The 72,089-nt window shown below is 34.2% G+C and overlaps 1 protein-coding gene and 1 non-coding gene across 2 annotated transcripts; one reads left to right on the forward strand and one right to left on the reverse strand.

Annotated features, from left to right (window-relative positions):
- Positions 1-22,888: 22,888 nt before the first annotated feature.
- Positions 22,889-22,995, reverse strand: LOC112864853 (U6 spliceosomal RNA). The gene has a single exon (XR_003224012.1). It is a non-coding gene; the product is annotated as a U6 spliceosomal RNA (small nuclear RNA).
- A 4,568-nt stretch (positions 22,996-27,563) lies between these two features.
- RGS18 (regulator of G protein signaling 18) lies at positions 27,564-50,560 on the forward strand. The gene is made up of 5 exons (XM_025927858.2): positions 27,564-27,920; positions 28,385-28,486; positions 29,561-29,622; positions 47,470-47,636; positions 49,096-50,560. The coding sequence occupies exons 1-5, from the start codon at positions 27,802-27,804 to the stop codon at positions 49,351-49,353; spliced, it is 708 nt and encodes a 235-aa protein (XP_025783643.1). The 5' UTR covers positions 27,564-27,801; the 3' UTR covers positions 49,354-50,560.
- Positions 50,561-72,089: the final 21,529 nt, after the last annotated feature.

The following is a 72,089-nucleotide window of genomic DNA, read 5'->3' on the forward strand; positions in this document are numbered from 1 at the left end:
CATCTAGTAATTTTTTTCATTGATTTGCTCAAAAACAAGTATTGGTCATCCACCACATTTCAGGCATTAGCTTTGAAGTAGAAATAAAACAATATTAAGATACAAACCAGTACTTCAAATTTGTTTCATTAAATTTAAAGATAACTGTGTAGAAGACTCTTCTGAAGTTTCACAGTAAAAAAGTTTCATAGTTTTTAATAGTAAAGATAGAGACAAGGAGCTATCTTACCTCAGCTCTCCCTTTCCTTCTTAGTATGAGAATTCTTTTATTCTACGATGTAGGAACATAACTATATTCTGCCTGTGAGATGTAAGTATAAGCCTTGGAGTCTGGTTTAATAGCCAAATCTAATTCTGACACCCTTCTACCATTCAATGTTCTTGTCATCATTCTTAGAGATGTCAGTACCCATGAAAATGATTTGCACAATATTGTGACTTCTCAATTTCTTAGTCGTATCAACCCCAAAGATCTATGTTACTTCCTGATCTCACCCAATCATCCACATCCCCATCTTGATTCATAGTAAGAGTTTATTTCTTAAGCTTCTTTTCATTTATTATTAAAATGTCACATTACTTCCTCCCTGTACCTTACTCTCAGCTGATGACCTGACACACTCATTGAGCCTTTGCACTTACTGTTCCGTCTTCATGAGTGCTTTTCTGTGCATGACTGGTTTGTTCCTGGGACCTTCCCACAGAGTCAGTTAAGAACAGGAGTCTGAACGGGCTGGAGTTACAGTTGAGTGAAGCATGACCAAAAGCCAAAAGTGAGAATTGGCATTATATACAGAAACAAACAAACAAACAAGAAACCCTGAAGTTAAAAAACAATGCAATAGCTTTCTTACAAAATAAACAATAGTTGAATAAGCAATGCTGGAACTGAAAAGATAAGACATAATAACACCTTTGTCAGAAAGATATTGAGAAAGAAAGGCCTGGAAAATGTAGTTGACCAAGGTCCTTACTCTCCAGCAACAGAGAAGAGTTGTGTGAATTCCTCCTCAACTATATAATGGACTGAAATACAAATGTTAAAATATATATAACTATATTTATTGATTTAGAAAAATGTCCCTGATATGTTTTTAATGAAAAAGGTTTTTATTTTTTTTTTATTTTTTTAATGTTTATTTATTTTTGGGACAGAGACAGAGCATGAACGGGGGAGGGGCAGAGAGAGAGAGGGAGACACAGAATCAGAAACAGGCTCCAGGCTCTGAGCCATCAGCCATCAGCCCAGAGCCTGACGCAGGGCTCGAACTCCCAGACCGCGAGATCGTGACCTGGTTGAAGTCGGACGCTTAACCGACTGCGCCACCCAGGCGCCCCTGAAAAAGGTTTTTAAAAAAAGAATGAAATCTTGCCATTTACAACAATGTGGGTGGAGCTGGAGGGTAATTAAGCTAAGCGATTAAGTCAGTCAGAGGGAAACAGATATATGATTTCACTCACATGTGGAATTTGAGAAACACAACAGATGAACAAAGGGGAAGGGAAGGAAAAATAAGATGAAAACAGAGAGGGAGGCAAACCAGAAGAGACTCTTAAATATAGAGAACAAACTGAGAGTTGCTGGAGGAAAGGTGGGTAGGGAGATGGGCTAAATGGGTGATGGGCATTAAGGAAGGCACTTGTTAAGATGAACACAGGATGTCATATCTAAGAGATGAATCACTGGGTTCTACTTTTGAAGCCAAGGCTACACTGTATGTTAACTAACTTGGATTTATTTTATTTTATTTTTACGTTTATTTATTTATTTTTCAGAGAGACAGCATGAGCAGAAGAGGGGCAGAGTGAGAGGGAGAGAAAATCCCAAGCAGGCCCTGCACTGTAAGCTCAGAGCCCAATGTGGGGCTCAAACTCAAGAAACCATGAGATCATGACCTGAGCTGAAACCAGAGTCAGACACTTAACTGACAGAGCCACCCAGGTGTCCCATTAACTTGAATTTTAATTAAAAATAATAATAATAATAAATTTTAAAAAACACTTTTAAAACTACTAAGAAAATAAACAATTATAGAGAAATCAGAGTGGCAGTATGTAGTTCAGAGTGCAGGGGAATAGGCAAGGCTTGTCAAGTACAGTGAAAATAGCACTCTAAACTCTCAGGTTGAAGTCTGGCTTCAGCAGTAACTAACTGAACAACCTAGGAAAGCCACTTAATATCTCAGAGCTTCTGTTTCCTCATCATAAAAATGCCTACTTCTCAAGGTTGGTATGAGAACCAAATGAAATGATGTACTGTAAATATTTCACCAACACCCCCCCACACACACACACAAAAGAAATCTGTATAATATACTCTGCTTTTTAAAAAACAATGGAAGGCCATAACCCAATATTAAAACTAATAACTTGGAGTAAAATTATGGGTAATTTATTGATTTTTCATGTTTTTCATATTTTGTTTTATACTGAATATACCAATTATGTAATAAGAAATAATGGAGAATGACTAATTTGGAATAAATCATCCAAATGGTCCATATGCATCCTGGCATATGAAAAAGATACATTGGGACAGCAGATGAGAAGGACAAGACAAGATCAAGAGTCATAATCTTCATTGTATGCATTAGGTATACTCTGATAGAAAATAATATCCATGTGGCCAGCCTGAAATGTAAGAAATAACATGTACAGAACCCTAGAAAGATTCACTAGTATAATGACAACAACAAAAAAAGGCATTTTCCTAAATGCCAATATTTCCTAAATGCCAGTTATTTTTATAAGTTCTAAAGCTCAAAATAAGTTTGATAGATCATAGTGTTTGTTTCAGTTCTTTATATTACCAATTCTTAGAGTTCACTTATTGGGAGGTATGTTTCAATGATACCTTCAAAATCTATAAAAATTATATTAGAATTATGTTTTTATTAATTTAATTTTTATTTATGGGTGGAATTAGTATATATACCTTTTTTTTTTCAATAGGACTATTTATAGGATGCCTGGAATATAGGCTATTACTAGGAAAAAATGTGGTGACAAGTCAAGGAACTAAAATTTTTAAAAGAGGGTTTGGTTCCTTGGACAATATGACCTTTGCAGCAGCCCAGTGCTCAGTGGGCATCTGCACTTGATTTAATGCTCTGATGTTGCCATCTTGAAATTCTTAATAATTTTTTAGTAAGAAGCACTTAATTTTATTTTTCCCTGAGCTACACAAATTATATAGCTGATTCTGCTTATAGTATGCTATAACTTGTGATCTGCATTGCTCTGAGATGAGATGGGAAAACTCACACCATCAAACATAAAAGATTAATTCATTGGATGTCAAATATACAGATATTAGGAATAGTCAACTGACAATTTGGGCAATGACCAAAGGAAATATTAGTTTGGAAGATATCGGGAAGTTTAGTTTTAAAACTTGATAATTACATAAACATTATTGTTTAAGATTTGTATAGAGCAGGATATCAAAGCTATGCATGCATTTATGATTAATTTCAAAGGTGTTTTGAAATCGCTTTAATTATTTCCTGATATAAAAAAAACTCTTTTGCAAAGGATTTAAGGTAACAGAATCAGAAAATAAAGTAGGATTTCTAGAATTACATAGATTATTTCAGCATGACTTTGTCTATGTCAGGACTTGTTACCATCAGAAGCTGGCAGTTACAGGCAACCCCTGGACCTTGTGAGTGGTAAGAAGCAATTGAACAATTTTATATTTATTTATTGCCTATAGGATTTACCCAAGTATTGTCCCTGTTGCGTCAGCATTTTTTACAAAGTCTTTGGAAAAACAGGGCATAGGGGACAATGGCAATCTTTAAGAAGAACATTTTTTTTAATGTGAAAGGTGAGAAAGAAGAAATTTTGTTTTTCTAATAAAAACAGAGCACAGCTTGGTGAATATGATACCTTCTCACAAACCCATAAAGAACTGAAAGTTTATGCAATTTTAAAATACCTCAGGAAATGTTCATGAATATCTTTTAATTCCAAGTCATTTAACTTGCATTTAAACATGCTAGCCTAGCAAAATCATATTGGTAATTTCATTGGTACAAATGAAATAGATCTGAATGGAGTGGGATTTGGGGAAAAGAAAGAAAATTAAAATTATTGCCTTTAGGAAATAACACTTTTATGACATAAGAAAATTTTAATAACTTTAAGTTTATCTACCAAAAAAATCTTTTTAAAGAGTTTGAATCCAAGCAATTAGTCGAGCTGGAGAGACTATTGTAAAAATTCTCACTCCTTTAGTTACAAGCTGACTTAGGGTATGTGATATAACATTTCTCAAGAGCACACTGTTCATCCGATTATAATGCTTTTTTTTTTATGCTATTTGGAGACTGAATGTAAAAATATATGCAAAATGGTTGGCCTGTTGATGTACAAAAGATGCAACTTCTTGATCTCCATTTTTATTTAATAAAATTATATATCCATATGCCACATGTATACATATTTGGCAATCAGTTTGTTGTCTATCCACTCTGTGGGCATAAAAGAGAACCCAGGGTCCATCTTTCTCCCTTCTCAACTCTCTTCTTAATTCCTCCAGTCTCCCCCAAGATCTGACTTGTTCTTTTCTCAGCCTCTGGCCTATGTCAGTCCCATCAGGTACTGGAAGGGTTTAATGGGCTTTAGCAATCCCAGGTGGGAGGGGAAGGAAAAAAGATATATATTTTTTTTCCCAATCCAACTTTAAAATGAAACAACTAGCAGGCAAATATATCTTATCATACCTAAGTTTGTTTGGCCACTTAGCATTAACTTTCATATGTTAATATGCTAAAAAGAGTTCCGGTTTTTCTTTTCCAACCATCCTAGAGGCTCCCTTCTGCTCTCCTAGATTGATCAGGTGGTGGGTAGGAGGTAGTGTGGTGGTACCCTGCACTGAGAAAGGGATAATCCTGGGAGTCAGAAATTCTGGAAAATAAGTATTTAGAGAAAGGTGCATAGTTAGAGTGTATTTTATATAATCAATTAGTTGGTAAGTGAGATACATCTTTGAACATTTAATGGATAAATGGACTATTCTGAGGGGTTTGGATAGTTTTACTGCAGGAAGATGAACAAAGCAAAGTATGCTCTATAAATATTGATCTCAGTGGAATCAGACACAGACTCCTCACTATTTAAATCTTCATAGGGTCCAAACTTCCTGCAAAAATTACAAATTATTTACATTAGAATATTGGACTAAAAGCAGTAAGGCTTCTTACAAAAAATGATTAAGAAAGCCTGAATGATTAAAAAAAAATAGCAGTGGAAAAGAATAATGATTGTGTGGTAGTTTTCCTCTTTGAATCTAAGGGTGTAAGCACTAAGGAATATAGTAGAAATAAGAAATTTTAATTTGTCCAAAAATGACAGAGAAAAGACAAGCAGTTATATTATTTTAAAAAATTACTTGAACAATTTAAGGTAGGAACACTTCAGTGTGCTTTTGTTTGTCGTTGGGACAGCACAGTTCAGATCATAAATTACAGGCCTGGGAAATGCTATAGTTTAGTGAGATTAATTTTTTTAATGTCACACAATGCTTTGACATTGCAATCTGTACTTGTGTTTGTGTGTCAAAGGCCTTTACATTACTTTATACATACTTTATATAGAGAAACTATGTTTGAACTTTGTCTAGGTGGTTAATTGCCCTGATATTCCTAAAGGAAGAATCTTTATAAAGGAAGCTCCTTTTCTTTCTCATGAACGCTGTATCAGGGACTGTGCTAAGCTACCTAAGTCCATACATTTGGGAATCTCTGTATTCTATCTAAGCCACATGTACTGCCTCTAAGTTGGCAGATTCAGACAACTTCTTCCTCCACATCATGGGAAATTAGGAAATGGATGTCTTTCATGGTTAAAGGCTAGTATTTATATGGTTCTCAACAATTAATCAATGAAAATAATATCAACTTAGAAGTTTAAAAAGCTATGAGAGATATCCAAAAAGTGAAATATCTTCCAAAGTAATAATAGTGTGTACCTCTCCATAGGTACACATAACATACACATTAACACATATTCCAAGGCACATACATACACACACCACACTCACACATATAAGTGAAATAACATTTTTAAGGAAATCAACAACAGCTATTTTAGATATTAAATATAATATAATCAAATACACGAGTAGTCTTATAGGACTAAATATGTTTTAGGAAACATGTTCAGCTTTATTCTAACTGATTTATGTATGAATTCCTCACATAAGTTATATCTATCCTAAGGAATTAGTCAGTGTGGTTAATATGCACCTTAAAAATGCTGATGGGGGGCGCCTGGGTGGCGCAGTCGGTTAAACGTCTGACTTCAGCTCAGGTCACGATCTCGCGGTCCGTGAGCTCGAGCCCCGCGTCGGGCTCTGGGCTGATGGCTCAGAGCCTGGAGCCTGTTTCCGATTCTGTGTCTTCCTCTCTCTCTGCCCCTCCCCCATTCATGCTCTGTCTCTCTCTGTCTCAAAAATAAATAAACATTAAAAAAAAAAAATTAAAAAAAAAAATGCTGATGGGAAATACAGAGAAAGTAGTATCTTCCTCTGTCAAAGGACGTGCATTTAAGATTAGAAAGCAATAAATAGAATTTTTATAAAATAGAAAACAGTGTTATTAAAGGGATTGTCAACTGAAGTTCAAAATACTAAATTAAATAACTTGGTAACACTCTTTAAAAATTATTCCTCTGTTTTAAAAAATATTTTTAAAACAATTACTCATTCATTAATTTTATAAAATTGTTGGTGTAAATCAGTATTAAATCCTGTAACTGATGCTATACTGTCCGGAGTAAGTAATTTAGTTTTTTTTTTTTTTTTCTTGCACTCGTTTCTATGCAGTGTCTCCACTGTCTGGGGACAAATAGAAATATGTACACCTAGAATATTATTATGAAACTATCTTATCCTAGACAAATACTGTATGGTATCAGCTATATGTGGAATCTAAAAAGTCCAACTCATAGAAACAGAGTAGAATAGAGGTTACCAAGGGCGAGGTATTGGAAGAAATGGGGAAATGTTGGTCAAAGGGTTCAAACTTTCAGTTATATGATAAGTAAGTTGTGGGGATCTAATATATAGCATGGAGATTATAGTTAATAATACTGTACTTGTACTTGAAAGTTGCTAGGAAAGAAGGTTTTAAATGTTCTTATCACAAAAATGAAATGGAAGTTTTGTGAGGTGATAAAAGTGTTACTTAATGCTATGGTCATAATCATTTTACAATATATAAGTGTATCAAATCAACTTGTACACCTTACACTTATATAATGCAATATGTTAATTATGTCCCAATAAGACTGGAAAAATAAAATAGCATATGATTATAATAAAAATTGAAAAGATAGATTGTTTGCATTCATCAGTTATTATGCATAACATGTGGCCCTAAAAGCACTCATTCATTAATGTAGGTGGTGCATCTTTGCATTTTATTCAGCATGTGACATCATGATAGAGTGATACAATTTCATAAAATGTAAAAATATGTAAATTTTACTCCATGCTATAAAAAATACTGTGATTTACTTAGTCTTTCAGAAATTCAAAATATGTTCAAATGTAAGTTTGGTTTGAACTAAATTATAATACAGAATCTAATTATTTTTTCCTTTGCCAAATCTCAGATCTCCATGTGTGCACCAAGACCCATTTTTAAATCACGTTCAATAAAATAGCTAAATTTATGTTATTTTTCAGTTAAGGATGATGTTTGCAATCTAAGACAATTATCCAAGATGCAAATTGAAAATTTTACATGCTATTATATTAAAACCATTCTGAAGGACTTTCTTTATAATAATACAAAATAAATTGCAAGCATTAACATGGTCTGTGAGATGTTCAATGATATCTCCTCTCCCTACTTCTCCATCCTTATCTCAAGTCTCCAGTTAGCACCTGCTTCATTCTTCATATCAGGGGCTACAGAAACAAAAGGCTTCAGAAGTTTGACAACTTACCTAAATGTGTGTCCACAGTTGGTCCCTCTTCCTTAGGTCCATCTCTGAATTCACCTGCGGCTATAGAAAATGGTTCTTGGCATATCAGTAGCATTTCACTCTAAACACTGCATCTCTCTCCTTTGCTGCGTGAGGGCTAATTCTAACCCCACGGAAGCTTGCTGACTAGGGGCAGTTACAACTGAAATTCTTGAGAATGACTGCTTCAAGGGTGAACCTTCACCCAATGGTGAAGTGTGGACAGGTGGAGGTTGGTGAATAAATGCCCGTCTCTCCATCTTCTTGTGGAACAATTCAGAAGGATGTTCTACATGGTTTCTCAGAGGGTCCCCATTTTGAGCTCCAACTGCCTAAAATGGAAACCCATTTATTAACACACACCTATTTGTGTTTCTTTCTGTTTCTTTTTCAGCTCTTTTTCATTTGTGCTTCTTAGGATCATCTCTCAAGCAAGTACCTATTCCCAAGTTCTTGTTCCCAGGTTTGCTTAATTTAACTTAAAAGGAATGGGAAGCATTGTATTCATCTGAAGAATCAATGACCAACACCAAAACATTTGATTTCTTTTAAGCAAACGAACGTGGGGAGGAGGGGGTCTTCAGAGGTATAAGTCCTTATGATTAAGCTTTCTGATACTGAATTGCTAGAAGTTCCCTGCATATATTGTTTTACTTCATGTGTCTATGTCTTTTGTGCTATTTTCTGAATGAAATGCCCTTCCTCAGCTTTTCACTCAGGTAATTTCTTACCTTTAAGAAGCAGTTCAGGTATTCTGAGAAACCCAGAGCCAAATTTCTTCCACAGAAACAAGCATGGATTTCATACTCTACACATTATATTGAGATGATCAGGCTAAGTTCTTTGAAAATAGAGGCCACAACTAATTCACCTTTGAGATTCCAGGATAGCACAGTGCCTGGTATGAACTCGGTACCTATAATACTAAATGAGTTAATACCTTCCCCCCCCCCCAAAAAAAAGCACATAGATGTCAGGCAATGCTTTAAGTGCTTTCCTATATTAACTCATTTAATCCTCATGACAACCTCTTGAAGTCTGTACCATTATTATCACCATATAAAAATGAGAAAGCTGAGGCAGAGTGAGGCCAAGTGACCTGTAGGTCACACAGCTCGCAATTTATGAGCCCAGGACAGGCTAAGGCTAGAAGCTGTGTTGTTCACAGCTCCCTGTCATTGCTTCTCATGAATTAAATATCAAACCATAACACCTAACCAATATAAAACACCATTTCCCAAGGCGCCTGGGTGGCTCAGTCGGTTAAGCATCTGACTTCAGCTCAGGTCATGATCTCATGGTCTGTGAGTTCGAGCCCCACATTGGGCTCTGTGCTGACAGCTCAGGGCCAGGAGCCTGTTTTGGATTCTATGTCTCCCTCTCTCTGTGGCCCTCCCGCATTCATGCTCTGTCTCTCCCTGTCTCAAAAGATAAATAAACATTAAAAAAAATTTTTAATTAAAAAAAACACAATTTCCTATCATTTTTAGAGACCTCTATATCTAATCTGAGATAGTCCTTATTCTGTGTCTCTACCTAGTTTTCAAAAGAAGAAGCAAGAATCCTCTCTCAAATTACACAATACTATTTACAAAAGCACTAGTAAAAAAACATTTGAAATGCAACATTCCTAAACATCATATGATTTGTAAGTAATCATTGTAGAATTCCTTGTGTACCAGAAATTTATTTAAAAAATTTTAACATTCTATGAAAAATAAGATGCTCTGGGTGTTACTGGTTTTTAGAGGTCACTACTCTTCTGAGAAAAGATTCAATGATTATTTCTGAAAAGCGAATGACAAATGATCAATTCTCAATACATTGTTTTGCTATGTAAATAAAACCAAAATGTTAGGCTCCTGCTACAGATGCTGTTAATGGCAATAGACTTGGTAAATTTCAGAGAACAAGCCTCAAGTGATAATGCAAGTCCTGTTTCACACTGTGTGCATCCTGTTTCCTGTCGACAGTGGCTGTAATGGGCACATAAACTAAAATTTACACACTATTTAGTCTGCAAATGTTCTGTGTCCTTAGCCTTTAGCAATGGAAATATACCAGTATCTTTTTCTTACATAATACCCTATCTTTATCAGATTTGAGGCAATTTTATCTATCATGGAATTATAAACTGTTAATGTCATTTGTACATTAGGAGGCTCCTAATAAACTTAAATCCAGATAAAGAGTTAAACTTAAATTATACCACAGTTATCTGATCAGAAAAGCCTACAGTACATATCTAAAATATATTGCATTAAAAACAACTTTAAATGCATAACCTACATCAACTTGAGAAATTATTTACAAATTTAGGAGTCCTTGGCCAAATCTCCACTGAGAGATGAAACTTCTAAAAGCATTATCTAAATGAGTAGGGCAAAGTGAAGAGATTTATTTTGTTAGCCAAATCATATAATTTAACATTGACCTTTACTTTTTTCCTTTCCTAAATTTTCTATAATCTCATTTAAGCCATTATTTTAGGTATATGATTTATTCACCACATTCTTCCTTTCTAAGTAAATCTTAATAAGCAAACAAGATTTTTTAAATGTGATGATTATTTAAAATTTCAAACTCTTGTTTTTTCTAATAAACATTCTAGTAATAATTTACCAGAAACTACAGAGCAGAATAAAAAGGAAAATTAAATGAAAGACTATGACCATACGTAGAGTAGGATATTGACTTACCGACAGCTGAGTTTATATATCTCACCAAATACATTATTTTTATTTTTCTAAGAGTTATTTTCCAATTATGTTTGTCATAAAGCATGGTAATCTCTCCAGCATAGAGAACTACTCAATGAAACAATGTACTTTAGGTTTTAGGTAGAAATTTTAGAATTGTTATGAATGCCTTTCTTCATTTGTATGGAATTGGGGTTTATCAAAAGTGGACGTACTATTTCTTGAAGGCTTAAATCAGGGATGAAATTTGAAGACAGATTTGGCTTAACAATTTTAAAAATTTGATCTGAGAAGTTATGAGGTAATTATCAAGTAGCATTAATGAGTATATCTTAATTCTGTAAAATAAATGAATTTTAAATTATTTCTTTAATGTTATACTAGACAACTACTAGATGGGAATAAAAAATCAATTTATTTGCATATTTATGTTTCAGAATTATCAACACATTTTCCTCATAAATTTCCAGATTCTTGCTTATTTTGAAGTGTCAAAAATGAGGCAATAGTATTTTGCAATGCTGTGAACAAAAATTGTGTTGTTGATGGAGATTAAGAAGATAGACTTGAAAGGCTTTTGACTTGTAGGAAGTGGTTTGCAATTTGCATTTACCATGCATTTCTGGAGTTCAGAGTTAACTACAAAGGACCTGTGAACTTGAATATCTATGTGTACAAAACTGCATAAAATGAATACGTAGATAACATCACACACTTCTTGTTCCATTGCCTAAAACATATGCATGGTAAGGAATGTAGATACTTACTTAAAGCCATTAATTAAATCACAGTATTTTTTGTTATGATATATTTCTCGATCAACATATGCTGTAAGTATCACAACTAACTTGGTATAAAATTGCATTGGTATTATAAAAAAAAATCTTCATATTCAAAACACTTCGGAAACTTTCCACCAAGGGGAAGACTTGCCACCAAGGAGAAAATTATTTATACATTCAATTTCAGAGTATTTACTGTTCATATTGACTGATGTAGAGAATAACTTCAGTATGTCATTGTAGTAAAAGAACCACTTTCTACTAGGACTGAGGAGGTCAAGGACATGAATGGATTGTAGAGACAAAAATTCCTCTTCATTCCACATTTACATTTTTACTAGAGATCTGAACTGTAATATTTAGGCATCAGTCAAAGAGACCATAGAAGAAAAAATAATTTAAACAATGAAATGTATGCAGACTCAAAATCATTCTTACTTTCAAAAGTATACACTGTCATTAAACCAAACTCTCAACTATGAGGATAATTGAAATTTACCCTAATCCTGTTTTATGGGCTTTTCTTGTTATGAATGTATGTGTGGTAGAGAGACTAATGGTCTTCCAAAAATGTCCGGGCCCTATTCCCTAGAGCTTTTTGATATGTTTCATGGCCAAGGGGAATTAAAATAATAGACAGAATTAAGATTGCTAGTCAGTTGATATAAAAATAAAGAGATTAGCATGCATTATCCTTATGGTACCAGTGTAATCACAAGGGTACTTAAATGCGGAAGAGGGAGGCAGAAAAGTCAGTGTTAAAGTGATGCCAAGGGAAAAAAAAAAAGACGTGGGGCTCCTGGGTGGCTTAGTCAGTTAAGCACCTGACTCCTGCTTTCAGCTCAGGTCATGATCTCACCATTTGTGAAATGGAGCCCCGTGTCAGGCTCTGTGTTGACAGTATGGGGCCTGCTTGGGATTCTCTTTCTCCCTGTCTCTGTTCCTCTCTCTCTCAAAATAAATAAACATTAAGAAAAAGAAAAAAGCGTCAACTGGACATTGCAGTTTTTGGAGCAGGACCATGAGCACCTCTAGAAGCTGGAAAAGGCAAGAAGATGGATTTACTCCAGAGCCTCCAGAAAGGAATACGGCCCTGCCGACACTTTGATTTTAACCCAGTCAGACACATTTTGGACTTCCAACCTCCAAAACTGTAAGAGAAAAAAATGTGTGTTGTTTTAAGCCACCTGGTTTGTAGTAATTTCATACAGCAGCAATAGGAAAGTGATAGAGTATGCTAAAGTCTATGCATTTGATAAATATATAAATTTTCATGACATTTGACATAATGACATTTTTGATATAATGAGAAAAGATGCCCTGCTTGTCCTTAGAAAAGAACATTTGAGCAAGTAGGATGAGGCAGAAATCTGGATAGGTGTATCAAGTTTATGGGGGTGAACAAAGCACTGGACCAAAACTGTTCAATCAGGGCCATTCCAGGACAACTTGGTCTTTGACTTGATCATCACAGCACTGATTCTGCACAGAGACAGGCAGAACAACTTAATGAAACTACATGATTCATAGGCAAGTGTGAATACTCCACAGGAGATGATGGGACTTTCTGTGGGAGAAGAAATCCCTGGGTAGGGGGAGGTAAAGTTAGAAAGGAAATTATGAATTTATTCTGGAAAAGGCAGAAGCAGCTCTAAGTAGAATTTTATTATTGAAAAGACTTACATACTCAAGGGTAGGAAGGGCTAGGCATTTGATTTACATTTGAACGTGTCTCAATGGATTAATTAAAGAGGAAAAAAATGCAAATAATAAACGAGGAATGTAATTTATGTGTTCAAAACCAGAGCACTTCTTCCCTGGGTCTTCTGTCAAGAGCACTTCCTTTACAGTGCCAAGGCAACCAGGTAATTGAAAGCTCGTGTTTGCTTCATGGACAGAGAATAAGAGCAAAAGAAATAGATGTCCGGAAAGAATATTTTATCTGGTCATGAAAAAACACAATGAACTATCCTTGCTCAAAAACCTTGCTCAAAAACTTTCCAGTGAGTCAAACACTAATGTCACTTGAAATACTACAATATTTCTCTCAGTGTCTTGGACTTAGACTAACCTGGAAAGAAAATGTCAAATTTTAGTATTTAAATTGTTAGAATAAGCAGTTAGTTAGGTCTAACAAGATGCCTGGAGGCCAGCAAGGAGGAAGTCATGGCTACTTATGAGAAAGTTAGAGGACCCTCCTGGTAGCATTCCAAAAGAAAGCCACAAGAAACCAGATCAAACCAGACAGGCCCAAAGTAGCTGGCAAAGTAGGCTGGAATCCCCTTAATAAACAAGGAAGAAAAGGCACATAACCCACATTCTTGGAAGAGACCACCCTGCTTCAAAGAAATCCCCACCTGAAGTAATGAATATTCCACCCATCTGTTAACAACTGTCTATAAAAATAGAAACCTAAACCCAGAATCCAGCTCTCCATGAGCTTGTCTGCTCTATGCTTTCACTTTAATAAGTTTTCCTGCTTGTACTGCTTATCCGCTGTGTTGTCTGTCCTTTTAATTCTTTCTTGTGACAAGACCAAGACATTTTGGCAAATCTTTTGGATGGGCTGGGTTGAGGCCTCAGGGTCTAGGTCTCCCAAGTCCACCTAGCAACAGAATCACCTTTATGAACTTATATGAGCCATATTTAAACACAAAGTTATGAAAAATGGCTTAAAACAAAATATAATTTGTTATATTTTATATTTAGTTTTATTTTTGTCCTAAGGGTAAAACCTGGTCAGCTGGAATTTGAGAGTCTCCTGTCTTCATTAGGAATTCAATTATATAAGCAATATTTTAAGTTGGATTTCTAAAGATTGTCTGTCTCTCTCTTTTTTAACTCTTTCTCATTCTTTCTCCCTGGATACATAGGTACTTTGATTATTATCGGTATCCTTCTCAATTTTGACATCAGCTCCATATCCTAGATATTTTATTTTGGCCATCTATATTCTAATATGAAAAAGTAAAGCAAACAAACAGCAAAACTTTTTTGACTAATGCTTAGGGAATATGCATATGAAAGTTACCAGGTTCCAAAAGCAGAGTAAAACTAAGACCAAAGAAAGTTTTCATTAAAACTGTTTCTCAGAGGTCATTTCTTTCACACACTTCCTAAGAATGACAACATACTGATCACAGAAGAAAACTTAGAATCATAGGTAATCAGTGATAAATGTCAGCACGTCCAATCAAGACCACAAAGGAAATGTAGAAACATCACCCAAACGGTGGCCATTTTTACCCTTAAAAGAGTGGTGTGAGTAAATATGTGCATGTGGAGCTGGGAAGGAATTTCATTATAAAAACACTCCAGGACTCTGTGTGAAATGTTCATGAAATTAAAAATAACAGAATTATGTGTAAATTTCCAACAGAGATGCCTACAACTACAATATATACTTAATCATTACTGGCCTCCTCTGACTGAGACACTCATTTATACTAAATGTGAAAAAATCACCACAATCAAGCTAAAACACTTATCCATCCCTCCATATAGTTACCATTGTGTGTGTGTTTGTGTCCATAAGATTTAAGATCTATCCTCTTAACATATGTAAAGCAGACAATGCAGTATAATTAACTATCATCACTATGTGGTTCCTTAGATCTCCAGAACTCATTCATCTCGTATAACTGAAAATGTGTACCTTTGGGAGGTACAATATAATTAACTAAATTATTGACTTCACTCATATTTCCCCAATAATTCCCTAAATACCCCTAATAGATGCTTGTTTAATTTTCCCTCGTCCAATGACTAAGACTGAGCATAGTTTCATATATTTAAATCCCACTTACATTTATTTTTCTGTGAACTTTTTTTATAATCTTTTCCATTTTTCCATTGAGTTTAATCTTTTTTTATTTTTAGTAGCTCTTTATTTTTTTTTTTTCAACGTTTTTATTTTTTATTTTTGGGACAGAGAGAGACAGAGCATGAACGGGGTAGGGGCAGAGAGAGAGGGAGACACAGAATCAGAAACAGGCTCCAGGCTCTGAGCCATCAGCCCAGAGCCCGACGCAGGGCTCGAACTCACGGACCGCGAGATCGTGACCTGGCTGAAGTCGGACGCTTAACCGACTGCGCCACCCAGGCGCCCCAGTAGCTCTTTAAATATTAGGGATATTAACCCTTTCTATGTGTTCCTTATTTTATTTGTCCCACAGTTTGTTTTTTGGCTTTTGTTTATGGTTTTTCAGTTTATGTTTGAATAAAATTCTGTTTTTATTTTAATATACTCAAATTTATTAAACATTTTAAAAACTAAAACACTTTCGATTTTGAGTTATTTTTAGGAAGAATTCTATCCTCTCCCAGATTTTAATGAAATCTACCCATGTCTTCTTTTAACTTGTAAAGGGTTGTATAGTTTCATTTTTAATATTTAAGTCCTTGGGGCATTTGGATTTTATCATCTTATAAATAACAAGGTAAGGATCTACATTTATCTTTTTATAATGGTTATACATTTGTCTCACCATAATTGTTTTTAAAACGCCAATCTTTTCCCACTGATGTAAAAGGTACTACTATTAAATATTGATTTTCTCTAATATTTAAGTCTACCTCTAAACTTCAGATTTTTTTCTATTGGTCTATCAAAAATTACAACACATTTTTTTAAACTGTGGAAACTTTATGATTTGTTAAGTATAGGCTTCTTCTCTTTGTTATATGACTTTCTTGACCATTAATATGTATTCTTTTTTTTCTGTGTCATTGTTTAAATAGCACTGGGTTGGGAAGCAGGGGCACTGTTTGGAAATAACTGAGATTTTATTAACATCGTGTCCATTTTTTTAAATTAAAAGTAAAGTCTTTATTTGTATTTCAGGAGTGTTTTAATGTTTTTCCCCAGATATATTTTACATATTTTTATTATTATTTTATGTTATATTTCAAAAGGGAACAAAAAGAATATAAAATGTTTTTCTTGAAAATCATCAGTAGGTGGGAATTTTAGAAATTTTATCACAATGGTAATGCATATATAAATACTATACCTAAAAATGGAATTGAATTATTTAAAAAATAAGGACAGGGTGCCTGGGTGACTCAGTCAGTTGTGCATCCAGCTCTTGATTTCAGCTCAGTTCATGATCCCAGGGTCATAGGATCAAGCCCCACATCAGGCTCTATGCTTAACATAGAATCTACATAGATTCTCTCTCTCCCTCTTCCCCACTCCCCAGCTTATGCTCTCTCTACAATAAGAAAGAAAGAAAGAAAGAAAGAAAGAAAGAAAGAAAGAAAGAAAGAGAAAAATAAGGACATAAAGGATAAATAAAGTGTGGCAACACATTGCTAGTTTTAAAACTGAGCATTAAAGTGTATGGGGAATTATGATATTCTAATTCCAAACTATAGCAAACATTGTATGTTTTTTTCAAAGATTTTTTTGTCAGCAAAATCCATCACATTAACTTAAAAAGTTATTTCAAGAGTTATTGATATAAAAAAAAATTTTGCTTCCCATAGTAACAGTTAAGAAATGAAGTGTATTTAATTACTTAAAAATCCTGCAACAAGGAACTAATTTGAGTTACCAATGACAAAAGCTGGAACTATTGGATATCAAAATAAATACTGCAGTTACTAGATTGTAACTGAAAATGTAAATACACATGAGTCTGTATTGATGGAATAAATTATTGAATAAATAAATGTAAGAGAAGAGATAAATCTTCCTTACAAAAGAATTAGAAATAATTTGTGTGGATACTTCCTCTTCCAGGAGGTAGAACTTAATTCTGCCCCCCTCCCACTTGAAGGCAGGCTGAACTTAGTGACTTGCTTCCTAAGAATAGAGCATAAAAAGTTTGGGAAAAAAACTTTCAGTGGAAAATCCTGGCAAATTCTACCTAAGCCAAATGATCAAGGTTAGCATCACCAATGCAAGTCATGTTGATAGTATATACCCACTGATAGGTTGTGATAAAAAGGCATTCCACTTCTTTGGTATTTTTTTCCTAAACTCATCCAGTCTAGTCATGGTAAAAACATCAGACAAACCCAAAGTAAGAGATACTTTACAAAATACCTCACCAGTATTCCTCAAAACTGCCAAAGTGGTGAAAAACAAGGAAAGACTGAGACACTGTCATGGATAGAGGTAACTAATCAGGCATGACTAGTAAATACAATGTGGAAAAAATAAAATAAGTGCAATGGGGAATTATTGATTAGAACTTGGAACAGAAAAATGGCAGTAGTGGAAAAAAGTGAAATCCAAATCAAACCCAGTTTAGTTCATCATCTAGGCACCAATAGTGATTTCTTTGTTTTCACAAATATACTATGGTAATGTAAGACATTAACAATGGTGGAAACTGAGGAAAGAATATGTGGGGAACTCCTATACTATCTTTGCAATATTTCTATAAATCTGATTCTTTCAAAATAAAATGTTTATTAAAAATAAAAATTTCTAATCAAATTTAAAAACTTAAAATATATTGAGTCCTAGTATAATTAGCAATAAAGGATCAGAAAACAAGCTTGTTACAGGTCTGCAGGTGGGGAAGACCACCATCAAACTATGATGTAATAGTAGAGCAAAAAAAGTGGGAGAACTGTCAGAGGACTAGAGGCTAGAAGAGAGGCAGAATAATGGTAGCTCTTTCTTTTAATGTTTCTTTATTTATTTTGAAAGAGAGAGAGAGAGAGAGAGAGAGAGAGAGAGAGAGAGAACACACAAGTAGGGGAGGGGCAGAGAGAGAGGGAGAGAGAGAGAATCCCAAGCAGGCTCCATACCACCAGCACAGAGCCCAAAGCAGGACTCGAACTCATGAACAGCGAGATGATGACCTTAGCTGAAGTCAGACACTTAACTGACTGAGCCACCCAGGCACCCTGGTAGCTCTTTTTTTAATCTAGCTTTTTTTTTTTTTTTAATCCAGTTGCAGGTTAAAGCCCCAGTGGAAGAAAAAAAAGGAATCTTGTAGGAGGCTAGTAAAGTCACAAGCAAACTGGAGTGCTTAGACATGGGACATGAGTAGAGCATTTTCCAAGCCAAAAGCTTTTAGTCACTTTCAGATGAGCTGAGGGAAGGCCCAGGAGTTATAAAAATCTTATTCCATTTTCAACTCTGCCAGTAATATGCTGACAGTGAGCAAGTCATTAAATTTTTCTCATCTTGGTTCTCTCATCTATGGGTTGAAATCCATCCATAGTTTTGATTTTATGAATTTACAAAGACAAGTTTTTTAATCCTTTTGAAAATGTTAAATGAAGTTGTATATTTGACAATGACATAAAAATTAAAATAGGTTGCAATATAAAAAGGAAAAAAGTTTTGGTCAATATATAAAGGTTTAAATTTTCATTTTGGCAAGTCCTTGGACATGGTCCAAGGTAATTTATCATACGATTACAGCATAGGCAGGTTTGACCATAGTCATGCCTTTAATTCCTGAAGTATTCATCGTGCTTGCTATAATAATACCTGAAAATATCATTCATAATCAGAAGAATATGTTGAACTGCACCATGAATGTGCAATCAGCAAGGTTCAGATAGTGGGGAGAATTATAGCTCAGTTTTTCAACAGATAAATTTTAAGGAAAAGAAGGGGATTGATGAGGGAACCTATTAAAAGAGACTTAAAAGTCACAGTAAGTTGAAAAAAGGGAAAGGATAAATATAATATCAAAGGATACATATCTGGGTTACAAAATTAAAAATCAATGATCTTTTTGAAATTCAGAATAATAGTTACCCATGAGAAGATGGAGGGCTGGTAATTGTGGTGTGGCACATGGATGGGGCTTCTGTGTGGCTGGCAAAGTACTGTTTTTTTTTTTTTTTTAACCTAAATAATGATTACAAAGGGTGTTAACATTTAAATAATTTTTATGGCATGCATTTGTTTTGTGTGGTTTTCAGCACTTTTTGTGTGTATTACAATGTGTGATAAAATGTTCAAAAAGGTAAAATTATGATTTTTTTCCAATGTAAAATAAACATAACATCTAAGGTTTTATTTAACTCACTAGTTAATGAGGGAATCAGTAAGACATCATATAGGGGGTTCAAAAGAGAATTGAAAACATTCGCACATATACTGGTCATCAAGAATACTAAAATGAATTTACAAATAGATGCAAAATTATCAACATCCATAGGGCAATAGTCAAATGCATCTCCTTAGGGCTAATCTGCATATCTGTGAACAGGAATCACAGGCATTACTATCCGTGTTCATAATTTATAGAACTGTAATATGCTTCAAAGACAATGAAAAGGGAAGATAACTCTGAAGGGTGAACTGGGCAGGACACTCAGTAATCTTTTCCCTATTTTAAAGTCTTTTACTATTATTCCTGACATTATAAATATTAAGTATTGCAAAACAGCACCATCCATTGTAAGAATGGCAATGATTTTATATAGCTGGGGTTAAAAGGACAGAATGGATGGGGTGAGAAATGAGGCTGGAAAGATGGGCAGGGCCCATATCATAAAGCTGAGTGATGCCTTTTATTTTGTTTGGCACTGGGGAAGAGGTAGAGACAACTCTGGATGGCCCTGCTTGTCCTCTCCTTTTTTTCTGTAGGATAGGAATAATTTAGCATAGCAGTTGTGAGTTGGCTCAGTAGAAGAGTGTGGTAGACTGGAGATTCTTTCTTTCAAATAAGGGCATTTCCTCAACCAGTGCACTCCCATTGATACACAGCTGCTATCTGTCCTCCTTTCCTTATAAATATTTTGATGATTGGGGCGCCTGGGTGGCGCAGTCGGTTGAGCGTCCGACTTCAGCCAGGTCACGATCTCGCGGTCCGTGAGTTCGAGCCCCACGTCAGGCTCTGGGCTGATGGCTCGGAGCCTGGAGCCTGTTTCCGATTCTGTGTCTCCCTCTCTCTCTGCCCCTCCCCCGTTCATGCTCTGTCTCTCTCTGTCCCAAAAATAAATAAAAACGTTGGAAAAAAAAATTTAAAAAAAAAATAAGTATTTTGATGATTGAGGTAAAGTCTCTGTCTTGAAGCTCTTCTATGAAGTTGTCAAGTGCAGCTATGCCCATGTCAGACATACTTTTAGGTGAAGCAGTGCAGGTGTGGGAGATCTTTTACGCTTTGCTGTTTCTCTGCCTGTGAGCTTCCTCAGTAAAACATAATATATAACATTTGCACTGAAGATGTAGGAACTTTTTCCCCCTTTGCATTAGAGGTAGTCAATGAATTTGTTTTCTGTTTGGTTTTTTTATTGCTATTGCTGGTAGTAGAAATATCGTGATTTTTGAATTAGTATAATCCTGTAGAGTATTGGAAGAACTAGTGTGTTCCAGTATTCACCCTGAGCTGCTGTCTTGAAAAATTACCAAATTACTATGATTGAGAGTAGTTGGGGGTAATTATGGAAAGGGAGACTTGATTTATTTTCTGATATGTAAGTTCTTATAGAATTTCCTCACCCCAGGTGTTTATGTAGTTACTCTTAAAATGGCTAGTAAAATCATATGTCAATTTTGACCACGTGATTAGTAGTAGAACATGGGTGTTTTCTAGATAAAAATCAAATAGACTTCCAGGTCGAACTAATGAAGCAATTAGTTCTTTATTTGAAAATACATATTTGGTTTATAGATTAATATTTTTCAGTCGGTCCACAGATAAAATTCTAATTCCCTCTTATTTCAATCACCTTTTCCTTGAAGAAGTGAACTATATAGTTTCCCCCAGTCTGGATCTCACTGATTGCACATTCATGGTGCAGTTCAACATGTTCCTCTGTCTTCTCTCATTCCTGCTAACTAGCAACTGGGTCCAGAGACTGGATCAAACTCTGATCTGATCTCTTTGGAAAACTGTAAGTGGGATATGGCAAGGCTATAGGAAACCTATAATGTTTGTCTCCTTTTGTGACCTTAGCAACCATTGTCGCTTAATGCCTATATCTAAATATTTGTTTGTTTAAAAAGTTGAAATTTTGATGCTATTATTTCACTTTTCTTTGTTGGTTAGAATAATTTTAAAAGAAATACTTCCTCTTATCTACTGTTTGATTACTCATCGCAGAATTAATAGGAAAGGCAGGAAAACAGCTTAATTCTTATTTTAAAATTTTTATTTAATTTATTTTTTAAATTTACATCCAAGTTAGTTAGCGTATAGTGCAACAATGATTTCGGGAGTAGATTCCTTAGTGCCCCTTACCCATTTACCCCAGGCCCCCTCCCACAACCCCTCCAGTAACCCTCAATTTGTTCTCCATATTTACGTCTCTTATGTTTTTGTCCCCTTCCCTGTTTTTATATTATTTTTGCTTCCCTTCCCTTATGTTCATCTGTTTTGTCTCTTAAAGTCCTCATATGAATGAAGTCATATGATGTTTGTCTTTCTCTGACTGACTAATTTCACTTAGCATAATACCCTCTAGCTCCATCCACATAGTTGCAAATGGCAAGATTTCATTCTTTTTGATCACTGAGTAATACTCCATTTTATTTATACACCACATCTTCTTTATCCATTTATCCATCGGTGGACATTTGGGCTCTTTCCATACTTTGGCTATTGTTGATAGTGCTGCTATAAACATTGGGGTGCATGTGCCTCTTCAAAACAGCATACCCAGTGCCTTAGAGAAATACCTAGTAGTGTAATTGCTGGGTCATAGAGTAGTTCTATTTTTAATTCTTTGAAGAAACTACATACTGTTTTCCAGAGTGGCTGCACCAGTTTGCATTCCCACCAGCAGTGCAAAAGAGATCTTTCTCCACATCCTTGCCAGCATCTGTTGTTGCCTGAGTTGTTAATGTTAGCCATTCTGACAGGTGTGAGGTGATATCTCACTGTGGTTTTGATTTGTATTTCTCTGATGATGAATGATGTTGAGCATTTTTCATGTGTGGGTTGGTCATCTGAATGTCTTCTTTGTAGAAGTGTCTATTCATGTCTTTTGCCCATTTCTTCACTGGATTATTTGTTTTTTTTGGGTGTTGAGTTTGATAAGTTCTTCATAGATCTTGGATACTAACCCTTTAACTGACACGTCGTTTGCACATATCTTCTCCCATTCCATCAGTTGCCTTTTAGTTTTCTGATTGTTTCCTTCACCATGCAGAAGGTTTTAATTTTGATGAGGTCCCAATAGTTCATTTTTGTTTTTGTTTCCCTTGCCTCTGGAGACATGTTGAGTAAGAAGTTGCTGTGGCCAAAGTCAAAGAGATTTTTGCTTGTTTTCTCCTCAAGGATTTTGATGGTTTCCTGTCTTACATTTAGGTCTTTCATCCATTTTGAGTTTATTTTTGTGTATGGTGTAAGAAAGTGGTCCAGGTTCATTGTTCTGCATGTCGCTGTCCAGTTTTCCCAGCACCACTTGCTGAAGAGACTGTCTTTATTCCATTGGATATTCTTTCCTGCTTTGTCAAAGATTGGTTGGCCATACATTTGTGTGTCCATTTCTGGGTTCTCTATTCTGTTCCATAAAAATCTGGAACACTTCACGAATTTGCGTGTTATCCTCGCGCGGGGGCCATGCTAATCTTTCCTGTATCGTTCCAATTTTAGTATATATGCTGCCAAAGTGAGCACGAAAACTTCTTAATTCTTTATTATTCCTTTTATTAGCAAGTTTCCATGATAATAAGTTAATTTCTATAATCTTCTGAAGGTAGACCATTATTTTTAAATAATATTATGTACCCCACAGATATAAATAAGTTTGATGTGTTCAATCCATTCTAATTATTAAAATTCTTCAAATTCAAACGGTTTCATTTTGTTTAGTGGAAGACTTGCAGTGTCAGCCCTTGAATATCTTTTATATCTATTCTATTTGTCTTTGATAGTTACTTGCTAACTGACATGACAAGATTGACCGGCTCAGCATGTTCATTTCCTGTCTCAGACATCAGCAATATCTCCACTAAACCTAAGCTGCTTTTAGTAAGGGGTGACATTCCAAGACCACAATCTGGGTCTTAATGCTAATGCATTAGTAATTATGTATAGGTCTTTATAGTGGAAAGAGGTAGGAAATATTTACAGGTAGGAAAAATATATATCCTGTGTCCAATATAAAAGACTAGAAACTGTGACCAATCAAGTATCAACTTGCAAAGTTGATACTGATTCTTGCAATCAAATTTCAAGACTAAGGAGATTTTATTAAACTGTTTCCTATTGCATCTATGTGTCCCTTATTTCACCCTAAGAATTCAGTTTCTCATTGGCACAGGGAATGATAAATTAGAACATCCACTAATTACTCATTTCTTAAATTATTCTCAGAATAATATAAACACTACCTCCACTCTGATTACTGAAATTTAATAAAAATAGAAAAGCTTCCTTGAAACCTGGTCCTTTCTAAAAGCACAAGAAAACTAATTTCACAACAAAAATGTATCAAAAGAAAATAAACAACAGAAATATATCAAATTCAAATTCCATACAAAGTTATAATAAGGAGAATAAGGAACATAACTGTATAAATTGTGTAAGTTCACAAAAGATAAGTATGAAACCCAGCCTAATTTTAATGGGCCTTAATTTTTCCTAATGCAATGGAAAAGAAGGTGAGGATTCCAACTATCAACTTACTACACTGAAGTTATAAACCAATCATATTAGACTGGAAAATAAATTAGAGTATAGCAATTTTACAAGGGTTTGTTGAAAGTACTAATATTTATACAGAATCTATTTATTGATAAATTTAAGAAAACTAATTGGAAAAAAATCTATGAGTTAATTCTATGAGCAATAATAGAATTCAGTAAGGTAATTGGACATATATCTGTCAGGTAAAAGATGGCCAGGATCGTGACTAATTGGCCATGATCATGATGGCCATGGCCATGATTAATTAATAAACACGTTACCTTTTGCCAAAAAAACTTGAAAACTGAAAAAATAAATGTAATATAACTGTTTCTAGACACTGAGGAATCTGAGATCCTTAACATATGAGAGACAATGAAATGAACCATACAACATCAATCACTTTCTTAAAAGACTGTAGTGTGGGGAAGAAATATCAGTCTCATTTAGAAACTGAGAAGTTTACAGGGGTATTCCTTAAACAGAAAAAAAAAATACGATTTTAAGTTGAGGAAATAGCAAGAGTAAGGGGGGCAGAAATTTGCAAGACAAAGTATTAGAAAGAGTATAAGAAATTTGTGCAAGGTTACCTTTGAGTCTGGCTTATTACCAAGCAGCTCACATGCAGGATAAAACTCCATGAGTATTGGCAAAGAATACTTACCATAAGATATAAGTTAATAATTTTCAGAGCTCATGCAGAGCTGAGGGACATTCAATTTCTTAACATCCAAAATAGGAAAGCTTTAATGAACACCCTGGGAATTCATTATAAATTTAGGTGTCATCATACCTCAGTAATTAAGGCTAATATGCACCCATAATATCAAGCTTTTAAATAAAAGTCTTTAAAGACAAAGCTGATACTTAAATAACTGCTGATCAATGTTAACTCATCATCATTAATGAAGACCAACAAAATTCTGATATTTAACATCATAAAATTCAAATACCCAGCATCCAATAAATAATTATTGGACATCTGATGGATTGAGAAACTGTGCTGTCATCAGGGAGAAAACAAATATAAAAGCAGACCCAGATCACAGAGATGAATTTTCAGAAATAAACTTCAATATAGGTATTTAAAATATGTTCAAGAACATTAAAAAACATAATGAAGGTAAAATATTCAAATTATAAAAAATCAAATCTCTGGAGCTGAATTAACATTATTGGATAAGCTTAACAACAAATAAGGCATTGTGGCAAAAAAGATCGGCGAAAATTGTTGTGAAGACATAGCGATGAAAAATATCTGTGAAACAGAGAGAAAAGAGGCAAAAAACTGAATATTTCCTAAGTGACTAATGGGACAATATCAAGAGGTCAGACATACCTGTAATTTGAGTCTCTGAAGTTGTGAGAAAGGGAAACAAAAAATGGAGAGCTAGTACCTAAAAGTTTCCAATTTTGACAAAAATTATAAACCCACAAATCCAAAAGGCTCAACGAATCCCAAGTAAAATGAACACCTTTCATATCTTAATCAAGTCTTTAAAAACCAGAGATAAAGAAGAAATCTGAAAAGTGGTCACAGTCTTACATTAGGATGTAAGAACTCTTAAACGAATTAGCAGTGACTTCTTAACAGGAATAATGGAGGCCAGAAAACAAAAATACAACATCTTTAAAGTTGCTGAAGGAAGAAAAAACAACTGTCAACCTAGATTCTATCTTGTGAAAATATCCCTCAAACTGAGAAGGAAAAAAAAATTTAAGAGACATTTTCAGAATATCAAGAGCTGAGAAAATTCGTTTTCAGCAGACCTTCACGACAAATGTTAAAGGTGTTCAGGCTAAGGGACTTGTGTACTTCTGCACAAAGAAGTGAAGAGAACTGGAAATCATTAACTTGTAGGTAAATATAAAAGACTGTTCTCATTTAAAATATATATTTAAGAGATTATTGTGCCCAAGAATGCTGGCCACCATGCAGCATCCACCCTTTTCTTTCTCTCCTGCTTCCGACTGTTTGCATACAAAAAGAGTAAATCCACACATCTCATAGTTCTCTTTCAGATCTTTACACAGGCCTTTAATGTAATTTCCTTGTGTCCATATTTTCACAATATCTCTCTCCTTAGTTCTATGAGCTTGCACACAATTTCAACACATCTAATGAAAACACCAGTAAGTTTCTGTCTCTCCTCTGGATATAGTACTTCAAATATAGTCTCATTATAGTCATCAGTCAAGATGAATTTAAAAATGTGTTCAGGGGCACCAGGATAGCTCAGTTGGTCAAATGCCTGAATCTTGGTTTCGGCTCAGGTCATGATCTCACTGTTCGTGGGTTCAAGCCCCACGTCAGGCTCTGTGCTGACAGCGCAGAACCTGCTTGGGATTCTTTCTCTCTCCCTCTCTCTTTGCCCCACCCCTGCCCTCTCTCTCTCTCAAAATAAATCAATAAACTTTTTAAAAAATTATAAAAATATGTGCAAAGTAAAAGTTATCGAATCAGGAGGGTGTGTGTATAAATGTATACTAAATATTCTTTAATTTCAGTTCTGTAAATGTTTTGAGCTCCTAGGTGGCATCCCTGTCAACTATTTTCTTGAAATCAATAATTTGAAAAGACTAAAACTAAAACAGGTTTCTTATACATTTGTTAACTTCCTTTGTAGTAGACAAAATTTTAGAGGAATTAAAGCATCCACTACTGGAGATCAAAGACTTTTCGAAAGACTAAATCACGTGCTCCTGGTGATCAAAGGCTCCAATAATTCCAGATCTTTTTTTCCACTGACCTCTGGGGCTTTGCAAGAATAAATCACTTAATATCTATCATTCTTGGTTTCCTTTTCTACAAAATGTAAGCTATGGACTATATCAGTATTTCTTAGATATGTGGGTGTCTTAAAACAGTGGAATAAGTGGATGTTGAACCAACTTGGAGTTGTCATTTTTTTTTTAATAAGGATGTAAAATAAACACAAAACCTGCCATCTCTAGTTAAAATGTTTCATCAAAAAGAATTTTTTAACAATCAAAAAGGTAGAAGGGCAACTTCAAAATAAGTAAATCCTTCATATTAATATATATGTAGTTTAAGAAAAAATTTACATATTATCTTTTTATCCCCATTTTTACCATGGACTGCTTAAAAATTTCTTAAATGTCTAAAATCATTCCATGAAACTATGCTTAAAAATTATTGAATTAAATGCTTTCTACTGTCTCTTTCAACTATAAAACTCCATGATCTATATTCTTATTTTGATACAATATGTTAATCAAAGGTAATTTACATTACATAGCATTATGTCAAGTAAATGAAATTTACTTAACTCCTTGTAATTAAAATATGCAAAAAAAAAAAAAAAATTAAGAACAAGGGAAAATATCTCCTAATGTTTGATGTAGTACTTCACCACCCCATATCTGAATACACACTATACACATTTAAAGATGTTTTAAAAAGTTCCTGTGGGAAATGACAGTGTCATTTGGGCCGATTAAAGCATCATTCTGGTTGCACAAACTAGAAAGAGAAGTGCCACTGTGGTAATACTAGTCTTTATCTTCGGGACCAAGAGTCATTTTGCAAATTTGTAGTATCATTTCCCTAAACAACTCAGAACCAAATTGCACTTCAGTTCCTCAGTTCTACTTTTTTGTAGAGGCAGACACACAGCTCTGGACTCTTTTTTCGTTATTGTTTTTTTGGGGGTTTTCTTTGGCAGTGCTGACAGAGTTGAGATAACTTTTTATTGTACCATGTATAACTGTGAAATACCATTAACAAGTGAAAGATGTAATAAACTAGACATCTCTTCCTTTTAGAAAAAGAAGATGGAAACATCTTTGGTTTTCTTTTCTCAATTAAATATGTGTGAACCAAAGGAAAAAGCTTTTTTCAAGTTAATACATGGTTTAGGAAAAGAAGAAACCAGCAAAGAAGCCAAAATCAGGTAAAACCAGTTTTATACTTCTAAAAACATGATTGATGTTGAATATTTGTTAGCAGTTGTTTTTAAAATATCTGGTTGAAAATATATTGACTGTACTGTTAAAACTGGAGGAAAAAGGTCTCTTTGTTAGGCATAAACAACTGTCAAATCTAAAGTGTTTTTATTTTTTTTAATGCAACAATTTTAACCACACAAAAGAAGTAATAACAATCTTAATTAAAATATAGCCTCAAATACTTCCTAGTCACTGTGGGAAAAAACAAATATATTTCACATATGCTCTCCTAATTCCTCCACAAATTGAATGAAATTCATTAGGAAAACCATTTTGAGTGTGTGGAGAGTGGGTGGTGGATGAGAAGGGATGTTCAGGTGATTACCAATTCCAAATTTGTTCGACAGTCAGAAAGAAAGATTTTAATTGTCATCCAAATAGTCCTGAAGCTGGTGCGTTTTCATTTCAGAGCTAAGGAAAAAAGAAATAGGCTAAGTCTTCTTGTGCAGAAACTTGAGTTTCATGAAGAACCCCCCTCCAGCAGATCTGGGAACTTGGCCAAAGAAACAAGGTGAATAACTTTTAATTATTTCAGGGGAGATTTTGCTGATTCTAACATTAAAGGTTTAAGAAAGAGGAAATTAGGGATTTGCATTTTATTGGAAATTACACCGTAATATAAGGAAGGTTAGAGATCTCATTTCAAAAAAACTAGGAATATTCCATAAAACTAAACTATTTTAATAGCTCAAATTAAATAACCTTATAAAAATTTAAAGGTGCTCTTTTAAAATTTTATACCTGTCAATTTTAAATGATATATTTTACTCCTTATTAACTGATGAAATACTCATTAATTTAAGAGTTTTCACAATGTAATATTGTCATAGAGGAGAGCCATTCATCTCTTCCTTTAGTAGTTTGAAAAAAAAATTCCTCTAGGTATAAAAGAAAGAAAGCACAAAAAGGGATGTTTTGTCACTTTAGGCCATTTCTTCAATTCAAACAGAAAATGAAATAACCTTATCTACTAGTATAATACAGATTCTTCCAAAAATGAAATATGACCAATAAAAGATCCAAAACAAATATATTATACTCTGTAAATTATAACTCTAAAATACTTGTTGTATTGCAGCTTTTTAAATATATTTCTTATCCCTTTAGAACTTCATTAGCCAAACTTCCTGTATCTGTTTTTTTTTTTTTTAAATTGCTGCATATTGTGGTAAGAGCTTCAAGGAAATTGCAGTTAAAAAGTTTGACTAAAAGACACCGTCAGTTTATGTTCTTCTAATTGTTGAATTAAACTGGATATGCAGAAATGAATAAATTGTTTTCTTAAAAAAATAAAAAAGATAAGTGACCTGATTTCTTTTCCTTTGTTCTTAACCTAACACATGATTAATTTTAAATAAAATGATTTGTACACTCATGAGAAAATAATGAATGTTATTTTATTATATGTTAAACTTGACCAATGATTTTGAAGTTTCCAATGTAAAAACAACTTTCATTGAATAATAATAAAAGAAGAAACCCCATGAAATATGACTGAAAAGAGCAGTGTAATAGCATATGTTAGAGCAGATCCATAAACAGACTTTCTGCATACTCCATTATAAACATTTTGTTTCTTGAACAGAGTCTCCCCTGAAGAAGCAGTGATATGGGGTGAATCATTTGACAAACTGCTTTCCCATAAAGGTTAGTGGTATTTTCCCCAAATGCTTTACATCTTAATGGAAAACTGCACAACATATGCATGTAACTATACAAAACAGGCTGCAATAAAAATGTAGTCTGATTGGTAATTGACGGCAATCTGAGTTTCTGATCAAGAGAAATAACTAAAAGAATAGTCAACAAATGGAAAGTATTTCTTCAATATTCTAATTTTGCTGAGAAATACTTATTGTGGTTGAAATATTACCTCTTTGTGTCATGATTAACAGTTTCAAATTTTTCATTTATTGATTTTTTTAATGAGGTCTTTGGATTTTTTTATTTTTAATATTTATTTATTATTTATTTTGTGTGTGAGAGAGAGAGAGAGAGCAGGTGAGGGACAGAAAGAGAGAGGAAGAGAGAATCCTAAGCAGGCTCTGCACTGACAGTGCATAGCCTGATGCAGGGCTGGAACTCACAAACCATGAGATTGCGACCTGAGTTGAGATCAAGGGTCAGATGCTTAACTGACTGAGCCACCCAGGGACCCTAAGATCCTTTTTTTTCTTTATTAAAAATTTTTTTTAATGTTTATTTATTTTGAGAGAGAGAGAGAGACAGAGCATGAGTCGGGGAGGGGCAGAGAGACAGAGACACAGGATCCGAAGCAGGCTCAGGTCGCCAAGCTGTCAGCACAGAGTCCCACGCTTCAAGATCATGACCTGAACCAACATCAGTTGCTTAACCAACTGAGCCACCCAGGTTTCCCAATCCTTGTTTTTTTTTAAATACTTGATTATCCTATGTTACTTTTATTTTTAAGTGATCCAAAATGTAAAGAAATTCTTTTATTGGAAATTCAGGAAACCCTCATGAAAATACTTATTTTTCCAAATTTTGTAAATATTTCACTCTTTGTATCAATAATCTCTTATAATGAGTTTTGTAGGTGACATGGAAGGTGAGGACAAATATTGAGTCCTTGTTTGACTATTCAACACTATGATAAAGCATGAGTCAGAAGATAGGCTGCCTAGATTGTTACTCTTTAGTGTCAACTTACATAAAGCAGCAGGGATGTGAGCATTTTTTGTCTTTATTGAGTCCATGATTCCTTTCACGAAGCAAAATTGATAAGTTTAACTGAGTAAACGATGGGTCTGTGAACCACAGGGTTGATCATTTTCAGCAACCAAGCAGAGTTGTTTCAGAAACACTTTACCATTACACACTTCCTCAAGTGCACCACCTTTACTTGTATCTCAAAATTTCCCTGGTTCCTCACCTCATTCTTTGTCTAAAACACAAACCCTCCTTGCTCTTGCCCAGACCATTCCAAGATGAGGCTAGCTAAACTACTGTACTGTCACTCTACTGTTTATAGTATTGCTAGTGGAGTTCACATTCTAAGGTTTCTGTTGGAAAAAGAGGTTTCTGTTGCTAGGACAGCTAAGAGTGCACTACTTGTAATTTAGCCTCAAGTACTGTGCTCTGTTTGACGAAACACCAACTTTTCTTGTCTGTCTTCATTTTCTGTATTTTTCTCCTTCCTAGTTGTCCATCTCTGTAAGGTCTTGGTGTTCTGTTAATGCTTCCCTGAATTTACTGACACAAGAATTCTATTTCTGTACACCATCCCTGAATACTTTCCCTCTTCCAATGAAAATACATTCTACTTCTGAATTGTAATATGGACTGAGAGAAAGAAAAATATAGGTAGAAAAACCAAGGCTTACATTTAAGCAAGAATGTAATCAATGAAAATGACATAAGAAAGAAGTTGATGCTAAAAAAAAAGAAGTAACTTCTTACTCCTTTCTCCTTATTTCACCTTAATACTGTATCAGTCCATATTTTGGAGAAGAGTAATTTAAACATCTTTCCTCAACTGCTCACTTTTCTTCATCCCCGATATCCAATCATTTTTTAACTATTATTCCAATTCTTGCTCAATATATGTCAAATCTGTCTTGTTCTCACTAACTCCACTGTCTTGGTTCAGGAATTTGTCAGTTCTTAAGACGAATTACAACAATCTATATAAAACTTTCCTCCATCATTAATTCTGCTCCCCAAATTTCTTTCTTTTCTTATTTCTTAGTATTTCCAACATTTGAACACATCCCCCTTTATTCTCTTCACCAGTCACAGCAAGAGAAAAAAGGAATGGAATTCTTTCTTTCTCTTTCTTTCTTTCTTTCTTTCTTTCTTTCTTTCTTTCTTTTTCTTTCTTTCTGGAATTTGATAGTTTATTACAAGGAAGCATTTCATCTGTGGAGGCTCAGCCCAGTCCATCACCTGATAAATATTAAGTTCTTAAATAATATAACCAAATTTGTTGCGAAGAAAATGTTAGCCCACGTTTCCTTTGACATTTGAGTTCTGGTTCTCTTCAGCTACATAATGATTGCGTAATCTTAGTTAAGCTTCCTAATGTCTCTGACTTTCAGCTTCTTCAACTGTAAATGGAGATAACAGTGTCTTTAACTCCAATAGGAATGGGTTTCTCTCAGGATTAAATGAGATGATGAATACGAAACCAGTAACTGACACTCCATAAATGTGAATTATTACTGCTATTATGAAAAAATTAGAATTATCAACAATGAATTTAATAATCTTTTTCTATTTTCCAGTTCATTCCCAACAGGGTTAAATTTCAATTAAAAGAAATATATAAGCTGTATTTATTTATTGAACTTAATAAATTGGTACATAATAATTTCATCATATTCTCACGACTCAGAGAGAAGAAAGATTTAGCAAGGCTAATTAGTCCTACAGAAAATTCTCCCCTGGCATTCTGTAATCATTTTGCTTTGCAAGTAGTCAAACCTGAATGGAAAAAATTGAATCTGCTGCTGTCTCTCTTTTCTCTGCTGGTGGAAATATTAAAGAGCTGTAAAATAGCAATTTGAATCAAGAGAGTTCAACATGATAACAAAAGTCAGCACTGACCCACTTGGACATTATTATCATTGTTCATGATCAAAGTGCTAATTAAATTATATGGCATTCACAAAAAAATTATGTTACTAGTATTCGTTTAATCAATCCCTCAAAATCCAATTATTTTTAATTGCAAAGCTTATCATAATATTAAATAATAAAGCTTAAAATAATCAGCTAAAAAGGTCTTTTTGGTTACAATGGTTAAATTCAGCTCAATTCTACTGACTTGACTCCAGACCAAAAAAAAAAAGGAAAGATCTTACTCATTAGTACCCTCCCCCCCACACACACACATATGCACACACTTAAAGAAAGATCTTACTCTATCAAATTTTATGTAATTCTCCTTTGGTTAAATGAGTAAGTTTCTCAAATTCTATATGTCATGTCTATATAAAGGAAATAGAGATTGTATTAAATTTAGGCAAATAGGAAATGTAGTGATACATAATAAAATGTAAAATCAAAATACGATGGAAATTTGAGTATTTAGTTTGACAAAAATGGCTGATATTTAAAGCACTGTATGCTGATTATTAGTATCTTTAGAAATGGAGCCACAGAGTAGATGGTTCTTACGCTAGATTTTAGGGGATTAATCAAAATTCACCAGCTGGACAAGAAGAGAGAACACCCAAGTGGAGAGTCATCATAGGCGTGGGGCATTAACCAGTTTAACTTAGGGAATTAAAAAGAAAGTAATTCTTTGTTGAGAAACATAATTTGAAAAAGGAAGCATGGCTTAGAGTGACACACAATAGACAGATAAGACTAAAACAGAAAAAGCATGATTTTTACTATATCTTCCATGGAAGCGACAGAATTCATGGAGTATTTAATAATTCCACTATTTTATCCAAATTTCATTCTTCAAATGTAGTTTTACTCTTTTAAAAAAACAGAAGATAAAATACAATTAAATCTAAACAAAGTATGGACTTTAGTTAGTAAAAAGTTTCAGTTTTTGTTTATTATCATATATGTACCTTACCAATGTAAGATGTCAATAATAAGAGGGAACTGGTTGTGGGATATAAGGAAACTGCACTATCTTCATAACTTTTCTGTAAATTCAAATCTATTCTAAAATAAAATATTCCTCATTTGTTTCTATACAGATATTAGGATACATTTTTTCCACCATCCCCTTTTATTGACAAATTTGTCTGGAATTGTGAAATGAATCATAAAAGTCTATAATTTAACTATACATATAAAAATCAGTAATTTTTTTTAATGTTTTTAATGTTTATTTATTTTTGAGAGAGAAAGAGAGAGAGAGAGACAGAACACAGCAAGAGAGGGGCAGAGAGAGAGGAAGACACAGAATCCAAAGCAGGCTTCAGGCTCTGAGCTGTCAGCACAGAGCCTTGATGTGGGGCTCGAACTCATGAATGGTGAGATCATGACATAAGCCAAAGTTGGACACCCAAATGACTGAGCCACCCAGGTGGCCCTCCAAAAATCAATAATTTCCAAATGCTATTTAATAGAAATAAAATTTATGAATAAATCAAAAACCAATGTCAGATGATATCTAATTCATAATCACCAATTTCATATTTAGTTATCAGTCTCCTCATTCACTGATTGACTTTATAAAAGTAAATGCTATTAATATGAAGTTAGCAAACCAATTAATACCAATAAAGTTATATATATACATATATATTATACTTACATATATATGTATGTGTTTGTATGTATATAGGTATGTTCCATGTAAGACATCTTTGAAAATAAAATCATGATGTTGATCAATATATGTTTGAAAATTCTTAGCTAATTTTATAAATGTTATATAACTTGCAATGTATCATGGAGCCTTTCAAAAAATTTTTAAAGACATTGGATAAATGGGTACAAGGTTTCAACAGGCAGAAGAAAAAATAATTCCTGAGCTGAGAAAAAAAGGCAGGAAAAGTGCTGGAGATTTTGTTGTAACTTGGAAAAGCAACCAGTTATCTTTCACTGAGGCAGAGTACTAAAAAAACACATTGGAAAATCAAGTTGGGGACAAATTTTGGAAGAGTTTGTAAGAAAACTCTGATGGACAGAAAAGTAGAATTCTATACATGTAATATGGACTACCCACAAGGTTGTTACAAATATAAAAGCTAACCTCACAGTAAGTGCTATTTTGGAAAGAAAATGGATGAACTTGGTGATTGATTGAATGTGTATGTGTGTTGTAAAGTGAGATGGTGAAGAGATATGAGACGAAGAAAAAGGATGAGCCAAAGTTCCCTAGATTTTATTCCACATTAAATAGGAAGATGACAGTGCCTTTTAAAGATGAGAACAAGAGGTGGAAGAACAAGATTTGTGAGAAGATAACAGGTCAGAGTTTGAACTTATTTAGTTCCTGGTAAACTACATCAGAAGTTTTGCAGGGTTTTATAAGCATACACCTGGAATGTGGAAGAGTAATTGATCATAAATAGAGATTTTTCTAGCCATCTCACATAATTAATAATTGAGGATGTGAAAGAGGATGTTATTTCCTGCGGGGAGTCTCTATCAATAAGAAAATCTTTCCACTACATAACTGTATATTTTCCTATGCACCCTTTTTTCCAGTCATTACAAATAATTCCGATATTTTTGACCTTTTCATTAATGAGTATTTGCTTGACTTTTTGCACCCTGAATTGTGGTTCAAATAAACTTAATTCTGGGAATAATTCATAATAGATGAGAGAAATAGAATATATAGGTCATTGCACCCCCTTGATTTAAAAGTATAAACTAATTATACTGTGGAAAATACTTATTACTGACTGAGTAAAGGCTGCAAGGAAATGAGTACTTCTCCTTACACTTTCTACCTTGTGGCTTTTCAACTTGCCCTTCCCGATTTTCAGTTACTGATTTTCTGCACGATAAGGGATTCCAGTGTTCTGCGAAGTTAAATTTCTGAGTCAAGCTGAATCAAGCTAAACACTCAATTTCTTAATCGTTTAAGAATAAAAATAAGTAAAATCCAGTTAAAACTAGGAATGGGTTACATAAGTAAATCATTATTGCAAAAGTAACCACAACATTCTGTGTAGGGTCAAGAGCTATAAAGCCCAATATTAAAGGGGAAACAATGCAACCTAGTAATACCGTACTTGAGCTTCCAACTTCAGAGTTTCTTGACTTTTTGTTTCATTTGGTTTCTTGGCATCAGAAAAATACTCCAACAGATGCCAGCGTTTCAATTTAGAAACATGCAATCACAAGTGTTTCATATTTGTATGACACATTGAGCCAGCTTCTTCCAGTGTGAATTCTAATCCCAATAGGTTCCATCAGGCACTTATGGCAGCTGCATTCACCACTGCTGCCTTCTAAAGGACTGTTTGGTCAGTTACTCCGTCCGTGTGAGCAGTGGTTCCATGATGACCTGACAATGCAGCTGCCCAGAGTAAGAGAAACAGGAAGTCACTCATGTGCTGGGATAATCTTTCACAACATTGCTTTTTACTGTTTTTTCTTTTTAAGTTTTTTTTAAGTTTTTATTTAAATGCTAGTTAGTTAAGCATATTACTTTTTAAAAAGTAATTTACTTGAACTTTTAAAATGAACTACTTCTCATTCATTTTTTTTTTAATTTTTTAATGTTTATTTATTTTTGAGAGAAAGAGAAACAGTATGAGCTGGAGAGGTGCAGAGAGAGAGGGAGACACAGAATCCAAAGCAGGCTCCAGGCTCTGAGCTGTCAGCACAGAGCCCCACGCAGGGCTCGAACTCACGATTGTGAGATCATGACCTGAGATGAAGTCAGAGGTCCAAGCGACTGACCCAGCCACCCCTCATTCATTATTAACTCATTTCTTGAATCAGTATTTCTTCTTCTTTATTGTATTCATATATGCCAACAAAATCCATTCACTTTGATTTTCCCACTTATCAGCACTTTTTAGCACATAGCACTTCTCCTATTCAGAGTTGGACTTCACTCTGAGTGTCCATATCAAACTCAAGACCAATCATGGTAACAAAGGCCTTTTGCATGATATTTCAGAGCACAATGGCAGGCATATAGTCAACACTCATATTTTATGAATTACTAAAGGACTGTATTTTAAGAAACATTTGTGCTATTTTCTGAAGTCTTCAATTTGAATTCCATACAAGCTGATTTTCCTGGGCTGCTCCAAATAGAATAAATCACCCCACAAATATCCTTCCTTAGTCCTTGGTATAGAAGTGTGTGCCTTGTCCATTAACCTTCATATTACTCAACACTAGGGATTTTGTTGTTTTATGGCAGTTTATAACTTTGAACAAAATACACTACAGTTCAGACGTCTGCTCTATAGTTTACCAGCTATAAATTTAGGGCAACTTAACTCTTTGAATCTCAACTTCTTTATTTATAAAAATGGGTATAAAAGGACTTACTCCACAAGGTTGACATGAAAATTAAATGGAGCCACACTAATAAAAGTCATATAGCAATGTGCCAAGACCTTAGCAAACACTCAAAACTTCCATTATAATTAATATTATTGCATTTTCAGTATATAATACAGTTCTCGGGCTCATACTAGGTGTTTCATAAATAAAATAGATGAAGAAAGTTATTTTTAATATGTAGCAATTTCAGTTGCCTGGCATATGGATGATCCCTTTTGGATGTTAGTGCAAAAATTGAGATCTATTAATAGGAAAAGTAATGATCATATTCTCCCAAAATTATGACATTTATTAACTCACTTTAGGAATAATTTGGCATTTAAAAATTGATCAATCATGCTTATGCATGTCATGTGGATAGAATAAATTGAAATCTGAAAAGTTTTTTCCTTCACTTGGGTCAATGTAACTTTATTCACAAGCCCAATAAAGCTTATAATTTATTTCCTCTTTCTAAACTAGGTTTAACCTGGAACAGATTATTGTGTCATTGTAAGATAGCAGGATTTTTTAAAAAAATTTTTTAACGTTTTATTTTTTTTTGAGATAGGGAGAGACAGAGCATGAACGGGGGAGGGTCAGAGAGAGGGAGACACAGAATCTGAAACAGGCTCCAGGCTCTGAGCTGTCAGCACAGAGCCCGACTTGGGGCTCGAACTCACGGACCGTGAGATCATGACCTGAGCCAAAGTCGGCGGCTTAACATACTGAGCCACCCAGGCACCCCATGACAGCAGGAATTTTATTTTTAGTCTGAAACATATACATTTTAGGTATTTGAGGAAAAGCTTCTGTGTATCAAAATGCTTCAGAGAATCATTACCCATTCATATTTCCCTTGCACCTTCTGAGAAAAGCACACTGCTCAACATGAGAAATAAATCTTGAAAATGAAACACAAAGTGAGCTAAAGAAATTAGGAAAGTGGTTAAATATCACCTATATTGATCATTCTTGCTATTCTCAGTGATAAGAATTTGTTGACTCACTCAGGAACTGCTTAGCACTAAGAGCTTTTTAAGAAAGTTCTGTTTAACCAGGAATTATCTTACCAGCATCTAGTGACTGTAGACAAGTTCTGAGTTGCTTGTCAGTCTTAACTGATAGCTTCTCAAATCTTGTAAGCCCGATCTTTGCTTGTCTTCCTAGTTTTTCCACGAACAGTTAACATCAACATCTGCTCAGTGTTAATTTACTGAGAAAGAAAAATGTCAGAATCTCCCTCTTTATCTCAGTAAAAACGCCAGCGGCAGGAGCAGTGGGTAGAGACATGATTCTTTTGTCATGGTTGTGGTTGGAGTGATGCCATAGTCAATATTTTGGAAATACTTGTAGGTTGTCATGTCATTTTCTGTTCCTGTATCTCAAATATATGTTTTAATTGCTTACAACATTAAAAAAAAAATGATGCTTCATGACAAAGAGGACAAGTTCGGGGCGCCTGGGTGGCGCAGTTGGTTAAGCGTCCGACTTCAGCCAGGTCACGATCTCGCGTTCCGTGAGTTCGAGCCCCGCGTCGGGCTCTGGGCTGATGGCTCAGAGCCTGGAGCCTGTTTCCGATTCTGTGTCTCCCTCTCTCTCTGCCCCTCGCCCGTTCATGCTCTGTCTCTCTCTGTCCCAAAAATAAATAAACGTTGAAAAAAAAAATTTAAAAAATAAAAAGAGGACAAGTTCTATATATAGGAGAAATAAATGGTGAAATGTAAAGCATCATTTGAGGATTGTATTAGTTTCCCATTGCTACTGTAACAAATTACTATAACTTTAGTGGCTTCAAACAACACAAATCTCTCTTATAACTCTGTAGGTCAGAAGTATGGTATGGGTCTCATTGAAAAAAAAAGTCAAGGTGTGAATAGGCTGCTGTCCCTTCTGGAGGGTCTAGGGGAGAAACCCTTTCCTGCTATTCAGGGTTTTAGCAGAATTCAGTTATTTGTAGTTTTGGACCAAAGTCTCCATTCTCTTGCTGGCTCTAAACTGATGGCCATTCCCACCTTCTAGAAGCCACCACATTTTTTGGCTCATGATCATCTTCTTTCATTTTCAAAGTCATTAACAGTCCTTCTTGTGTTGTATCTCTCTGACCCACTCTTCTGCCTTTTTCTGCTTTTAAGGATTTATGTGCTTAGATTGGACTTGATTATCCATCTGGGTAATCCAGGATACTCTCCCCATCTCATGGTCCTTAACCACACTCACTTTTTCCAGGTAAGGTAATGCATTCACAGGTTTTGGGGATTAGGGCATGGACATCTGTGGAGGGCTGTTGCTCTGCCTACCATAGGAAGTGTTACCTTCCTGAGACAGATACACTTCTACAATTTGTTTTGTTTTGTTGTTTGAAAATGAGATCTGGGGAAATTGAACTTATTTGAAACTCAGTTTCCTCATCTATGAAAATGAATATAAGACATATCCCAAGCAACTGTTGTAAAAGTTAAATGGCTAAATGTGGTAGTGCATATAAGCAGCACTTAGCCCTCAGAACCTCTAAACATGTCACAAATGCCAGATCTCTTAATTGCCTTCATTCTACCAATAGATTCATTCTTCTTGCTTCACTCAATATGGAACTTTTTTCTTAATTAAAAAAAAAATTTTAATATTTATTTATTTTTGAGAGAGAGAGACACACACAGAGTGCCAGTGGGGGAGGGGCTGTGAGAGAGAGACACAGAATCTGAAGCAGGCTCCAGGCTCTGAGCTGCCAGCACAGAGCCCAACGTGTGGCTCAAATCCACAGACCATGATATCGTGACCTGCTTATCCAACTGAGCCACCCAGGTGCCTCAGAACTTTTTATATTAGACACCATCACTGACCATAAGGAATAGTGCTAGACAGAAGTGAGTATAAGAAATTAATATAGGTGAAAATGAATCAAGGGGGGAAAAAAAGCTATCACTTTATTTCACAGTATTTTTTCACCATAATGCTAGAATGCTTGCTTCTCTTAATATATTGCTAAATTTAAGTCTTTAATATTTTTTCAGATTCTTTGCATCTGTGATCATGAGGGATCTAGGTCTGTAATTTTCTTTTTGCTTTCTTTCTTAATATTTATTTTATTTATTTTGGAGGAGGCAAGTTTTGGTATGAGAGTTATCCTAGCTTCTTAAAATGAGGGGGAAAGTATTCATCCCTCCACTGTTTTAGAATACTCTCTCTTTTTTTAGGGAGAGAGAGAGAGAGAAAGAGAGAGAGAGTACACACATGTGAGCACAGGTTGGAGCAGAGAGAAAGAGACAGAGAGAGATAGAATCTTAAGCAGGCTCCACTCTTAGCTCAGAGCCTGACTCAGGGCTCCATCCCATGACCTTGGGATCACTACCAGAGCCAAAATAGAGTCAGATGCTCAACCACCTGAGCCACCCAAGTACCACTAGAACACTTTTTCTTAAAGGTTTGATAAAATTCACCAAATCTGGGCCCAAAATTTTTTAGGGAGAAGAGAGAATATTTTTATTATAAAATCTGTTTATTAATTGGATTAGGGCAATCAGATTTTTCACTTCCTCGGTGTCATTTTGGGTAGGTTTTCTTTTTTTAATGATTTTCTCATTTTATTTAAGTTACATTTATTGGTGTGAAGTCGTTCATAATATTTACAGTCTTTTTACTATCTGCCAGATATGTGGTAATATCCCTGATTTGCTTCCTACTATGAAGCAGGCTTACTAGGGGTTCTATTTTATTAACGTTTTCAAGGAACCAACTTTTGGCTTTTGTTAATTTTCTCTGTTTTTTTTTTCCTTCATATAGATTTCTGCTCAGTTTTTAATTATTTTTCCTCTCTACTTACTGTGGTTTTAAATTGTTCTTATTTTCAAGCTTCTTAAAGTAGAAACTTAAATCTTGATTTTCATACCCTTTTTTTATTAGTACAACTTTACATGTAATGAATTTTCCTCTAAATATTGTTTAAACTCTACCCCACAAATTTTGATGTGCCATATTTTCATTATAATACAATTGTAAATATATCATAATTTCTCATGTAATTCTATATTGACCTATGAATTTATGTGTGTATTTTATTTTCAAATATATAGAGACTTTTATAGCTATGTTACTAGTTATAATTTTTTATTAAAACCCTTGTGGGCGGGGGCGCCTGGGTGGCTCAGTCGGTTAAGCGTCTGACTTCAGCCGGGGTCACGATCTCGCGGTCCCTGAGTTCGAGCCCCGCGTCGGGCTCTGGGCTGATGGCTCAGAGCCTGGAGCCTGCTTCAGATTCTGTGTCTCCCTCTCTCTCTGCCCCTCCCCCATTCATGCTCTGTCTCTCTCTGTCTCAAAAATAAATAAATGTTAAGAAAAAAAAACCCTTGTGGGCAAAGGACATACTCTGTAAGGTATCAGTCTTTTGAAGTTTGTTTAGATTTATTTTATACCCTATCTAGCATGTGGTCTGTCTTGGATAATCTTTTCTTGTTCTCTTGAATTTTATAAGTGTTTTATAATTAGCAATTAGGTCAATTTGGTTGATAATGTTTTACATTACTTTATCAATATTCTGTCTACATGTTCTATAAATTTATTCATGAATATAATTAAAATCTACAATTATATTATAATTTTTTTACTTCTTTCAGTTCTTCCAGTTTGCTTCATTTATTAAAGCTCTTCATATATTAAAGGTCTACAATTAAGATCATGTATATGAAGAATTGTTATTTACTACTTTACAATTACGAAATGGAAAGACGCTATTTTGAAGTCACTGTGTCAGGCCACATCAAATTGTGTTTTTGGGTTTGTTTTGTTTTGTTTTGTATTGTTTTGTTTTGTTTTGTTTTCTTCTCCCCTCCCTCTCTACTGAGAGAGAGCCATATCAAATTGTTTTTATACAGATTTCTTATGCAAAACACCTTGTGAATCATTTTCATCTTTTTATACTACCTTCCTGGTATTTTATTTTTAGCATGAGTCTCATAGCCAATATATAGTCGTTTTAATTTTTAATAAAATCTGACCATCTCTGACTCTTAATCAGAATGTTTAGTCCATTTAAATGTAATGTCATCATTGATATAAATGGAATCTATAGATTACATCTTATTTCCTGGTTGTCCCATAATTTTGTGTGGTCATTATTCTTTTCCTCCTTTCCTTTTCCTTAGATTAAATAATTTCTATTCAACTCTGTTCTAGTTTACTTGCCCTTTCTTCTTTAATTTGTTGTCATGCCCATTCAATAACTTTTGACCCCAGATATTTTTAAGATTCAGATCTAGAATTTCCATTTGATTCTGTAGTTTCAGTTTCTATGCTGAGTTTTTTGCATTTATTTACTCATTATGCCTTAATTATTATGTTCTTCAACAAATTAATAATAGCTTTTTTACTGTCCTTGCATGCTACTTCCAATATTTTGGATACTTCATGGTCAGTTTCTTTTTTTTTTTTTATTTCATTTATTTATTTTGAGAGAGAGAAAGAGAGAGGGAGGGTGGGAGAGGAACACAGACAGAAAGAGAGACAGAAAGGGCTCACTTCATATGTTTCTTTTCTCACACTGTTTCCAGTTCCTATTACCAGTTGTATTATGCTTGACAACTCCTGCCTTGATACTGGGTCAAGTTTTATGGTTATGTATGGTCAGAAGGCAAATTGGGTTCCTGCTACTCTGTCATGGCCCTCTTATTTATAGTTTAATAGTAAATATGTCTTCTTATTAACATGGGGCTCTGTAGATTAAATCAAGAACTTTGTCTACTTTGTTTAGCTGGATTCTTCAGTATTGAGAACATGTCTGTGATATAATTAGCACTCAATAAATATGTTTTATTTTTTTATTTATTTAAAAAAATTTTTTTAACGTTTATTTATTTTTGAGACAGAGAGAGACAGAGCATGAAGGGGGAGGATCAGAGAGAGGGAGACACAGAATCTGAAACAGTCTCCAGGCTCTGAGCTGTCAGCACAGAGCCCGCCATGGGGCTCAAACTCACAGACCGCGAGATCATGACCTGAGCTGAAGTCGGCCACTTAACCGACTGAGCCACCCAGGCGCCCCAATAAATATGTTTTAAATAAATTAATGTGTTGCTCACTGGAGAATTTGGGATGAAAACAAACTTACTTAATAAGATAGTTGACCAAAGTTAGGAATACAAAATAGAATTAGGAATATGCTTGAATAGCCCACAGTGATATCCAAAAGAGAGCAATGTACCCCCAGGAAAATATTTCAGCTTGTCTGAAATTACATAGGATGGCATTTACCACAAACTCTAACCTTGAAGGTTGTGAATATTGATGTTGTCATCTTGTTAACACACCATGGACCCAATTCTCAGTAGAAGGCTCACATTGGCAAAACTCACGAGGCCAACCTCCAACTTACTAATAGAGATTCAGAAATAAAACGCATCAGTTGCCATTTCTCTCCCTTTCTGTTTGCTCAAACAAGTAAAATTATAATAAAAATTCTGCCTGAGAAGCTTGAAATTAGAACATTAATTAAATATTTAATAACAATAGGCTAAGATAAGTTTTGACTTTTAAATGAATATATTATTAATTTAATACCTTATGTATCCATATTTATAATATGACAAGATTTTTTTGTTTTGTTTCTTTGTTTATTGCCTTTTTATACGTACTGGCTTTAACAATTTCTTTCCTAATTATTATAGAATTGATGTTTTATGAAGAACACAAAACATTTTCCAAAACTTTTTTATTTTTAATGAAATTTTTTCTCATGTATTTAATTATTTGTAGATCATTTATTTCAGTAAGTAATTATTGAATGGTTTCTTCATGTTGGACATTTGGTGGCAAATTAGACAAGGGTCTTCATCTCATGAATCTTAAAAAGTAGCATGAGATATAAAAGCAAGCAAGCAACTGTAGCACAATGTTCTAAGTTCTTGGATCTTAAAATATGAAAAAGAGAGTGGAAAGAGATGAAGGGCACCTGGAAAATTTTAAATGGTGAAGAAACATGATAAGGTCTATACTAGCAAGATAATACTGACCAGACTGTGGATAATAAACTAAGAGGTTGTGGGAAGAAATAAGGGAATCCTGGAGCCAGGGTCACTAATTAGAAGGTTGTTATAATAATCCATGGGTAAAATAACTCTAATAAGTAAAATATGTTTAAGAAAACCAGCCTCTTTATGTTTTTCAATGGGCAAATAGTTAAACAAATGGTGGCATATTATTATCTTACTTGTGATACTTACTGTATTACACTTGACCCTTGAACAACATGGGTTTGAAATGCACAGGTGTACTTACTCTTGGATTTTTTCAATGAACACAGTGCAATACTATAAATGCATTTTTTCTCTTCCTTATGATTTTCTTAATAATAGTTTCTTTTCTCTAGCGTACTTTATTGTAAGAATACAGTATGTGATACACATACATACAAAATGTGTGTTAATCAACAGGTTATATTAGCTGTAAGGCTTCTGGTCAACAGTAAACTATTAGCAGGATAGTTTTTGAGAAGTTAAAACTTACAAGTGGATTTTTGATTGCATGGCACCCCTAACCCTTGCATTGTTCAACAACAACTGTATAGTTTTGGAAGATGTTACCTTGGTGAAAACTGGGTAAAGAGTACATGGGACCTCTGTTCTCCTACAACAACATGTGAATTTATAATTTTGTCAAAATAAAGAAGTTTAATGTTTTAAAATGTATATAGGCCAAAAAAATGTAGACTATCAGGGACACCTGGATGGCTCAGTCAGTTAAGCATCCAACTCTTCATTTCAGCTCAGTTCATGATCTCACAGTTTGTGGTTCAAGCCCCACATCAGGCTCTCTGCTGACAGTGCAGAGCACTCTTTCTCAAAATAAACAAATATATAATCTAAAAAAAATTTTTAAAAAGTAGAATATCATAAAAAGTTTAATGAGCACTAGTTTTAAAGTCAGTTTGTCTTAGAGAGGAATTCTAAGCCTGCCACATTCTAGCTATGACAACTTAACCTGACTGAACTTTAAATAAATAATAGTCATCAAGACCATTATCATCACCACCAGCACTGAAACCCATACAGTATACATACTATGTGCCAGTCACTGATTTAAGCACTTTGCATGTTTTAACACTTTTAATTCTCTCCTCTCTTGTTTACTTCTCTCATGGTTTGCTGACTTACTTTAGTGATATACTTGTATTTTGTGTCATAATTTACATCCTTCTATTTTCTTAATCCCTTGACCTATTTTTTATAGATATACTTACTTTTACTGTTTTTGTGCTTTCTACTTTTCTTACTTCTACTTATGGTTTTCCTTTCCTTTCATAGAGTTCCTTTTAGCATTTCTTTTAGGGATGGTTTAGTGGTCATGAATTCCTTTAAATTTTGTTTGTTTGGTAATCTCTTTATCTATTCTTCTATTCTGAATGCTAGCCTTCCTGCATGGAGTATTCTTGGTTGCAGGTTTTTGTTTTTGTTTTTTTTCTTTTAGCACTTTGAATATATCATGTCACTGCATTCTGACCTCCAAAGTTTCTGCTGAAAAATCAACTGATAGACTTTTAGGGTTTCCCTTGTATGTAACTGTTTTCCTTTTTTTTTTTTTTTTTTTTTTTTTTTTTTTTGATGCTTCTAAAATTCTCTTTTTATCTCTACTTCTTCCCATTTTAATTTCTATGTGTCTTGGTGTGGACCTCCTTGGGTTGATTTTGTTGAGTCTCTCTGTGCTTCCTGGATCTGGGTTTCTGTTTTCTTCCCCAGACTGGCAATTTTTCAGCTATTATTTCTTTAAATAAAATTTCTTCCCCCTTTTCTCTCTCTTTTTCTTCTGGGATCTGTATAATGAAAAAGTTATTATACTTGATGGTATTGCTGAGTTCCCCAAGTCTATTTTTCTATTTTGTCCTGCTCTTTTATTTGGGACATAGCCCCTGTCTCCTCATTTTGTCTAGCTCTATGTATATCTTTCTATGTGTTAGGAAAATCAGCTATATCTGCTCTTGAAAGTAATGGCCTTATGAAGAAGTCTTGTGGTTCCCTATAGTGCGATGTTCCCTGTTCAGCAGAACCTGGAGCATTAGGGGTGTCTTCTATGTGTGTTATGTGTGTTATACTATTATGGCTGAGCCTGGGGTGCCTGACATGAGGGTCCATTTCTCTCCCCTTTCAGGGCCTTCAGCATCCCTTCCTCCTACAATCGTATGGATCCATTGACTCCTAACTATGTCTCTTTCCTTCCTACCTACTTCAATGTGTCCTCTTCCCTACATTCTCTACATTTAGCTGTGGAGTGTCTGTTCTGCCAGTCCTGAGGTCATTATCTTGGTTATTTACACTGATGTGGTTGCTATTAGTGGAGCAAAATGAGCTTAGGGTCCTCCTTCTCCATCTTCACCTGAAATCAATGCTTTTAATTCTCTAAACAGCCCTATCTGGTAAGTATCATCATTATCTTAATTTTAAATATTGAGAAAATGAGGCAATGAAAGAAAAGTATTTCACTCATGACCACATAGTAACTGGCTGAATATGAACTTGAAACCGGGTTATCTTCCAAAAGGCTTGATACCAATGACTAACATTGAAGGAGCTCAGGAAAAAAGTAAAAATGGAGACCTCCATACTAAATGTCTAAATGCTTAAGAGCTATAAATCAAGCTAACAAACTGTCAAAAATGTATATATTTCATCCTTCTATTTAGACAAATATACTGTGTAACCATTAAGTTTAAATTTAAAATTCTCAGACTTTGTACAGTTCTACTCTATCAACATGGACTGCCTTTCTTCTCTTTCCACTCATGGTTTGGTTCCACACTGTGAAAGTTCTTTTTGTACATTTTTTTGGACACCCCAGCCTGAAGATCTAAGTCCTGTCCTAAGGATATACATACCATTGAGTCAGTGTGCCTTTAGTGGATGAATTTAGGGAAAGAAGACCATGCAAACCCTGGTAACACAGAGCTTTTAGATAGGGAATTCCAGGGTCCTGTATACAAAAGCATAGTCTAGAATTGGGGGGATGAACTCCAGATAGAATGGTTTCTTGACTCTGTAGAATAACGCCCACACCCCTGAGAGAGGCGCTGAGAGATCTGAAAGAAACCCAAGCAAGGTCCTGAATAGGGGTTTGTCACTCTTACTCAGATCTAAGTGTGATACCAGCCTCATTTCAACAGGAATGATACCTACCTTTTATAATTGTGAAGATTACAGCTTATTTACATGATGTCCCTCATTATATTCTTCAAGATGTGTGTTACTTCACTGCATTAGAGGGAAGAGGTAGTTATTCTGTTAACATTTGCAATTGTACTTTAATATCAAGTAGTACATTACTGGAGGGGAGTTGGGCAGGGGATGGGTTCCATAGGTGATGGATATTAAGGAGGGCACTTGTTGTGATGAGCACTAAGTCTTATATGTAAGTGATGAATAACTAAATTGCACACCAGAAACAATATGACACTGCATGTTAACTAACTGGAATTTAAATAAATATTTGGAGTAAAAAATAATATTATGTAATATAATTTCTCAGCATTAATATTCTATAGTTAAAATATATCACTTCTTTTCTTGGTAGATGGACTAGAGACTTTTACCAGATTTCTTAAAACTGAATTCAGTGAGGAAAACATTGAATTTTGGATAGCCTGTGAAGATTTCAAAAAAAGCGAAGACCCTCAACAAATTATCCTTAAAGCAAAAGCAATATATGAGAAATTTATACAGAATGATGCTCCACAAGAGGTATAGTAGATGATCGTAAAAATTTAAAACTGTTTGAAAAATTTTTTGAGAAAGTCTGCCTTGATCAAATTGATATCCTCATACATTCCACCAAAAGGTCAATATTTCACTGAAGTAAAAATGGGTATTAATGTAAATTCCTACATACAAACAAAATTCACTGTAAGACTTTGCCATGGAAATAAAATTATAATTGAAGTCATTACTTGGGGTTATTTTTATTCTAGACTAAGAGTCAATGCAATTATTTGCAACATTTAGATTCATTCACTTATCCATATTAATAACCTAAATATAAGCAATGTCTCATCAAAACTAATGATTTCTATAAGTGAGGAAGGCAAGAGAAATTAAGAAGTTTTTATAATGTGCCATTTTAGTGTGAACTCATCTACCAATGCAAAGTTTTGATTGCCCCAAAATAATTATTCCTCCACTTTAAGATAGACTAAAGAAAATTTCATAATAAATAGTTGAGGGAAACCTAATTTGGCAATGGTTCAAGTAAAAAAACAGTTGTGATTTTCTTTGACCACAAGCTCAATGTGAGATAACTGTGTGATACAACTACTAAAACAATAGCTATAAAACTAGCCAATATTACCTGACTACCCTCAAAAGTAATTTAAATAGAGTTTCTATATTTCTGTGTGTTCAAAAAATAGTGTTTCTTTGCTAAAGGGGTAGAACTGGTAGTCTATCACTGGTAAGAGTTCTGTTTTACTATAAATTACTATTGTCCATGAGGTAGCATCATCTATGTGGATATCATTTCACATGGAATGATGATTGTTTTTCTTGTTTCAGCATGTTTCAGTTGGTTCTGTGTTTCAGTGCATTATTCTGTTTTTCCCATGGCCAACCTTATACATGGATTTTTAAAAACAGCTAGTTTTATGGTGTTACCTATGAGGGAAAAGGAAAGACCCTTACCTGAAAACACCTCTACCAGAATCAGATATAGCAGTAGTAGTTTCATAAAACCATTGAAAGATTTTATATCTTTATAAGATCTCCATTTTCAGCACACATTTGCTTGTAAGAAAGCATCATAATAAAATGAAAAGAGCATGGTGATTTAAAAAAAAAAGCCCCACATTGAAATCCTAGATATGCCCCAAACTCACTGCCCTCACTCAAAATAATTTGATTTCTGTGAAGCTTACTTTCCACTTTGAAAATGAGCTACCCTGATGGTCTTTATGATATTTACCATGTTTCATTATCTTAAATTAGCAGAAGTGAGAAGGACCAGGAGCATAGGAAGAGAAGACCCTGATGAAATGCCAACCCAGAGTAAATCATTGGATCCCTAGACCCATAACAAAGAAAATCACCCAAACATTCAAGTACATTATGCCCACTCCAACACTGGATCAGTCCTGCACTTTGTTTTTCAAAGGTGTTTACTTAAGTAGATTGACCATATTCATGCTTTTTTGTTATTATTATCATCCAGGTTAACCTTGATTTTCACACCAAAGAAGTTATTACTAAGAGCATCACCCAACCCACCCTACACAGCTTTGATGCTGCACAAAGCAGAGTGTATCAGCTTATGGAACAAGACAGTTACACACGTTTTCTGAAATCTGACATCTATTTAGACTTGATAGAAGGAAGACCTCAGAGACCAACAAATCTTAGAAGACGATCACGCTCATTCACCTGTGCTGAGTTCCAGGATGTAAAGTCAGATGTTGCCATTTGGTTATAAAGAAAATTAATTTTGTTTATTTTGATGGCAAATTTGTAATCTGTTTCTAAGATATAGAATATTTACTTTTTACAAGTGGGTACATCTTTTAAAATAAAACACACCATGTCAATGGATTTTTAAAATGTAAATCAAAACTTACATTCTAACAACACATACTGTATCTGCCAATTTATTCTGTAAAACCTTCCATTTGACTTCATTCCATTCATAATCACAAAAACATTACTTAATTAAAAAGAAGTAAAGAAGTAATAATATTTTATGAGACTGTAAAGTTGAATTAAAGTTATGCTTTTGCAAAATTGTCAATGGTTAGACCCAATATCTACTTTGGATTATTTTTCTAGATTAAACAATTTATTGCTCAGATATCCATATATTCAGAGCACAGTTTCCATACTGATGAAGACTCTTTCTCTTTCAGTCATAGAGAGTGTAGAAGTGATCTTGTTCTACAATAGGAGAAGACAATCATTTGCTCTTGTGTTACTAACACTGGTTCATGAATAAGCATTGTGTCACCTCTAGTTATAAACCAGAAATGGGAACTTTGGGGAAGACACATTCACATCTATAGAATTTCCAAGTTCAACATAACCCATATTGATAACTGAGAATAGGATCCACATGTGGGCTCATTCCTAAATAAACATGGGCTTACCCAATAAGTGGAGCACATTTCTGGTGGTCACAGAAACATGACCAGGTCATACATAGCTCCAGGTTGAGACTAGGAGCATCTTCTTACCTGCTAACATAAGTAACCTGCTACTAAAATAGTGGCAGTCAGTGGTTTGAATGACGCCCAGAGGAAGTTTACCCCCAGCTGTAGTTAGGTTTCGTGCTTAGACTTTTAGGATTGGGATGAACGTTAGAAATGAGAGGAGGTAAAAAAGCAAGGAGTCAAAGGCCCTGGAGACTCATGCATCTGCTACATTGGCTCATAGAAAGAAAGTGTTCCCCATTGATCATGTTCTTATTTCAAGTCTCATTGAATCATTTAATTCTATCTTATTCAAAATAAGATTATGGTAATAAATATATGTCTCTACTTTAGGGAAATATTTAATTTTCAATGTGTGCTGCATGTAAATGCCTATATAATTAAAGATGTCATACATTTGGCTTTGGCAAATGTTATATTAGTTGAAATGTAAAATATAAAAATCATGGATTACCTATAGTAATAAATATTTTTAATTTCTTCTTTTGTACAGTTAATGTTTATTTTACCATTAAGTGTTCTTGCTAATTATTGAATATTCTTTCTGTCATCAAATTACACATAGACATATTTTCTTATTTTAGAATGATAATGGAATAGAAAGAATTAAAATGTTTTGTCACTGATTTTAATGCTAATTCAATTCTTTATACAGTTATAGATATGAAAACAAGGTATCATGCTTTTCAAAAATCAACCAAGAAAGTGATTTTTTTCTTTGGGTTATTTGTATTTTATTTTTTGTCTGATTGCCTCATGCACAGTTAAGACTTGATACAAGGTACCTTTTTTATGTTTATTTATTTATTTTGAGAGAGATACAGCACATGTGGGGGGGAGGGGCAGGGGAGGGACAAAGAGAGAGGGAGAGAAAGAGAATCCTAAGCAGGCTTTGCACTGTCAGCACAGAGCCAGACACAGGAGTCAATCCCATGAACCATGAGACCATGACCTGAACTGAAATCAAGAGCCAGGTGCTTAATCGACTGAGCCACCCAGGCATCCCTGCAAGCTTTCTGATATCATCAGAAAAATCATGGGCTGATTTTAACAGCATTGTTCTAGGACTACAAATACATATTATGTAGGTTTTTTTTTTATTTGTAATACTTCACAGATGTGTCCAATATCTTGTTTAAAATATTCAATGGGACCCTTCAAAAACATACCAAGGATAATGTGGCCACAAACAGAAAACAAAATAAACATTTGGAGCAGTGGAAGAAGCCGAGCAAAACTGTGCAGACAGTACTGAGCAATGGCTGAAGGAATTGCAGAAATATATGATAAAAGTCTGAGATCTTGAGAACCTCAGTGCCTGGGCTCCCTAAACAGATGTATAAGCCTCAGAAATTCATTTAACTTCTAAACATATCTATCTTAACCATGTTTTGTTTAATAAAAGGGCTCAGCATTTCTAATTCTAATCCTCTTTATGGTCCCTACATTTACTGATTCTAAGTACATCACCTGATATTCTCCAAAGCACCTCTTGATTAATGCCCAAGGAAGGAAAAGAGGCAAATATGTATAGTTAATGAAGGAAAACTTCAGACTAAAAGTTAATATGGGATATTGGTCTAATAGTAAGGAATAATTTTATAGAAAACTTAGAAATACATGAAAGGAAAGAAACCACAGGAAATGTAGCTTACATTTTTTTGACTGATCATATGTATAAAACAGAATGTCTTTAAATGGCTTGAATAAGATAATTTTGAGTATCTTGAAGTCCATAGGCAAAAGTCAATACCTATGCTGCCATATTTTGTATATAATAGAAATTCAATACGTGAATATGGAATCAAATGGAAGCAAAAGGAAGCATTATGAGGAAAATTCACATTTCAGCAAAGAATAAAGGCATACTTTAATTGAATGTGGCATATTTTATTTGAATCCTGGGTCTGCCACTTACCAAGTGTAGTATGTTGGGAAAGTTACCTAAATATACCTAAATATTTTGAACTTCAATTTCTCATTTGTGATATTGAAATAAACATTTACGGTGATCTTAAGATGATTAAATTTTAAAATATTTGTAAAGTGCCAAGTATAGATTCATTGAGTTAGTGCATGAACATTAAAATATCGGAATTATTCTCAATATTTATGTATCACAGTTTAATTATGATATAAATTTTCCTAATGTTTATGTTAAAAACAAATATATGTCCCTTGAGAATAATGAGATTTTTTCCTGAATAAAATACGGGGGCGGGAGAACAGTTCTTGCTCTCACCTAATCTTTTATAAATTTGCCCTCCATTGAAAAGTAAGTAATGACATTTTAGTCATATAAAAATATTAGAAAATTATAAGCTAAAATATTCTTCTAAAGAAAAGCTGAAAAAAACTTAACTTATTAATTATGTGCAATGAAGTCCTTCTCTAGGAGAAAAAAAAGGACAAAACATATTAAAGATACATACTTCCAAAAGTGCTCACAGATTTAACAATAACATTAGCTAAAATTTAAACACATTAATTTTATTTTCACTGTGTTACATTGATTGGTCTTCTATTTAATTTCCTTGCTTTTTAATTATTATCTATCTATAAAAGAGAAAACAAATACAAAGATCCTTGCCAATTTAACCATGGGTTTATTCATAAACATTAACTGGAATCTTTTCAATAATGAAAATTAAAGATAATATAACATAGCCAAACCCAGCTTCTGAATGAATGAACAAATATTTATTGAACACTTTGTGTTTGACTGGTACAGTTAACTGCTGAACATTCAGAAGTGAATCAAGCAGAGTGAAAGGGAGAGAGAAAGAAACTTTCTTCATGGTATGTTCGCTGATAAAATTTGCGTAATACAATATTCAGCTAAAAGCCATGCTTTACACAAGATGTTCCTTCATATTTATACCAGATAATAAATCCATCCATGACTGATGATGCAGATATCATTTATCTTTTGAAGCTAAGAGTTGGATAGTTAATTCCTTCACTTGTTTAAGAGAAACACAGTAGTCCCACTAACTTGTACAAATTTCGTGCACCTTTTATAAAATGAAAGCGGAACTAAAAGCATACACATATCTAAGAATACATTTTATTTAAGACTGAGGGGTTATGTTAATTTCATGTGTTTTTACTTTATAAACAACCAATTGTACAAAAGTCCTTTGTAGAGTAAAAAAAAAATCTAAACAACATTTTAAAAAACCATATCATTTGAGGAACAATAGAGAAAAATGAACTGCATAAGTAGAAAAATATTGCATATGAAAAATAATGAGCCAGTATTAACTGTGCTTTTAAAGGATATGACCATTTTACAGAAAATACACATATTTTTTGTGGAACCTTACCTTCAAATTGAATTTTGTAGAGTGGAAATGAAACTTTTAGAAGTAATAACCAAGGGAAATATTTAAAATAACACAAATTTAGTAAAAACAACAGTATTAACTTTCAGATAGTCTGTTTACAGTCCATTTCTGATATCACTAGCAATACACAGAAAATAAATAATAATCAAAATAAATATTCTTTTTGCTAGAGCAAGGAAGGAGATAGAAAATATTTGGAAAGATGGCCATCAACATGTAAAACCCAATAATTATCTTCTGAACATTAAACTATTGTTACCTGTAGAGAAATTAGAATATTTAAATATGAATTCAAATGATGTCAAATCAGTATTAACAATATCTGTAATACATTTATTTAATAACCTATAGTTTGGAATACTCTATACCTAATTTATCCTTATTTTATCATACAGAACCCCTGAAGTTCAATAAATATTGGCTATACTTCACCTTTATTCCAGTCACTGTACTGGATGGTAGGAATGCAAAAGTGAAAAACATAGAGTATATTGTTGAGGATATTACACCTGATGATACTTCTATGTAGGCAAACACATAAACTAGTCATTTCAATCCAAAATGCAAAACAGTCACAGATATCTTGCTATCCCTATCTCTAAAAAATTGCCAGACATTTTCATGTGATGTAACAAAACACCGGAGTCATACCTTTGTGTCTTCACAATACGTCTGAGTATATTTTGTAGTATGAGGTGAGATATTGAATTGTTATCTTGCCATTGAAACTTGCTTTAAAATGCTTGTCTCTATAAACCTGAGATTTCATGGAAGAGATAAATGGACTTCATTCACATTATGATTTGATTCATTAAAGGCTACCTTTAAGTAGGAGATTTCAGAAAAGTATTTAGGTTTTATTGACAAAAAAATTACTTAACATAGAGGCTTTGGAAGTAGATCTTTAATAGAAAGTGACAAGCAGAGCATTGAGACTCTGGTAAATGAATATCAACCAAAAAATTAGATGAATGATATCTGAAATTATGAAATATTCATTGAAAAATCATTATTGAAACCATAACATTTTACTTATTTATATTATTTATAAGCATATTTATTGTGAAATAAAATTAACATTCTCTAAAAGGAATCACATGCTTATGAAGGAAACAATAACCTTGCAATTTGGTCCACTAATATTATTTGCTAGCCATTTATAGTGTATTTTCCTGTTTGTTTTTTCTCCAGATGGCTATTTTGCCAAGAATTTGTAAGTAAAAGATGATTTCAGGATGGTATACACATATATATAAATATACCAGTAGTGTGATTTTTTAAAAAAATAATAATAATTACCATTATTTTTCAGTCTACTGGGTAAACTCTATTCTCTCTGCCACACAGTATCACAGTTTCTTCATCATTGAAGAAAGTCTTATAGGCAAATATTTGGGGGGATATAAGACAATATTTATACTTTGCAAAAAATTTTGACTTGAAAATTAGAATGTCTATTTAAACAGATAAAAATAGAGAGAAATCAATAAAATAGTAATTTTTGTGCTTTAAAAATCATATAAAAAGAAGCATTTTTTAAATCCCTGAATATTGCAAATAGTATTGTGTTTAGCAACTGTATCTGCCTAAGAAAGGAAATGATATCATTTAATCTTCATTTTTTCACTTTTCATACAGAATCTATGAATGTTTTAGAAATTTAGGAATAACTTAGATTGGGGCCTCCATTTTCTTGAATGGCTGAGTCAGAAAGATTACATAAGATTACATAATTATCATAGAACATATCATATTCTCAGCTAATAAATATCTTTCTCAGCTAATTTTCCAGCAAATATTTGAAACATGTCCAAGTGGTCTTGAAGTCATCGGTAAAGGTTAAATGGGGAGAAAATATCTTAATTTTAAGAACATGCATATTGGCAACAAAAGCAATGTATACATTCTGGAAAACAAGAATGCATTATAGAAAACTGAAAATTATCATAATCTGAATCACAATCTCTGATATCACATCATGGTTTTAAAAAGTACTATAAACATATCTAAGAGAAACAGTTTTTAATTCTACATATGATTTAAAGACAAATATAATGTATGAAGAAAATAAATTGAAGAAAAAAGACCTAATCTTTCAATTCAGAACAAGCATTTTAGTGCACGTGTATATTTCCTTCTAATTGTTCTAAAATCTATTTACTATTGTCATCATTCTAATGATGGATTATAAACATGAATATTAATTAAGAGAATTCTGTTTGTTGATAACAAAAAATTAAATTTTCAAAATAATATTGATGTTTGGAAAGAATAAATTCTCCTTATTTAAAAAATATAATTTATAATATCAATTTGAACTAGAGCAATAAAGCCATGAACAAAATATAGCCAAATCTCAAACATGACAGGTGATAATATACTTGAGGTAAATCCTAAAAGCAGTATGTGAAAAAAATTAATGGATTACAAGGTATGAAGATAAGGAATGAGGAAGAGTAAAGGAAGTCCAGAAGCAGAAAGATAGACATGAGGTATACAATAATGGCTTTTAAAAGTCAGTATATTTTTAGTTATAATGCTCTGGAGAGGCACCTGCCTGGCTCAGTCAGTGGAGCATGTGACTCTGGATCTCGGGGTGGTGAGTTCCAGCCCCACGTTGGGAGGAGAGTTTACTTAAAAATAAAATCTTTGGAGCACCTGGATGACTCAGTCAATTGAGTGCCTGACTTCAGCTCAGGTCATGATCTCATGGTTCATGAATTTGAGCCCCACATCAGCCGGCTGCTGTCAACACAGAACCTGCTTCAGATCTTCTGCACTTCTCCCTCTGCCCCTCCCCCACTTGTGCTCTCTTTCTCAAAAAAAAAAAAAATTTTTTTTAAAGAAAGAAAACATTGCATGTTGGTTTTGAACAAGGGCAAATTGGCAAGAGTTGAAATTTTCTATTCAAAGCATGACATTGTTCTGGTAAGGGAAATCCACTCCAATATGGGGAAACTGCATTGGACAATTTGCAGATTTCTTACATTTTATTCCAACACTTAACACTAGTGCTGAAAGGAGATTTAGAGATTGTGTCCATCAATTTTCACATTTTATAAGTCAGGACAGTAAAGTCATCTCTAGAACAGTTAGAACAATAATAAAGAATTTGTGTGAAAACATGATTCCGATATCAACCAATATAATTTATTTATTCATCTCATCAATAAAAATTTATCAGTACCTACTATCAGGATTTTCTTCTGATATAAAATACATTATCAGATGAGTATACCAAATACACCATCCTTTCAAAGAAGTCATCTAGTTTGCTTTACTGAAAATTAAACCTTAATCAAAAATCAAAATAAAACTAGATTCTACCCTTCAAATCTATTTTTGCTGATTTATATAAATATATAAGTAAATATAAGTATATAAATATATACATAAATTTTAGTGAATACACACATGTATATATATATAATTGTTTAAAGACATTAAATTAATTATTTTTGTTTTATTTATAAAATTCTAAAGACATAATTAAATTGAATGGCAATTTTTGAAGCAATGAAAATTCACAGAAGTTTATTTTATGGAAGAAATGAAGTAAATTAATTGCCAGGCATACCTCAGAGATATTGCTGGTTCAGTTCCAGACTAGTTCAATAAAGAGAATATCACAATAAAGCAAGTCAAGTGAACTTTTGGTTTCCCAGTCATATAATACTATGCTCACACACTTCTATATTCTATTAAGTGTGCAATAGTGTTTAAAAAAAAACAATGTAGGGGCGCCTGGGTGGCGCAGTCGGTTAAGCGTCCGACTTCAGCCAGGTCACGATCTCGCGGTCCCTGAGTTCGAGCCCTGCGTCAGGCTCTGGGCTGATGGCTCAGAGCCTGGAGCTTGTTTCCGATTCTGTGTCTCCCTCTCTCTCTGCCCCTCCCCCGTTCATGCTCTGTCTCTCTCTGTCGCAAAAATAAATAAACGTTGAAAAAAAAAATTAAAAAAAAAAAAAACAACGTACATATCTTAATTAAAAAATATTGCTAAAAAATGCTAACAATCATCTGAGCTTTTATCAAGTTATAACTATGGATCACGGATTACCATAACAGAATAATATAATGAAAAAGTTTGAAGTATTGCAAGAATTATCAAAATGTGACACAGAGATAAAGTAAGCAAGCACTCTTGGAACAATGGTGCTGGTAACTTGCTCAAGCAGGGTTTCCAGAAGCCTTCAAATTCTAAAAAATGCAATATCTGCAAAGCATAATAAAGTCAAGTTCAATAAAATAAGGCATGTGTGTGCATTTATTAGCATAGGACCTGATTTTTTAGTCATAATTCATAACAGTATTATAATTTTAATCATATGTATAGATAGATAGATAGATAGATAGAGATATATATGTGCACTTCCCAACTTCTTGACCTTTGTAACCACTGAAATACTTACTATTATGCTTTACATTAAAATTGTATATTTAGTTTATATGACTACTCAGTTATAATATACTAAGCTAAGTAGTTTGGTATTTGGCTCTTATACTGAGGACGTGTGTCATATATTAAATGGGCTAATCGCTTAAATTCATTTTTAAATAGAAACTACCTTAATTTTTAAATATTTGGTTGAATAATTTTAATAAAACATAACTGGAGCTCTGCTTATTTATTATTTTGTTTTATAAAAAATCTCATTCCTTCTTTCATACTTTATATATACTACATATACTTAAATGCTAGAATGAGTAATGCCAGTTAAAATTAATAATATAAAAAGTGAACATTTAAATTATAAGTTTTGGAGCGCCTGGGTGGCTCAGTTGGTTAAGCGTTCAACTTCGGCTTAGGTCATTATCTCATGGTTTGTGCTTCAAGCCCCATATTGGGCTCTGTGCTGACAGCTCAGAGCCTGGAGCCTGCCTCAGATTCTGTGTCTCTATCTCTCTTTGCCCCTCTCCCTCCTGTGCTCTGTGTGTCTCTCTCTCAAAAATAAATAAACATTAAAAAATTAAAAAAAAATAAATTGTAAGTTTTGACCATAGACATTAATTTTTCTCTTCCATGTTATAAGGCTAAGTCTTTAGCAAAGATATAAAATGGGTTGTTTGCTCAAGTCTCCTCAAAGGGTGAGTGATAATTCTGACCAGACTTGACCTCAATGAGGAAAAAAAAGGGGGGGGTTCAGATACTAAATGTAAAATCACAATTATACATTTGAAAATTTGTGATTAAATATTCTTTTTAAAACCTCTAATTATGCTACATAAAGTAAAGGAGCACGTAAAGTCATAGTAAAACAATGGATTGTATAGAAGGAAATGTAGGATTGGACAAAAATGGCAAGGAGGGGAAGGGAAGTTCTGGGAGAAATGACAATTAATCTCTATGAAAAATTCCTCAAGTGGGAAAGAATTTTGTACATGTATTGATATATGTAACTGAATCATACAATTTATTAAGCAATTATGGAATCTACTTATATATTTTTTTGTTTCTCAACCCCTAACATCAACAAGCTTGACAATTTTACCACTTCATATATGGCTATTCTTTCTTCTAGTTCTTTTAAAATTAAAATTCCATGGGGCGCCTGGGTGGCGCAGTCGGTTGAGCGTCCGACTTCAGCCAGGTCACGATCTCGCGGTCCGTGAGTTCGAGCCCCGCGTCAGGCTCTGGGCTGATGGCTCGGAGCCTGGAGCCTGTTTCCGATTCTGTGTCTCCCTCTCTCGGCCCCTCCCCCGTTCATGCTCTGTCTCTCTCTGTCCCAAAACTAAATAAACGTTGAAAAAAAAAAAAAATTTAAAATTAAAATTCCTAAAAAATAAACTGGATCTCTTGATTTTATAGATTTGGTTATTTTATATCTCAGACTTCATCTTCCTAAACTAAGTAATAATTGAGATTATTCTAAAATATGTAAACTCTCTTTTTATAGGTGTGTTCCCTTTAAATCTGGCTTACAAACAAAACTTTCTGGGTGCACAAGTAAACACCAACGCTTCTATTTTTGATGCCATGCATGATGTTACATTAAAAAATACTTTAATATGAAAATTGAATCAGGATGTTTGGATAAAAGAAATAAAGTCCATGTAATATGATTTCAGAGTGTTGAAAACAAGATGCTATGTGAATTTAAAATAAATGGTGCATAGGAAGCTCAAAGTTTTTCTCCTTCTTTAGTATACAAGACATCACTGCCACCAGGCATCATGAGGTTACATTTGCAAATTTTAGGAGAAAGCTGAGATTTTGTGAATAGAAAACACACATCCTGTAGTTTTATTTTCCTCAGAAATCATCGAGATTTAACAACTATTCTGAAAGCACTCTCAGATAAAATAGAATACAGTTTATTATTTGTAGTAACATGGAAAATAGCATATCTTTTTTGTTTCTAGGTATTTAAGGTATTTTTTATTTCTTAATATGTGAATATATTATTGGAAGTACAAATTGAGGATTTTTAAATATTTCCAGAATTGAATGTCTTTGTTTCAATATGTGTTTTATCAATTTCAAGCAGCCTGAGAAAAATGTCAGCTATGCCAGTATATGGGTTGAAAAGCACCTTCAAATCTTGAAAATATTAAGAGCTAATTGTTGCAGTTACTCTTTTTCTTATCTACTAAATTCTAATATTTTAAACACTGTTATTTCATTTTCAACTTGAGAAAAGCAAAGTATTTTAATTTTTTATCAATTATCTCAAATTTCATTTCATTATATAATAGGATTGATGACTTGGAAGGCTAAAGGCTTCTGTTAAACCTCAACAATGTAGAGCAAGCGACATTTTTTTGAAAAAGATTTTCCTAAGCAGATTCACTTTACAATTTAATTTCCTTCAATGAGGTAAAGGTCAGTGTGAGGCTATAAGAAAGTTAATTTGCATGAGGTATGCACATGGAATATGAAAATAATATAATATGAAATATTCATAATTCAAGCTTTAAAAACCAACCTCAGGGCTAAAAAAGCAATTATTATAGGAAATGGCTCAACAATTACAACAAACTTTTTGTGATGATGTCAACTAGCATACTTTCATTCTGAGAGACACGAAGAGACGATCCTGTAGGATAAAAACAAAGTCTGAGAAATAGCCATTTTTTTTCATTGTCTCTTTCATTTATTCATTGGCCTTAAAAAATGTTTATCAATGCTATTTGTCAACTACTAACATAATTCTCTATGCAATTCTACTAATCATGTAAGTCTATGTCAATTTTACATTTATGCTGATTGTCTCTTCGTCTCTCATTAAACCTATATTAGTATTTTTTCAACCATGGCAACCAACACATACATCTTTATTGACTATGTTCCATGTTTATCGATTTGAACAAGATTAAAATTGCATTCTTATTCACAGAAGTGCGGCAGATGTCTGTTGATCTGTTACTTCTTTATCTTAAAATCAAATTGTTTGAATAAAAGTTTCACAAAATTACAGTCTCTCTCCAGGTCACTCAACTGATTCCTATCCTGTTCCCTTTAAATCAGAATAACTAATAATTCTCTACATTTCTTGATAAAGAAGTCTGATTTTCATGAACCTTACTGAGTATGCAGATGAGTTTCTTGAAATTATATAAAGGGTCCTGCAAAATATTCATTCAGTAACATGATCCTGTGTTTCTGTTGATCAGAATGAGCATAATGCCTAAAAAACACATTGCATGACTTGTCTTATTCCTAGGTTTCTTCCTGTAGCATTGGGCTCTTGGGTATTAAACTTTTTAAAATGCCTCTTTGCCTCCTGCGGCCTCCTTTGTCCTTCCATAGCCACCTCCACCTGCTAGAGCAACTGTGACATAGAATCTGATTCCTAGTTGCTTGTTAGGCTTTGTAGTCTATGCTGAGATGGGAAAAATAAAAGCATCAGGGGCAGAGTGCACCGTAATAAGAGATAAGGAAAAGGCACGGTACTGTTGTTACCTACAATCAACCATGGGGATCTGGAGAGGTCATTATCTAGATTTCTGCTGGCACAGCCAAAATCAAACTTTGAGAGAAACACATCATCTTCTTGCATGACCTTAGCTTCTTTACCATGAGGTCAAAGTTAGGTTACACCAATAAATGAAACCTGGATTAAATGCTTTCCATTCACTATCCTTTTTTTTTTTTTTTAATGTTTATTTTTCAGAGAGAGAGAGAGAGAGAGAAAGAGAACATGAGCGGGGTAGGGGCAGAGAGAGAGGGAGACACAGAATTCGAAGCAGGCTTCAGGCTCCGAGCTGTCAGCACACAGCCCGATGTGGGGCTCGAACTCACAGAGTGTGAGATCATGACCTGAGGCAAAGTCGGACGTTCAACCGACTGAGCCACCCAGGATCCCCTTACTATCTTTTTTTTTTTTAAACTAGTGCAGATCCTATCCTGGTTTATTTATATTATATAGCAAACTATGATGGGATAGCCACTTCCATAAATACACAACCCTGACAATTCCCTTGATTTCAGCATGGTGAGACCCTAAGTAGAAAACCAAGTTGAGCCCTACCCAGAGTCCTCACCCATGGCTAAGTTTGTTGTAGTTTGTCATGCAATAATAAAAACACTAATACATTTCTTTAAACTTCCAAACGCTTATGTATACACATTTATGACACTTACAGAGTCATCATCTGATATGAATGAAGATATTAAGTATTTATTGAACAACTATTTTATATCATAAACATGTAAGAAAGGTTTGGGATACATGAATTGATAAATTAGACAGGATCAATTACTCCTTTTTAATGTTTTAATGTTTTAAAACATTAGACTTAAAATTGGTTAAATACATTAGATTATTTCAGACCAGTGCAAAGTTCAATGAGACCATTGATCTGACTGTACACTTTGAGGGAGACAAAGGGAGCAATAGATTTTCAGGAGCTATTTATTCAACGTTAGGTCATTTATTCCCATAGAGAAAATTCTTTTTAAAATGACATTTTTAAAAGAGATCTGTTTCATTTTTCACAGAGTTACTGTGAAGCAGTACAAAGATATTTAAAACATACTTTCAGCCTTTTGAAGGAAGCACACTTTACAAATGCAAAAGATTACTGTTAAAAAAGCCATTTTCATGATCTTATATACAGAGACACACTTATCTAAATATTTTGGATATATAATGTACTATTTATTTAAGAACAGACTTAATTTTTAGTTATTGAATCAGGTCAAATATCCTCCATCATTTTAAAAAAAAATATTTATTTATTGTTGGGGAGGACAGCATAAGCTATCCCTCGGCAGAGAGAGGGAAACAGAGGATCTGAAGCGGGCTCTCTACTGACAGGCTGACAACAGCAACCCCAATATGGGGCTCAAACTCACAACTGTAAGATCATGACCTGAGCTTAAGTTGGACTCTCAACCAACTGAGCCACCCAGGTGTCTTGTCTTCCTCCATCTTTTAAAATGTTAAGCAATGATTAGTGCTAGAAATGAATATTAAATTACATTTTTATAAGCATAATTTTAACTTTAATTTCCACAGAATCAGACTCAGTTGATTATGGCTTCATAATTTCACATAGTAAAGTAGATTAAAATACAACCTTATATTTAATCCTAGCATTAGTATTCACATTTAGAATTTTTGAGATGGATGTCAGACTACTATATTGTCTAACCTAACCACTTTATTATTATTTTACCACCAATCCTTGTAAGCCTCCAAAAGAGACAATTATAATGTCCAATTGCCTGCTGCCACACTTACTGACTATAGGAAGCAAAAGCTTTCAGTCATGTTGCAACTAGAGATGGAAAAAAGGAGCACTATGGAAGAGAAGACAAACACTTTTTCAAAAAGCCCAATGAAACCTATGATTTACTTTGAAAAAGAATGTTGCTAAAAAAATACTTGCTTTTCATATCACATATGTACACACTTACCTGTCTTTAGCTTGTAGCAGAATAGTAAAATACCAATTAGAAGTTACTATTGGTGTCATGGAGTGAATCTAAACCTGAAAGCAGTGGACATTTCTGGAAACATCTATTGTAATTGTTTGGAGATTGACACATAGTAAAAATGTTTTATAAACAGCTTGCATAATACTATATATTGAACTTCTGAACACACTTCAATGTACATTAAAACTACTAACATTTAAAATAATTTTATGACCTCTGAAAATAAATATACAAGAAAAACCAGGCAAGAATTTAGGAAATAAATATGTTTCATGTAAAGCCCTATGTTTTTTCTAGCCTTTTTGAGTATTTTCCCTCTTTATCTTGTGACCAAATTTTATCTCGCTCCCTGGGACACACATTACAGGAGGAAGAGGGCAAGGTTTAGAAGATTGTAGGAGAGCAAATGAATTATTCTGAGGTTAGTTCTCCAAAATACAGGAGGCTGTCAAAAAGGATCCTATACGGGGGAAAAACAAGTGTTTATGAAACTCTGCTTATAATAGAACAACAATATCTGGGCCATAATAACTCTAACCATTCACTTGCCTGTCTTCCTTGAAATCTAGGAATTCCTTAAGGATATCAACACAGTTTGGAAAACAGAAAAACATACTGCTGTTGGAGTTGTTCAGGCCCGTGTTTTGTGCTAGCCTTTCAAGTTCTACCTGTGTGATTTTATTAGTCAGAAACTAGCAGTAGCTTTAAAAAAAAATTACAGCCTTGTTTTTCCTCACATAATAAGCAGGCCAGGACTGGTCTGTTGGCTCAATCTGACATATGTATGAGCTAGGGTTCCTCTAATTGCTCTGTTATTTTTTAAGGCCTTTTGTCCTCATGATGGCAGTATGCTGCAGCAATAGTAGGCCTGAGGCCTGCTTGTCCAACAAAGAGAAGAGAAAGTGAAGAAAGTGCTAGGGGCTTCCTCTGATCACAACAGGACCCTCTTTTCTGAAAGGACACACTCCCAAAGGGCCTCTGCCTATCCACCTGAACCAGAACTGTGTTTCATGGCCACAGTGGTTTAGAGACCTGAAATTTCAATTTTATAATTTTAAAATGGGTGAAAATTAAATGATATATATGAAAAACCTATCACAGCACCTGACTCATACTGACACAAAATAAATATCAATTGCATAAATTAATACATAGAACATATTTATTTAAAAATAAAAATACATATTTGCTGAATTACTATTGTTTTTTTTTCCATGTGGTGAAGGTGGGAGGTGTCAGGACAGGGTATGGTGGTTTGTATTTCAGCATTTCATTAGAAACCTGAGTTTTTAGAACTAAAAGTAGATTTTCCCAATCACATAATTCATTGAGTAGCCTATTTACCACAAAATATGCATACTTCTATTTTACCTATAGTATACTTGAACTGTGTCTGCAGAATTATGTACATATTGTTCTGACTCATTGGTAACTGAGTTAAAATGAACCACATCCACATGGGGGGAGGTATCTTGGAATGTATATATTGAGATACTTATACATTTGTCCATGGAAATATTTATATAATTTGTATGACATTTTTATATATGGTGTATACGTATGTGTTTATATGTATTTACCCATTTAAATGGTAGTTTCTAGGGTTTTGTTTTTAATTAAAAATGTGAATTCTATTTGCCTCAATTTATTTTTATATTACGTTTTGAAAATCATGAGTCAGAATAAATTAATAGATTTATAACTAGTAGATGGATTCTAACATGTCAGTTAAGGGCAGATTGAACAGACCAGGTAAGGAGAACTCTTTATAGAAAAATGACTCAAACATCCATTCTTTTATACAAATTAACTCACTTAATGAGTATACTGTGAATTTTTGGATAAAAAAATTATGGGAGCAACCTGTGTCCATCGATAGACAAATGGATAAAGAAGATGCAGTAGATATATGATAGATGATAGATAGATAGATAGATAGATGGTAGATAGATAGATAAATGCTAGATAGATGATAGATAGATAGATAGATAGATAGATAGATAGATAGACAGATGATAGATATTATTAAGCCATAAAAATAATAAAATCTTTCCACTTGCAACAACATGGATGGGGCTGCAGACTTAAAAATATATGCATAAGTAATGCTATAATAAGTACAATAAGCATATAGTATACTAACTAATAGTATATAGTATATATGTATAATAGTATATAGTATAATAAGTATTAAGAGGTATATAGTATAATAAGTATAAGTATAATAAGTATAAGGGAAAGACAAACACTATATGATTTCACTCATACATAGAATTTAAGAAACAAAACAAAGGGAAAAAGAGAGAGAAAGAAACCAAGAAATCAGACTCTTAAATATAGAGAAGAAATAAACAGTTACCAGAGGTCAGGTGGGTGGGGCGAGGGTGACATAGGTGAAGGGGATAATGAGTACACTTATGATGAGAACTGAGTAATGTATAGAATTGTTGTTATATTGTATACCTGAAACTAATATAATACTGTATATTAACTATAATGAAATTAAAATAAAAATGTAATTTAAAGAAGTAATTTTGGCCATTCTAATTACCTATCTACCTTACAGTCCCAGCCCAGAGTTTAACTATAAATATCAGGTGTACTACAACCTCAGGTCAGTGAATTACCAACCCCACATTAAATCGTTCTTGTGGTAGATCAGAAAATGACTTTGGTACATCATTGGCCTCACTTGATTTCTCTACTTTACACTCTAGTTCTTTAGTGAAAAATACAGCTTTCAACCTGTAAGTATTACAGTATTTTAATTGTCTTCCTGGGGTACACAAAAATGTATACTGGTTACAAGTGCAGAAACTGAAATACAATGAAGCCAACTTTAAATCTCTGTTCTAAAACTTAATTGTTGTATAGATTTGCCGAAGTTGCTAATGACTTTTTACTCATAAGTTTCCTCATCTATAAAATGAAAATAATTATTCCTCCTTTATTAGTTGTTTGGAGAACTAAAAGAGATAATGTATTTGTCCAATTAATATTTTTTAATATCCATTATGTTCATGGCTCATTTTTACTTAGTATAGGGAAGCTTTTTTAGTTTATCATCAATACTATTTTTTAATCATCTGTCCTACTCAATGTCTCTTGATTTTGGTTTTTGCTGTATATTGGTGGAAGCTTCATAATCTTTCTAGTCCTATATCAACATTCTGATGCAATTATATTCTACACATATGTTTTCATAAATTTTTTTTAATGTTTATTCATTTTTGAGAGACAGAGACAGAGCATGAGTGAGGAAGGGACAGAGAGAGAGGGAGACACAGAATCCAAAGCAGGCTCCAGGCTCTGAGCTATCAGCACAGAGCCCGACACGGGGCTCGAACTCACAAACTGTGAGATCACGACCTCAGCCAAAGTCGGACGCTCAACCGACTAAGCCACCCAGGCGCCCATCTTCTACACATATTTATGGTTATTTCTTTTTCTCTTTAACGTTTAATTTTATTTTTTGAGTAATGGAGAGAGACAGAGTGCAAGCAGGGGAGGGACAGAGAGATAGAGGGAAACACAGAATCCAAAGCAATCTCCAGGCTCTGAGCTGTCAGCACAGAGTCTGATGTGGGTCTAGAACTCATGAGTGCAAAATAATGAGCTGAGCCAAAGTGAGACACTCAACTGACTGAGCCACCCAGGCGACCCATATTTATGGTTATTTCTATTACATCTTCTCATCCTCTATATAGAAATCTAATTTATGGTTTATTCATCTTTATATTCTATATAGGGTATCATATAGAGTAGAAACTGAAAAAAGTTTCAGTGAATGAATGGATGTCTGGACTTAAAACAGAAACAAACTTTTTAAAAACTTTACACTAAAAATTTTTAAACATCCACCACTGTTTTAACTTAAGATGATAGTGGTTAAAATGGGATTCAAAATCAGATCCCAACTCAAATCCAATTACAATGTCCCTCCCTATGACTTTCCTAATCAAAACAATAAGTGCGAAGTACAACAATGGAAACATTTAAAGCTATAATTATACCATTGGTGGAAGGGCTTATTTGGGGTTTTAAATTCAAATTAATTTTATATTAAATACTTTCGTCTTGTATTAAATTAAAACTACAGAAAAAAATATAGCTATAACTTTTTTTTAAAAAAGGGAAAAAAGTAATAGGTAATTTCATATGCATTGTCATACATCAGACCCAGCATATTTTGTTTTTGAGACTTTTATAATGTGGAGGTGTCTGATATTCTTGTTCGGATTCTGCCCAAACAGCTGCCATTCACCACCTGCTGTGCAAATCCCACTCATACTTTTAAAAGCCTCTAGAATTATGTAAAAAAAAACCTCTTCTTCCAAATCAGTTAACCGTACTTCAAATGTCACCCACACCTTTGCTTGGCAGTCAAAAAAAGTATCAAAGTGAGAAGGTAAATAACACTAAGATTTACTTCTTACTCTCATCCAAACCCACAAAATCTTTCACATGCTAGCATAATTTACTTTGAATTATTCTGAAGAGTTAAAGAGTGAAATGGGCACAGGACAAAAATGTGTACAAGGAGCTACCTATATTTTCATAGTCATGTCTACCTGGAAGCCAAGTTGTTAATCCACAGAAGACATTAGTGGATCCTAATTATAGGACTGATGCCAGCTTTCAGGAGGAGACCCTTGTATCTATCAGCTTTATAATGCTTGAGTACTGCTGAAGCCAAGTTTATATTTATTTTCATATAAATTCCTGGACACTCTTCTGCAACATCAGCTTCTCAGGGACAATCCAGACACTTCCACCAACATCTCAATGCTGGGGTAGGCACGGGTTGTGTGGGCTGTGGGTTCAGCTAGGCTACTGTATCCTAAAACAAATAGCACATGTTTTTAGGAACATAAAGGGACTCCTTTCTCTTTCACAGTTATGACACTCTGCTTCTTCATGGGACTTGATATGTTTGGGAGACAGAGACAAAAGGTGGTCAGGTTGAGAAGCTTGGTGTGGAAGAGACAGTGGCAATTTGTTTTAATGGATATGCACACATACACCCAAATCTATATACATTTGAAGTTTTTATAAAGATAACTTTCTATTGTTTAGTCAGTTTCCCAGGACAAGTGGCAGCAGAGGAAGAGCAGGCCCAGCACACAATAGCTGCCCTGATTCATTTTTACTAAAAACGTACCACTATTATTCTGTCACTGCCCCATATACGTGACATGTTACTTGCAGTTTAGAAAACTAATAGAAAGACACTTCCTTTCACATGACAGGAGAATTGTAACATTATATGAACAAGGAAGAAAATTTAAGAGGAAGATTTTCCTGGAATTTCAATTTTCAGAAATTCAGATATCTGTTCCCATAATTTCCAAAGTTTACCTGCAATACTGACTCATCCCGCCATGGAATTTTTATATGATTGCCAAAAGTATCGGAACGGCATTAAATTGGGGAAGTCCCGCCAAAGGAAAAAATAATAACCATGAAGAGAGTTAATTCTGAAAGATAATTTCTTAGCAAATAACCTGATTACCTGTACAGTATCAAAGGAAGGAACACACAGTTTTATTTCATTTCAAATATGCTAACAGGCACAGTCTGCTGAAAAAATAAAGATTTGATGCTCCTTCAATCAAACAGGAAAGATTTATTTTTAATCTAATTGGAAGTTATTTGGGCCATAAAATATTATAAGAATGACAAAGAATGCATAAAACATGGGTGTTATACACTTATGAGGTTGTTGTCATTATTAAAAGTCACTAAGCATGCTCAATGTATTGGGCCACGTATATAAAAAAAAATGTTGGACCAGATCTTCCCTGAGAATTTAGGAGGTTACAGGGAAGAGTTAAGATGGCAGAGAAGTAGAGGGACCTGGATTTCCCTCATTCCTCAAACACAGCTGTACTGAGGTCAGAACACTTGGAACACCTAGAAAATCAGTCTTCAGAGTGACAGAAAAATCTCCACAGGTAGACAGAGACAGCTTGGTGGGACAGAGGTGCATGTATGAAAATTGGAGAAATAAAACAGCATGGGCACAGAGGGTGGGGGGACAAAAGGCAGAAAAAGAGAGGCTTTGGAAGGAAGTATGGTGTTGCGTTAGGACAAGAGAAAAACCTCTCTAGACCACAGACAGGGGAATGAGAAATACAGAGAGTGCCAGTTTCTTCTTTGGAAAAAAGCTCTAAGAAGCTGAAGATCAGAGTTTTCAGGGGTGCATGACTTTCTGCCAACCAAAGCTGCCCTGGTGTGCGTGTGCAGGGTAGAGGATGTGGAAGGGAGAGCCAGTCCTGGGGCATGATACTGATCTCCCGAGTGCACTGGGAAAGACCAATCCACTCCCTTGATCACTGTGGGAAGAGGGTATATTGCCCCACCAGGGACAAAACCTTATAGTCCAACCATATAGGCAGGGCAGAGTGGCACTACCCCAGAACCAGATCCTCGAGGTGAGGGATCCTTTAAGATGTCAGTTACTGAATCCCAGTCAAGCACCTAAGAAGCACCGGGGACCCTGTGAGGACAAGCCGCAGCCCGTGTTACGCTGTGAGGGCTGCCTGAACAGCATGGTTTGAGGCACTCGGTCCAGGGAGGTTGTGGTTTTTTCCCCTTTCCTTCTCTTCCCCAACATGGTGGAGCTTCAGGGGACAGCGCAGCAGCCACTAATGGAGGTGGGACCTGCTTACAAAAAATCCTACCCCTCTGTGCCTGGTAACTGCTTATTTACTGGAGCGAGGGACACTGAATGAACCAGATGGCCTCTCCTCCAGACCAGCAGAGCCACTAGTCTCAGGTACCAACAGACAACTGTCTTGCAGTTTTATATGTTAGTCTGTATTTTTTTGTTTGTTTTGTTGTTTTGTTTTTCTCTTTTCTTTTCTTTCATTCTCTTCTCTTTCCCCTTCTTTTTCTTTCTACCTTCTTCTTCTTCTTCTTCTTCTTCTTCTTCTTTTTTTGTCAGTTGGAATCAGGCTCATAGTCTCTGATTTTAGTTTTGGTCAATTCATATTATATATGTATATATTTGTTTGTGTGTTTTTTTCATCTGTTTTGGTTGTTTGTTTAATCAGGCATTTTTACTCTATTCTTTTTATACCTTTTCTGTATTTCCTTCTTTATTTACCTCTCTCTCTCTCTCTCTTTGGATTAAGACATAGTTTCTTTTATTCTCTGCTTGGTCTTTTTTTTTTTTTCACCCCTTTCATTTTTCTCTTTGTATAGGATCAGTTTCTCCTGTCTTCCTTCCTTTTTTCCAGTGTTACTTCACTGAACAAATCAAAACACACCTGATGGAAGGTCCAAAGAATCCATCACTATAAGTAAGGAGGAGTTTTGTAGAGGGCTGACTAGTGGAATAGAGCAGCCAAATATTCAACAACAGAGTGCATGCAGCACACTCTAGAAACACTTACTGGAATGTCAGGCCCTGGACAGTGTATGACACCTTTTTAATATAGTAGCACTCACTGGTGCAGGACACATAACAAGCTATTAAAACAAGTAAAAGACAGAAATTTAGCCAAAATGATGAAACAGAAGAATTCTCCTCAAAAGAAATTTGAGGAAGAAATGACAGCAGGAGAATTGCTTGAAACAGAAACAATATGTCTGAACAAGAATTTAGAATTATAGTCATGAGACTAATAGCTGGGCTTGAAAAAGCAGAGAAGACAGCAGAGAATCTATTGCTGCAGAGATAAAAAAAAAAAAAAAAAAAAAACTAAGGGGGCGCCTGGGTGGCTCGGTCGGTTAAGCATCCGACTTCGGCTCAGGTCATGATCTCACGGTCCGTGAGTTCGAGCCCCGCGTCGAGCTCTGTGCTGACTGCTCAGAGCCTGGAGCCTGTTTCAGATTCTGTGTCTCCCACTCTCTCTGCCCCTCCCCTGTTCATGCTCTGTCTCTCTCTGTCTCAAAAATAAATAAACGTTAAAAAAAAAATTAAAAAAAAACAACAAAAAACTAAGAATTAGTCATGATGAGTTAGGAAATGCTATAAATGAGATGCAAAATAAACTAGATGCAGTGACAGCAAGGATGGAAGAAGCAGAGAGGATAGGCGAAATAGAAGATAAAATTATGGAAAATGATGAAGCTGAAAAAAAAAAGAGAAAGGAAATTACTAGACCATGAGGGGAGACTTAGAGATCTAAATGATTCCATGAAATGAAATAATATCCATATCATAGGAATTCCAGAAGAAGAAGAAAAGAGAGAAAGGATCATAAGGTTTATTTGAACAAATTATAGCTGAGAACTTCCCTAATCTGGGAAAGGAAACAGGCATCCAAGTCCAAGAGGCACAGAGAACTCCCTTCAAAATCAACAAAAACAGGTCAACACCATGACATATCACAGTGAAACTAGAAAAATGCAAAGACAAAGAGAGACTCATGAAAACAGCCAGGGACAAACATGCCTTAGCCTACAAGTGTAGATATAAGGGTAGTGGCAGACCTGTCCACTGAAACTTCACAGGCCAGAAAGCAGTGGTAGGAAATATTCAATTTGCTGAATAGGAACAATATGCACCCGAGAATCCTTTATCTAGCAAGGCTGTCATTCAGAATAGAAGGAAAGATAAAGGCTTTTACAGACAAACAAAAACTAAAGGAGTTCATGACCACTAAACCAGCTCTGCAGATGACCCTAGGGAGAACTCTGTGAGTAGAAAGCAACAAAGACTACAAAGGACCAGAGACATCACCACAAGCATGAAACCTACAGGTAACACAATTACACTAAATTCATATCTTTCAACAATCATTGAATGTAAATGGACTAAATGCCCCAATCAAAA

Source organism: Puma concolor, chromosome E4 (assembly GCF_028749965.1).
Source record: "Puma concolor isolate L17-30 chromosome E4, mPumCon1.1.hap2, whole genome shotgun sequence".
NCBI classification, from domain to species: Eukaryota; Metazoa; Chordata; class Mammalia; order Carnivora; family Felidae; genus Puma; species Puma concolor.

Excerpts from the sequence above, each read along its gene's own strand:
- RGS18 (XM_025927858.2), top strand. The coding sequence starts at position 27,802 with ATGGAAACATCTTTGGTTTTCTTTTCTCAATTAAATATGTGTGAACCA. Across the intron at positions 27,921-28,384 it reads AGCAAAGAAGCCAAAATCAG|AGCTAAGGAAAAAAGAAATA; the intron begins GTAAAACCAGTT and ends TTTTCATTTCAG. Across the intron at positions 47,637-49,095 it reads AGAATGATGCTCCACAAGAG|GTTAACCTTGATTTTCACAC; the intron begins GTATAGTAGATG and ends ATTATCATCCAG.